Source organism: Mustela putorius, unplaced genomic scaffold (genome assembly GCF_011764305.1).
Source record: "Mustela putorius furo isolate JIRA1106 unplaced genomic scaffold, ASM1176430v1.1 tig00003909_pilon_pilon_pilon, whole genome shotgun sequence".
NCBI lineage: Eukaryota > Metazoa > Chordata > Mammalia > Carnivora > Mustelidae > Mustela > Mustela putorius.
The window spans coordinates 7386664-7456913 of NW_025422057.1; the positions used below are offsets into that span (position 1 = coordinate 7386664).

The 70250-nt window shown below is 49.0% G+C and overlaps 1 protein-coding gene and 1 long non-coding RNA gene across 3 annotated transcripts; one reads left to right on the forward strand and one right to left on the reverse strand.

Annotated features, from left to right (window-relative positions):
• Positions 1 to 2486: 2486 nt before the first annotated feature.
• Positions 2487 to 9849, reverse strand: LOC101694592. Of its 2 annotated transcripts, none has more exons than XR_006603146.1 (3): positions 9218 to 9849; positions 7528 to 7608; positions 2487 to 3790 (listed from the first exon to the last, which is right to left on the reverse strand). It is a non-coding gene; the product is annotated as an uncharacterized LOC101694592 (long non-coding RNA). The 2 variants fall into 2 exon arrangements; XR_001179239.2 differs by having other exon boundaries at positions 8860 to 9849.
• Positions 9850 to 9918: 69 nt separating this feature from the next.
• OAT (ornithine aminotransferase) lies at positions 9919 to 31300 on the forward strand. The gene is made up of 11 exons (XM_045068611.1): positions 9919 to 10030; positions 15577 to 15663; positions 17023 to 17247; positions 20025 to 20249; positions 20355 to 20450; positions 24016 to 24143; positions 25380 to 25502; positions 26129 to 26257; positions 27210 to 27323; positions 28641 to 28785; positions 30298 to 31300. Exons 3-11 carry the CDS (start codon positions 17049 to 17051, stop codon positions 30456 to 30458), a joined length of 1320 nt encoding a protein of 439 aa, XP_044924546.1. The 5' UTR covers positions 9919 to 10030; positions 15577 to 15663; positions 17023 to 17048; the 3' UTR covers positions 30459 to 31300.
• Positions 31301 to 70250: the final 38950 nt, after the last annotated feature.

Consider the following 70250-nt stretch of genomic DNA (forward strand, 5'->3'; position numbering starts at 1 on the left):
ATTCCTATATCTTTGGAGAAATATGCATTCAAACCTTCTGCTCACTTCTTAATTGGGTTGCCTTTTTTGTTGAATTTTAATAATTCTTTATTCAAAAGACACATCCCTCTACCCACTTTGTTTTTGTACATTAAAATAAGCATATAGGGGGGCCTTGGTGGCTCAGTGGGTTAAAGACTCTGCCTTCGACTCAGGTCATGATCCCAAGGTCCTGGGATCAGCATCGGGCTCTCTGCTCAGCAGGGAGCCTGCTTCCCCCTCTATCTCTGCCTGCCTCTCTGCCTACTTGTGACCTCTGTCTGTCAAATAAATAAATAAAATCTTTAAAAAATAAAATAAAATAAGCATATAGTCCAAAGACTCCCTCCCGTCCTTTGCACAAATACTTACTGGGCACCAGCTGTGTGCCAGGTGCTACTCTAGCATCTGGAAGGCAACAGAAAGATCCTGGCTGGGCACCGGAGGGGAGGCCTGGGGGGAGTGAAAGTCACAGACAGCTGTGCACTCAGTGCAGCAGAGTGTAGAAAATGCCACGGCCTTCTTGTCAGCTGTTTTTGTATGAAGGAACACTGATGTCATTTGGAATGTGGGCTGGAAGTAAATAAGCCACTCATGCCTTCTTTGCCAGGCTTGTTTTCTACGGATCTGGTTTATGGTTTACGAAGGTCTCACCAGGCATTTATCCCTCCCAGGGTGTGGCAGAACATAATCAACACAGAAGGTGATGGTATTAACAGGATATCAAAGAATCGGAGTTACTCGTTTTTTCTGAGATGAGTCATAATTGCTTTTTTCCCCTTACCGACTTGCTAGCTCCATCATGGTTTTCCAAAATCATTTTTTAAAAGATTTTATTTATGTATTGGAGAGAGAGAAAGCAAGAGAGAGAGAGCAGGATGGGGGGAAGGGCAGAGGGAGAGGGACAAGCAGACTCCCTGCTGGGCAGGGAGCCTGATGACAAGGGGCTGGATGGCAGGACACCAGAGACCGCTGATTAACCCACTGAGCCACGGCACCCCCCAAAATAATTTTAAGTAGAACTACTTCCAATGGCCTAGAGAAATGGATTTCTTCCCAGCAGCAAGGTTTATGGAGTATAAACCCATGTAATTGGATCTGCCAGCTGATTTCTAATTTTTCTGGCAACTCCAGAAGGTAAAAATACTCTATTTGAATGACAACTTCGGGGCAGGACAGGTATAGGGTGTTTTGTCTGATCTTTCTCTTTGGATGCTTAACTACTTAGCAACCATAGCTCTCCAGCCATGGAAGCAACTGGGCCCTTGAAGCAAGGACTTACTTTCAAAGCTGCATCAGATCCCACATAATCCTTCTTTGCTCGCTGTGGGTCAGGCCCTGTGTCCCTGGGAATATGATGGTGAGCAAGACACACTGGATCCCTCCCCTCCAGTCCTGCCACAGAGCCGTGAGTGGTCTTCCAGCTTTTCTGATCTCTGATCTTTCGAATAAAACATAATGAATCTGCATCCCCACTACATGTATTTGCTCAAATTGTGCATGTATACCACAGCGTTAGATTATTTACGTGCAAAATACAAATATACATTGGAAAGGACAAGATTATAAAATATAAATGTGAATTTCTAACATTTTCTTCCTGCACATCTCTACTTCATCTTAGGCTCCCTTCTTACTTTTTTGAAAGATTGGTGTCCTGGGGGTGCCTGGGTGGTTCTGTCAGTTGAGCATCCGACTCCCAATTCCAGCTCAGGTCGTGACTTTGGGGTCACGAGATCAATGCCTGCATCAGGCTCTGGGCTCAGCATGGAGTCTGCTTTCCCTCTCCCTCCTCCCGGCTTGTGCTTGCTCTCTCTGAAATGAATGAATGGATGAATGAATGAATAAATAAAATATTTTAAAAAATAAAATAAAGATTGGTGTCCTGGCAGAGAAGAATGATACCTAAGACCTTCCTCTTCTCTGACTGGGTGGCCAGCTCCTTCTGCAGGGGACCGATCACCATATGACTTAGCCCCTACTACATTTTATGTTCTGTCATTGTCTGCCTCTCACCCTGGAATATGCCGGCACTCACTCAATTGCTATTAAAGGATTGAAATATCTTTGCACTTTTTGGTTTGTCTAATTTTGTTGTGTTCTTTGGTGTGTGGGGATGGTTTCTCCATACACTTTTCAGAAGTTGGGTAACAAATCTGAGTCAACATCACGTTAAAAAAGAGGTTGTTCATGACTTTGCCTCGCAATGGAAGTAATTTTTTTCTTTCCAGTCATCATAGGTGGATAAGGTCAATAAAACTAACTCTTTAGAAAAATGCAGGTGGATGTTGCAGTGGGAGATTGCTCTAAGTTTTCCAACTGCTTTCAGTTTCTGTACTCCCCCCTGCAGATCAGCACCAGGCCAGGGACACAGGGAGAAGCCTGCTTTATTCTCTCTCCTCTGAGACCAGGATTTAGAGCCTTAGCCTTCCCACTGGAGATGTGAGCCAGTCCTTTGACCCGGCAATCCCACTTCTAGGACTTTATCCTACAGAAACATCTTTATGAAATTTCAGAGAGGAGGTTATCCCTTGTGACACTGTTTGCAATAACAAAAGATTGGAAATAATCCAAGTGTCTAGCAATGGGGCTATGAATGCTGCTCTATGAATGCGGGCCATCTCTCCATGTAGACCTGCAGGGAACTCCAGGTCATATTAAGTGGCAAGGTACAAAGAGTACATGTAACCTCCTTTCTCAGGTGTTAGAGAGTGGACGAAATAATGGCATGCATTTCTATTTCCTTCTATTTGTACGAAGTATCCCTAGGACGATTAACAAGAAGCTAATATTAAAGAGTTGCCCAAGGTGGGGGATACCGTCTGCATTGCTTTGGGGCAGAGGAGGAAGCCTGCATGGGATGTACTTTTCATTCGTAAATGAGTCAAAGGCATTAACTATTTACAAAACAAAAAAGTTGTTTGGGGGAGAAAGTGTCAGAGAGAAAAGTAGTTCTACAGACTTATTTAAAACAAACAAACAAACAAACAGCTAGATATTTCAGACAATTGGAAGGTTTCCAAAGTTCCTTCAAATATCACATTTGGAAATTAACAAGAAAACTGGGACTGTCTTTCAATAACCTGCCCAGTGGGGCACTGGGCTCCCTCCCTGGGTTTATCATAAGCTTCCTTTAGAAAATTAAACACATGGGAAAGTGTGAGCAGAGCTTGTTTATGGTCCAGAAGAAGGCCAATCCCGCCCGACTGTGCTTCCCAAACTCCAAGGAGCCCATGAGAAAACTCTAGGGTGGTCATGGGTAGGGCCGGAGTGGGAACAGTGTCTGTGCCACCCAGGCAGCCCTTTCACTGACTGTTAAAGAAGTTGCCTTTTCTAAACAAGATTTACTCTAGCAGGTCCCACTTGCGCTGCTCCCTGTTTAACTTCTCTAGTTTTCAAAGTACAATACCGAGTTACTTAGGTTTCAGCAGGAACCTGTAGAGGATGGGAGAGTCAAGGCCAGAGGGTGATCATGAGGACTTACAATAGAGCCTTTGCTCTAGATAAAAATAATGTTTGTAAATAAAAATAATAATGTAAATAAAAATAATAATGCTGTCACGGGTTGAACTGCTGGGTAGCTTCGAGGCAGCTGGGTGTTTTAGAGCGTCACATTTGTCTGTGATCCTCAGGACAACCCCCTTTTACGAGGTGGGTAAGTGAGCTGTGGGGTCTCAGGCTCCCCAGCAAAGAAGAGGAGTCAGGGTGGACTTCTGGAGTTTCCGGCTTCCAGTAAAAGTTATCCAAGTTTTGGCACTCAGAGTCGGCCTTCCTGGAATCAATAAAAAAAAAAAAAAAATCATTGCAAAATACACTGAGTTTCTTAGTGCCTTCATAGATAAGGATGTAAATATTTAACTATTACTTGAGGTTTCTCTTATTTTTTAAATTAATGAGCAATGCAAATGGCTGCAAACTCCCTACTTAAATTTTTGTAGGGCACCTGGGTGGCTCAGTCGATGAAGCATCGGCCTTTGGCTTAGGTCATGATCAAAGAGTTCCAGGACGGGGCTCCCTGCTCAGGGTGGGGAAGTCTGCTTCTCCCTCTCCCGCTGACCCTCCCCCTTCTTGTGCACTCTCTTTATCTCTAGATAAATAAAATCTTTTTTTTTTTTTGTTTTAAAGATTTTGTTTATTCATTTGACAGGCAGAGATCACAAGTAGGCAGAAAGGCAGGAAGAGAAAGAGAGGAGGAAGCAGGCTTCCCGCGGAGCAGAGAGCCCGATGCCGGGGCTCCATCCCAGAATCCTGGGATCATGACCTGAGCCGAAGGCAGAGGCTTTAACCCACTGACCCACCCAGGAGGCACTGTTTTGTTTTGTTTTGTTTCATAAATAAAATCTTTTGAAAAATGTTTATAAAAATTTTTGCTTTCACTTTTTTGTACTCAGTTGAAATTCCTTCTTTTTTTTTTTTAAAGATGTATGTATGTATATATATATATGTATGTAGTATGTATGTATTTCCGAGAGCAGGGAGGGGCAGAGGGAGAGGGGGAGAGATCTCAAGCAGACTCCTTGCTGAGCAGAGAGTCTGACATGGGGTTGGATCTCAGGACCCTGCGATCACCACCCTGAGATCATGACCAGAACTGAAATCAAGTGTCACTCGATCAACTAAGCTACCCAGGTGCTCCTGAAATTCCTTCTTCTGATGGTCTCAAGCAAGGAATTTGTTGGGCAGAATACCTAATTCCTTTGGTCTTCCATTACTTATTTCTTATAACACTGGGTGGTACCACCCTTTACTTTGGAGTCTTGGATTTCTCTTTAAAAGTATTAGATTAGGGTGCCTGGGTGGCTCAGAGGGTTAAAGCCTCTGCCTTCGGCTCGGGTCATGATCCCAGGGTCCTGGGATCGAGCCTCACATTGGGCTCTCTGCTCAGCGGGGAGCCTGCTTCCTCCTCTCTCTGCCTGCTTCTCTGCCTACTCGTGATCTCTGTCAAATGAATAAATAAAAAATTAAAAAGAAATAAAAGTATTAGATTAGGTTTCTAAAGCTCCTCAGCTCTAAAATCTACCATGTACTTACATCTCTAATGCACATGTCCAAAATACCATATTTATTATGTTTCCATATCGAGAATTAGCTGACTTTTCAGCTTCAGGAGCTGAGTCTCTCTTAAAACACTTGCTGTCGAGCTGATGGAAATAGGCTTCACCTCTGGATAGATGAGCTGAACTGGCCTGGTTGACCTCCATCATCTTTCTGGTATTTCCCATTCTCTCTCTACTTAGCCTTCCAGGCACACAGGTGTCCTCCAGCTGTTGTGACCAGTGCCCAAGCACCTCTCAGAGTCTCCCCTTCTGGACCCAGTTGTGTCTCCATGAGATATGGAGATCTCATGACCCATGCTAAGGACTGGTCCACCTCTTTCGCTCCAGCACTCAAGTTTATAAACTTACCACACCCAGTGACATTCCTTCGGCACTTAGATAAGTGACAAGGTGTTAATGGACAATAATGCTTCCAAGTGACCTCTTTTCTTCAACCCCAGCTTCTAGGGCTTAAATCTAGTAACAGCTTACCAGCATAAGAGTGGGGAGGGCTTTGGGCAGCCTGGGCTTTTAGAATCCCAGGATTATACTCCCATAACAGCCACTGGCTCTGCCCCCAGGAATGCAGTGTCGAACAATCATTCCTACTAAGCACCATGAAGATGCGTTCTGCGAGGTTGTAAAGATCCTGCAAAACAGGCTCAAACTTCAGGAACTTCAGAGTGTCGGTGGGATGATATGATATCGATAGAGCTAGAGGTATATGGCGGTGAAACAAGGATGGCAGGTGGGTGGCCCTGTGGCCTTCGTCACCAGGGAATGTGTCATGAGAAGGACAGGAGCTGCAGCTAGGATTCTTTTCTTTTTTAAAAATGTATTTAATTAATTTTAGAGAGCGAGTGTGTGCATGTAAGCAGGGGTAGGGGCAGAGGGAGAGAGAGAGAATCTCAAGCAGACTCCCCACTGAGTGTGCAGCCATATGCAGGTCTTGATCCCACAACCCCAAGGTCATGACCTGAGCGGAAACCACTAGTTAGATGTCCAACTGGCTGGGCCATCCTGGTGCCCCATAAAGCTAGATTGATTTCTTTCTTTCTTTCTTTCTCTCTCTCTCTCTCTCTCTTTCTTTCTTTCTGATCTTATTTATTTGAGAGAGAGAGAGTGAGAGAGAGCATGAGATGGGAGAAGGTCAGAGGGAGAAGCCGACTCCCCACGGAGCTGGAAGCCGGATGCGGGACTAGATTCTGGGACTCTGGGATCATGACCTGAGCTGAAGGCAGTCACATAATCAACTGAGCCATCCAGGCGCCCCGCAGCTAGGTTTCTTAAGTGGAGTTCGGCTGCTGGGGAGGGAAAGTAAGTATTTCTGGCAGGTGGACTCTCCTATCAGAATCAGTACTTCAACTGCAAAATTTCTGCATCTCTGCCTATTGTTCCCAGTTCAGAACTAAGCTCAGAACTTCTCCTCGCTATTCCTCTGCGGTTCCCCTTACTACTTTGCTTACCTCGCTCCTGCCAGATCCCTTCTGGTCTTAAAGAAGTTTACTCTCCTCCAGATGCAAAGGTCTGCCCTGGCTCAGGGCAGTAGCAGCAGGAGAGAGAAGTCATGTACGTTGTCGAGGTTTTTTTGTGTGAAGATATCTTTTTAGGGTGAATGGAACCTGGGGGAAGGAAAATTTCTCCTGCTGGGTAAAAATCACCAAATACTTAGTTCCTGAGTCTCTTCATGAGGTTTCTCTTTGGCTGTCAGCTTGGATTTTTCCTTTTTAATCAACCCAAGGTCAAGGTCAAGTATATGTAAGCTGTACTAATAACAAATCATAACAAGTTGGACAATGAAGGGAGCAGTGAAGAGTCAGGGGCCTGTAGAATCCATAAATCGTTTTTCTGGTCACTGAATAATTGAGAGTTGCCTATAGGAGAAAATAAAGACGTTTTCCTCTTTTTGTATAATTTTAGCTTTTTTAGATGGTTAAGGTAATTAGTTTCAGTTCACTCCTGTTGAAAGAGCACTTCCTGAACTTCTCTTTTCTCACTAAAGTGATGCATGTGCTCTTGCCTGATTCGAAACTCAATGCAGAACCAAAAATGTAGGCACACAAAGGACTTTGTTGAGTGAACTAATGAAATTAATTTAGGTGTTGGGTATCTGTTGTAAGATCAGTCTTTTTTTTTTTAATAAAGATTTTATTTATTTATTTGAGAGAGAGAGAAAGAGAGCATGAGTAGGGGAGAGAGGCAAAAGGAGAGGGAGAAGCAGGCTCTCAGCTGAGCAGGGAGACCCACATGAGGCTCGATCCCAGGACCCCAGGATCATGGCATGAGCCAAAGGCATGCACCTAACACTACTGAGTCACTGACGTGTCCCTACTGAGTCAGTCTTCATATTTCCCAGATTTATGGCTCCTGAATAGTTAATTACTTGAATCTGTGAATAGCTGTAGAAGCTCAAAAATCTTTGGAAAGTATGTTCTATTTAAACATTTCTAGATTGTACAAGTAAAAAACTTACAAATAGAACAGCTCTTTCTTGGTTGAAAACAAGCCGCTTTCCAGTCCAGTGCTCCAAGGTCATATTATGCTGCAAAATTACCTGGTAGTAGAGAAACCATAAAATATTATGTTCTTTGTACCTACTGCATTTTTCTGATAAGAGAGAAGAGATAAAACCCAGACATTCTTAGAAGTTTCTTACATATGGAAACTTTTTTGTTAAGGAGCATCTTGTCTGTGAGACCAAAGGCAATGCAACATACTTTGATGTTACACTCAGATCTTGGGTGTCATGTGCCCCTTCCTGAACTCAGAAACACCTGCCCCTACTTGCCACGGCTTAGGAGAGGATTCCTGGGCTCTGTAAGAGATCCAAAAGTGGGTTTGGCATGGTATACCTGCCCAGGTTTGTAGAACAGGAGCGTAGAGAAACAATCCCTCTCTGACCTGCTGGGTAGAATGACCTAACTTCCAAAAAATCACACTGTGTTCAGGGTTGTGGAGAGACATCAAAGAAGTAAAAGGCAAAGTCCTGCTCTCACCTGCTCTCAGGTAGCTCCAGAGAGCGAGTGGCCGTAACAGCTGGAGTAAGTGACCTTGGTTTGGGGTGGGAGAACCAAGGGGGACTGAATCCCTTTTGGTGTCTTTCTCTGGACATCTGCAGAGAGGGGCTCTGCTGTTTCAGCTCTGCCTCTGGGCCCACTCAATTTTCGACCCTTGACCTTGCTGCTTTGACTTTACTGTCTACTCAGCTAAGACGAATCTTAGTTGCTTATGTGTGTTCAATGTCTTGCATTTGTCTCTCTATCCCACCTACTCTCCAGCCTTTCCCACCGGGTCTGTGTTCCTGGAGAGTAAGCTGCCAAGACTTCCTTAAAGGGACTCCCTAGGTCTCTGGCTTCCTGATGTGTTCAGCCCATGGACCACTCTGGCAGGAGGTGGGAGGTCTGGATGCTTACCACCTCAGCACCCGCCCAGTGGGGTCACTGATGACCACAGCTCAGGAAGGTAGCCTCTTCTTCCTCTCTTTGGGTTTTGGGAACCAGTCTAGGGTTGACAGTGGTGCACTGACTCCAGGTTACTTCTCCATCCTTGTGGTTCACCAGTCAATGTTTAAATAATTCCTTTAATAAATGTACCTCAGGGACGCCTGGGTGGCTCAGTTGGTTGGGCAGCTGCCTTTGGCTCAGGTCATAATCCCAGCGACCTGGGATCGAGTCCCACATCCGGCTCCTTGCTCAGTGGGGAGCCTGCTTCTCCCTCTGCCTCTGCCAGCCATTCTGTCTGCCTGTGCTCGCTCTCTCCCACTCTCTCTCCGATAAATAAATAAAATCTTAAAAAAAAAATGTACCTCAGATTTTCAAATTTGGAGCGTGCCATTTGTTTCCAGCTGGGATCTTGACTGGGCACAATGCTTTCTTTTCCTCTCTTTCTCTCTTAGATTTATTTATTTATTTTAGAGGAGAGCTAGCTCCTGGCAGAGGGAGATATTTCAAGCGGACTCGCTGCTGAGCGCCCAGGCTCTATCTCACCACCCAGAGATCATGACCTCAGCCAAAATCAAGAGTCGGTGCCTTACCGGGCTGCACCACCCAGGCGCCCCTGACCACTATGGTCTAAGGAAACGTGGTGCAGTCCTTTGTCCCAGCATCTGTCTTGGACTGTGCACTGAGAAGGGAAGTGGCACACGGGGCTGGGCTGCCTCTCACCAGTGGAGTAACCCTGGGCAAGTGGCCTTCCCTCTCTGTCTGGTTTCCATTATGTAACAAAAACGGTGGAGGCAAAATGACGTCCAGGTCCCTTCCTCTTCTCATACGAGATTGTCCTGGACCGTCCATTTTGAGTTCCGAGTTTTAATTATGGCTTGTGGAGGGCGCCACAGACAAATTACACGGGGTGTGTCGCGGTCATTTAAGGGTCTGCCCACAGCCACGAGGAGGTCGGCAGTGCTTTCCAGCTGCCGTGATGACTTCTAGGGGTGGGTACAGAAGCGTAGCAGAGTTCGAGGGGTCCCGCAGCTGTGTTTGGGATGTATCTGGGTGGGCGTCCCCCAGAAGGCCCTGCGTGGCAAGGGACTGGGAGCACGGCCGGGAGCGCAGGGCTGGAGGTCGAGCCGGTCACCCAGACCCCCCTGGAAACATCACGAGCCCGAGGCCCAACAGACATTCCATCCTTCCGGTCCTCGTCTTGCCCGCAGCGAGCGGCCGGCCGAATGGCCCCGACCAGGCCGGCGCCGGAGCGCAGGCCCCCGGCGGCGGCCCCCAGCAACCCCCCCGCGGAGCTGCGAGAGAGGCTGGAAGCCGCGGTGGGAGGTTGGGTCCGCGCGGAGCGGCAGCGGGGCGGGCGGGGCGGAGGGCGGGCCCACGGCGATTGGTGCCCAGCCCTCCGCCGCCAGCCAATGGATGGCGAGGGCGCCCCGGGGGCGGGGCGGAAGCCGAGTCTTAGGCTCTGTGACGCGCCGCCGTCGCGCTGCTGTGCTGGGGACGACGCGTGTCCCGGGCGGCTTTCGGAGGCCCAGCCAGGTATCCGCGCTAGCGGAGGGGCCGCGGCTGGAGCCGGGACCGGGGTGTCCTGGCCGGCGGCCGGCGGGGCGGCCGACGCGGGCGGCTGCAGTCCCGGGTCGGGGGTCCGGGGGTGGGGGAACGGGCTGAGGGGGCGCGCTGGGCCTCGACCGGGGGGCAGGCTCCGCCTCTGCGGCCGTTTTACGTGGCGGGCGGCGGGCACCGCGGGGCAGAGGCAGCGGGCGGGCGCGCAGCCTCGGCGGGCGGGGACGCGGCGCATCCCGGCCGGGAGCGGCGGGCGGGCGAAGGAGGCAGGAGGCTGAGAGACGCTGAGGATGTGGCACCTCCGCCTGCCAGGGCAGGCGGAGCCGGGCCGGCCCTTGGCCCTCGGCCCTGGGCCCTCGGCCCTCCCGGCCCGCAGCCCCGCAGCACCTTGGCTGCGCGCCTTCGGGTTTGGGAGAAGGTGTTGGGCGCCGGCGCGTGGGGAGGAGGCTCCGGGCACTGCGGGCACCGCGGGGACCCTGGGTTCCCGAGGTCTACCGGAAGGCTGCATTCTGGATGTGGGGGAGCTGCTCAGTTAACGGGTGACTTTCGTAATGGGGTGGAGGGCCCCGATGGAGAGAGACCCTTGAAAAGGGTTCGAATCCTTCCGGGTAGCGCCTGGGCCCTGCCCCCAATCTGCTTATCTCTCCCCCGCCCCCAACATCTTTTTTCCCTCCAATCTGTCCAAATAAAAAAATTACAGAAGTAGAGCCTTATCTGTAGTAACGTGCAGACTAACTGGATGGTGTCAAGGGATTGGGGCCAACAGGGTTTTGAGCATGAAGACTTCATCCTTAGGGGTCTTTGCGAGCATCAGTAAGTTCTGGTTGAAATCAGTGGGGCACTCTTTCTCAGGAACCTGTGGTCTCCACCTTTTGTAACTCTTCCTACTTGGTTTCTGTTTTACCTCTTAGGTAAATAAAGGGAGGTGATAAATTCAGGGAGGAAAGCAGGCGTGTTTGAAATGAATTGGGTTTAATAAATTACTAATCTGTAATTTTCGCAATTCTAAGTCTCTTTTTGGGTTTGTAAGTTTCTGTAGGTAAACTGGTTCTCTCAGTTGGAACCTGGAAGTGTTATTTATGTAAACCAATTTCTTTATCTTACCTATTTGAAATAAACAATAGACTTCTTTCATTAGAATATCTTGGTTTCATCTTCAGAGAATCTAGTTCCGGATTATGAAAAAGATGCAAGTATGAAAGTAGAGTTCCTCTTTTTTAAAGATTTTATTTATTAGAGAGAGAGGAGAGATAGTAAGAGATTACCTGGGGCGGGGGTGGGGGGTTGTGGTGGTGGAAGGGAGAAGCAGGCTTCCTGCTGAGCAAGGAGTCAGGGGCCAGGCCTCCCGGGATCATGGACCTGAGCCCAATGCAGATGCTTAACGACTGAGCCATCCAGGCGCCCCTTGTTATTGTTTTTTTTAAATGAACCATTTAAAAAATGTAAATTCCAGTGTAGTTAAAATAGTGTTATATTAATTCCAGGTGTACAATGTGGTGATCCAACAGTTGCATATATTAGCACTCAAGAGAAAAATCTTTTTTTTAAAAGAAGATTTTATTTATTTGAGGAAGTTGTGGGGGGAGAGGGTCCGAGCTAGAAGCAGACTCCCTGCTGAGCAGAGAGCCTGATGCTGGGCTCCATCCAGGGACCTTGGGATCATGACCAGAGCTGAAGGCAGATGGCCAAACGAGTGAGCCTACCACATGCCCAATAAATGTACTTAAAAAAATTTTTTTTTTATTTATGCCAGAGGAAGAGAGAGGGAACACGCGCATGAGCAGTTGGGGGTGGGGTGAGGGAGAGGGGGAGGGGGAAGGGGAGGTGGGACACTGCTGAGCAGGGAGCCCAAGCTGGGATGAGGTGAGGTTCGATCCCAGGACGCTGAGATCATGACCCCACTGAAGGCAGCTACTTAACCAGCTGGGCCACCAGGTACCCCTGAATCTCATATATTTTTATTTTATTTTTTTAAAGACTTTATTTATTTGACAGACAGATCACAGGAGGCAGAGGGGCAATGAGAGGAAGGAAGCAGGCTCCCTGCTGAGCAGAGAGCCTGACGTGGGGCTTGATCCCAGGACCCTGGAATCATGACCCGAGCCGAAGGCGGAGGCTTTGACCCACTGAGCCACCCAGGCGCCCCTCATATATTTTAAAATCGAGAAATTGGGGCATCTGTATGGCTCAGTCAGTTAGGCAGCTCTTGACCTGTAGGTGGTTGAGTTCAAGCCCCCATGAGCTCTGCGCTGGGCGTGGAGCCCACTTAAAAAAAAAAGTAAAATAGGAATGGACTAGATTTTGGAGGTGTGTGGAGGGTGTTGTCTGGCAGAGCCAGTCCTTTTTCAATAGTAATGGTTAAGATGTTTGTGCCAATGACGCACTTGAGTTGAATTTTAGCCAGATTACGTACAAAAAAAACCCAAACCAACAAATTTTTCTTGGCAGAACTTAAAAAAAAAAAACTGTATTTGTGAATGGTTACCTCAAGAAAAGTAAATATTTGACCAATATAGGAAAGCCAAATTACAAGTGGAATATTTTAAGTGGCTTTTATAAAAAGTTTTTTAAAAGGGCACCTGGGTGGCTCAGTGGGTTAAGCAACTGTCTTCGGCTCAGGTCATGATCCTGGAGTCCCAGGATCAAGTCTCACATGAGGTCCTCTGCTCGGGGAGCCGGCTTCTCCCTCTGCCCCCTCACCCCTTTCATGCTCGCTCTCTCTCTCAAATAAATAAAATCTTAAAAAAAAAAAAAAGATTTTTATTTATTTGACAGAGAGAGAGAGAGAGAGATCACAAGGAGGCAGAGAGGGAGGAAGAGGGAGAGGGAAGCAGGCTCCCTGAGGACCAGAGAGCCCTATGTGGGGCTTGATCCCCAGGCTCATGACCTGAGCCAAAGCCAGAGGCTTAACCCACTGAGCCACCCAGTTGCCCCTTTAAGTGACTTGATGAGCTTTGCTGAACAACTTCTGGTTTTTCTTTTAGAGATATTTAAAAAAAATAGTATTTCGTAGTACATGCTAAATTAGATGAATTTTCAAAATGCAGCTGTTTATCAACATTCTGTTTTAGGTATGTTTTCATGGAGACAAGATAGACTAGTTAGATGGGAGTAAAATAGCTTGAAGAAGGGCTTTGTGAGTTATGTAGGTTACTGAAAACAATGTCAAAATTTTCTGTCAGTAGCAGTTTGCCGCCCTCCCCTGCGCGAACAGCCCCCCCCCCCCGCCCCCAGTTTGGGCCTTGGTTAACCACATGACAACAGCCTGGACTGGTCAGGCTACACATACTATTTTGACTCTTGAAGGCCATTAAATTTAATGAAATGAGCTTTTTAAAAATAAGTTTTTATTTAAATTCCAGTTAGTTAATGTACAGTGTACTTAAAAAAATTTTTTAAAAGATTTAATTTATTTGAGAGAGAGCGTGCAAGCAGGAGGAGCCACAGAGGGACAGGGAGAAGCAGGCTCCCTGTTGAGCAGGGAGCCCAAAGTGGGGCTTGATCCCAGGACCCTGAGATCATGACCTGAGCCAGAGGCAGATGCCCAACCAACTGAACTACCCAGGTGCCCCAGAAGGTTCTTTAGAAGTATTTGTACAGATTCTGGTTACATCATCACATACCTACTGCAGGACTTTTCCCAGTTGAATATCCAGAGTTCATTTTAAAAGCCTTAAGAATGAGTATGGTAATGTTTGAATGTTACTGTTTTATCAGTAAGTTGTTATTTTTTCAGTAAGACTGAACTTCACAGATAAATGGATATTTTATCTCAATTCTGTTGCAAATTAGCTGAGCAAATAACTTCTTGTATAAGATGAAGACCATTGGGGCGCCTGGGTGGCTCTGATTTCAGCTCAGGTCATGATCCCAGTGTCCTGGGATTGAGCCCCACATCCAGCTCTCTACTCAGCGGGAAGCCTGCTTCCTCCTCTCTCTGCCTGCTTGTGATCTGTCAAATAAATAAAATCTTAGAAAAAAAAAAAGAAAGATGAAGACTGTTGAATTTAGATAATTTCAAAAATTTCTCTCACTTGCGATACTGCTCTCTGCTCAGCAGGGAGCCCCCCCCCCCCCCCCCCCCCCCGCCTACTTGTGATTTCTCTGTCAAATAAATACATAAGATCTGAAACAAAAAACAAACAAAAAAAAAGCCATGCCAGTTAGGGGGCACCTGGCTGGCTCAGTTGGTAGAGCATGTGATGCTTGATTTGGGGTTTGAGTTTAAGCCCCACATTTGGAGTTGAGCTTAAAAAAATGCTAAATAAGAGGGTATTTAGGTTTTTTTTTTAATACGTAAGTTCATTTCATAGTGCATCTCTGCAAGCTTCTAGTCACAAAGCTGCAGACCTTAATAGCAAAATCATTACGGAGAGTAGTTTTTATTTTAGAATTGGACCCCGTCTCATACAAATAAACTTCTAGACCTACTTGCTGTAATCCAGGTTGTACTTCCTAGGGGAAATGACCTCTGCCTTTCTTTTAACCACAGACTGTTTTCTCATAGCTTCTCAAACACTTCCTTTCCCCTTAGTTTTGTTTTGTATGTTGCCTAAGCTTTTTCTCTATCGAATGTGACAACCTAGGCAGACATTCAGCTTCACTTGTAACAACTCTTTCTGATTATAAATGTGGGAAATACAGAATAGTAGAAAGATAATAACTGAACATTTTTGTGCCTTCTCAGGTAGTTTTTTCATTATGTGACTTTTTTATAATCTTGAACATATCGTATATATTTTTTCACTTAACCACATTCTAAAACACTTCTCCGTGTTGTTATACTACAGTGATTTTAAATGACAACATGCTGTTATGTATGCGATTATGTCTATCCATTCTCCTGTTGATGAACATCTTTTATGCATGAATGTTTCTCTGCATTCCTGAGTATTTATGATAGGATTTTAGGAGTGAAGTTACTGGTCTAAGAGTACACACCCTTCAGAGGCTGTGATAATGGCTATAGTTATTTTCTTTTTAAAAATATTTTGTTTATTTGAGAGAGAAAGAGCACAAGCAGGGGGCGTGGCAGAGGAGGAAGAATCAGGCTCCCTGCTAAGCAGGGAGCCCCATTTGGGACTCAATGTGGGGCTCCATCTCAGGACCCTTGGATCGTGACCTGTGCTGAAGGCAGACACTTAACTGACTGAGCCACCCAGGCACCCCTGTAGTTCTTTTCAAAAGGGGTTTTAGTTCAGAGTACCATGAAGGAATGCTATGTTTTATTGCTAATTTGATCAAGGCAGAAATTGTGTTAATTTTTTAGTTGGTCAAATAGAACATTAATTCTTACTGCGTTCAGAGCATAAAAGGCCAAGAAATAGGTTTTAGACTTCACAGTAGTATTTTAGGGAAGTTCTGTATCATTTTGTATAGCTAGACCTTGCATTTTACTAGCCACTGTCCCATGTCTACTAGTTCCTATATAAGGTTCCTCTCCCAGATAAAACCTGGTGAGAGCTAGGGACTTTCTCCTTAGGAGAAAAAACTTATGCGAATGATTCTGCATTTTATTTCAGGAGTTATTGGACCCTCTGAACACCATCCCTGGAACTCAGATTAAAAATCTGTCTTCTCATCTGAACCGTGGGAAGAAAGGATAGTCGGTGAGTCTGGGCAAACGGAGTGCTGGATTTTGTTTAGTAACTGTGAATTCCTGAACATACTGGATTTACCACATTGTGCCAAGCTGAAAGGGAAGTAAGCCAAGCTCCAAGTATTAAGTTTTTGCTAATTTGGCAGCTCACATTGAGTGCTAGGAGGTTGTGTGATTTGGCTTGTCATTCAGAGAACTCTGTCTAAACATGACTTAAGTAGTCTTTTTAAAAAATAGGTATAGACAAAAAATAAGAAAAAATATAGACATAGTTAAGTGTGCTTAGTGTGTGGCAACTTTAAAAAAATTATTTATTTATTAATTTCAGAGAGAGAGAGAGAGCCCCTACCTCCCTTTGCGTGAGGGGGTAGGAGCAGAGGGGGAGGGAGAGGAACAAGCCGACTTGTGCTGAGCGAGGAGCCCCGCCCCTAAGATCATGACCTGTTTGGAAACCAAGAGTCCAAAGCTTAACCAACTGAGCCACCCAGGGGCCCCCTGGCAACTTGTAAGATTTTATTTTTTTATTAGGCAGAGGGAAAGAGTGCACCAGCAGCGGGAAGGGGGGGCAATGGGAGGAGGAGAAGCAGGCTCCCCACTGAGCAGGGAGCCCAGTGTGGGGCTGATTCTGCCTCCTTCCCTGATTTGATCTGTATGCCGGGGGTGGGGGGGGTCTGCCCATCTGAACGGATCCTGCCCCACAGTAGTCCCTTTATAACAGCTGCTCAGTCCACAAGATCAGGTACCACCTCTCCAGCTCCTCTGCTGTGCAACCTTGCCTGAGTCCCCAGGGTGAGTTCCTTGGCCTTGATGTACTCTCAGCACCGATGGCTTAAAAAAAAGTATGTGTGCTTAATAAAGAACTCTCGAAGGGCGCCTGGGTGGCTCAGTGGGTTAAAGCCTCTGCCTTCGGCTCAGGTCATCATCTCAGGGTTCTGGGATCGAGTCCCACATCGGGCTCTCTGCTAGCGGGCATCCTGCTTCCTCCTCTTTCTCTGCCTGCCTCTCTGCCTGCTTGTGATCTCTGTCACAAAAAAGAAAAAGAAAAACCTCTCGAGTGTTACAGAAGAATGCGACAGTCAAAGCCTCTGACCTCCCATCCATAGTTTTTCTTGGTTCTCTTACCTATTATCCTGGCCCCCTTACTTCTAGTACTTCGTGCACGTCCTGCTGTAGTCCTTATCAGGTTTGAGTCTGAACATGTCCACGTTTATTTCCCTTAAGCTTCCCATCACAAGGACTGGGTCTTTGTTCTCCCTTGTTTTCTTGGTTCTTTGGAGGACTTCAGTAAATGCTCAACACGTGATGGGCTGACAGACACGGACTTTGGGAAGACTCTTACTTTCACTGCCTTCTCTCCTTTTTTGAACAGGTGGGTGCTTCTACTTGAAGGGCACGATGTTTTCCAGACTAGCTCATCTGCAGACCATCGCTGTGCTTCGTCGTGGAGTTCATTCCTCAGTGGCTTCTGCTACGTCTGTTGCGACTAAAAGGACAATCCAAGGTCCTCCATCTTCTGATTACATCTTTGAGCGAGAGTCCAAGTATGGGGCACACAACTACCACCCTTTACCTGTAGCCCTGGAGAGAGGAAAAGGTACATTTTGAATTAATCCAATGCCCCTTCTCCCTTTTGCTTGAAACTTTTTATAAAAATTGCTTTTAAATTTTTTCAGTGTACATTTGCTAGATGCATTTCTATGTGGCAGATATGGTTAATTCAACATTTAATGAGTGTCTAGTGCTTGCTGTCTTAGGTACTTGTGGGGAATACAGAGGTGAACTCCTTCAGTCTTCGTCATGATGGACATTGCCAGGAAGGAATGTAAGATCCTTAAGGAAAGTTGGCTGGTGAGGTAGTGACTGCCAGCCTTCTTCACTGCAGAGATACTGTTTTGCCCTTTCGAATATCTTGTAGGGACATGATTTGAGATTCTGCAAACTTTTACTCACACTTTTAGCATCCATTAATTATTCTCTACCTGAAAATGATTACTGATATTTGCCAAGTGGTGATTTAATGCACATTTTGAAATAACAGCCTTAACCTAATAAAACCAAAGTTTATTACTTAGCTTTGGGCCAGAAGATGATATATAAGAGTATTACACATCTTTATCATTTGCTGTATTTATTTAGGACCACCACTGTAATCTAGATTTTGAACAGCTGAAAATCTAGACTTCTATAATACAAATTTGGGAACTGTTAGTAAAAATATTGTACTAGGGCACCTGGGTGGCTCATTGGGTTAAGCCTCTGCCTTCGGCTTAGATCATGATCCTAGGACCCTGGGATCGAGCCCCGCATCGGCTCTCTACCCAGCGGGGAGCCTGCTTCCCCCTCTCTCTCTGCCTGCCTCTCTGCCTACTCTCGATCTCTCTGTGTCAAATAAATAAATAAAATTAAAAAAAAATGTTAATTGTACTAGCAGAGTGCCTGGGGTCAAGACCTGGTTCTGTATGTGCCAGCTTGGGCTGATTCTAAATCCAAGCATCTCTTTCCATATCTTTGTACTGTAGGATGGTCACACTTTTAGGTTTTTGTTTTGTTTTGTTTTGTTTTTTTCAATAGGTTTTCTTTGATGAGATAAGGCTCAGCAGCACCTAAGACAGTATGTTAAATACATGGTAAAAGTTAGCTGGTAAGCTGCCCAATATATTTTTAAAGGCATTTTTTTTTTTTTAAAGATTTTATTTATTTATTTGACAGACAGAGATCACAAGTAGGCAGAGAGGCAGGCAGAGAGAGAGAGAGGGAAGCAGGCTCCCTGCTGAGCAGAGAGCCCGATGTGGGGCTCGATCCCAGGACCCTGAGATCATGACCTGAGCTGAAGGCAGCAGCTTAACCCACTGAGCCATCCAGGCGCCCCCAGCTGCCCAATATATTTTAATATCTATAGTCAACTTAAACATTTTTTTTAAAGCATACATAACTTAAAATTTACCATTTTAATCATTCAATTCAGCACCATTAAGTACATATACAGTACCATAGAGCTATCTCCTCTAGCTAGTCCTGAGACTTCATTACCCCCAAAGGACTCCTTACACCATTAAACAGTCACTCTGCAGTCTCCCGTCTCCCTAGAACCTGGCAGCTGCTGACCTTGACTCCGTCTGTGGATTTGCCTGTCCTGGATGGCGGAACGGCCGCAGCATGTGGGCTTCTGTGTCTGCCTTCTCTGACTTAGTGTGACATTTTCAAGGCGGCCGTGTTGGGGCGTGTGGTGGTAGTCCGTTGCTGCTTACGGTTGAATAATCCTTCCTCACGTGGGTAGACTGTGTGTCGTTCATCCATTCGTCAGCTCATGGACATTTGGGTTGTTTCCAACTCCTGACTGTTGTGAGTAGTGCTGCTCTTGAGCGTTTGTGTATGGCTTTTTGTGTGAACACCTGTCCTCCACTCTTTTGGGGTATGTACCTGGCTGTGGATGGTAACTTCCTGTGTGACTTGCTGAGGAGGTGCTGGCCATTCGCTACAGCTGCTGCGCCTTTTACAGTATACACGAGTGGCGGTTTCTCCTTGTCCTGCCAACACTTGTTCTCTTTTTTTCTTTCTTTCAACCATCCTTACGAATGTGGAAGCTATCCCTGAGGTTTTGATGTGCATTTCTATAGTGATCGAGATACTGAAGCAACTTGATTTTCATGTGCTTTTGGGTCATTTGTATGTCTTTAGAGAAATGTCCAGTCATGTTCTTTGCCCATTTTTGAATTGTGTTTGTGTGTCTTTTTTTTAAAGATTTTATTTGTTAGAGCAAGAGAGAGAGAGAGAGGGGACAGGAATGGGGGAACAAGGGGGGGGGCAGAACGAGAGGGAGAAGCAGACTCCCCACTGAGTAGGGAGTCCCATGCTAGGCTCGATCCTGCGACTCCAGGATCATGACCTGAGCCGAAGGCAGCCACTTAACCGAACCCATGAATTGGGTTGTTAGTTGTTGAGTTGTAAGTGTTCTGGATACTAGACCCTTAGCAGATGGGTGTGCGATTTGGAAATATATTTTCTCTTTCTCCTTCTGTTGATAGTTAAAACTAATCACGATTTTTCGGTTATGTATAACTTCTGATTTTAAATTCCAAACCCCAATTTTCTAGGAGTGAGGGTGTCACTCCAGAGTTTATAAAACTTTTCATGTTATGGTGTTCTTGTTAAATATGTAATTTCAAGCTGGGCATATAAAATAGAATTCCTTATAAATCAGATTATTTTTAACCAACCTGACTATGCTTGAGCTAAAACATGATTAGCCACAATTGTGTATTATAAAGTAAAGGTTCATGTGTGGGTATTCAGAAGGCTTGCCAACAGTCTTAATCTTTGAACTTTACGTAGCTCACTGATTTTCTAAAATGACTCTCTTTATATATTTAGGTATTTATGTATGGGATGTAGAAGGCAGAAAATACTTTGACTTCCTGAGTGCTTACAGTGCTGTCAACCAAGGGCACTGCCACCCAAAGATTGTGAACGCTTTGAAAAGTCAAGCAGACAAACTGACCTTAACATCCAGGGCTTTCTATAATAACGTGCTTGGTGAATACGAAGAGTATGTTACTAAACTTTTCAACTACCACAAAGTTCTTCCTATGAATACAGGTAAAATATTTCATTTTTACATTAAATAGCCAAGAAAACAATCGTACTACTTTCTGATAATTTAAAATGTTTTTTTTAAACTGAAAAATTTTCTCTCTTGAATAGGAGTAGAGGCTGGAGAGACGGCTTGCAAACTTGCTCGTAGGTGGGGATATACCGTTAAGGGTATTCCAAAGTACAAGGCGAAGATTATTTTTGCAGGTATGTGAAATTCAGCATTAACCTTTGTGATGTCAGCATATATCATTACTGTTTCATTATCACTGGAGTATTTCCAGTGTTTGCTTCATCTGTGATACATTATTTGCTAAATGTTTCATAAAAATTGAGAGATTTTCCGGGGCTCTTTCTGCAGATTTCTACATAAATGGGTTTTTTTCCTGTTAAGTGACTTCCTATTCCTCACTCCCTAAAGTGAGTGACTATATGATTTATTTATCATCCGTTTATCAGAATTTTTTCATAGCAGGTTTCTCATTAATTAGATGGTAATTAATTAGATGGTAGAGCATTTTTGGCAGGTTGTTGATTTTGTGTTGTGTTAGAGTAGGGCCATGTCCTAGGTGTGATATGGAATTTGCATCTTAGTATTTGATGTAGTATTGTATCATGTCCTCAAAAGCTGTTGGAAGAGGAGGGCTGCAGCTGCCCTGGAGAGATTGCTGGGAATGGTTGAGAGGAAGGACGTGGATACTGATTCAGGAGACGAAGAGTTACTTCAGATGATGGAATCCTTTGCTTAAGATTTTCTCTCTCCTTCTGCCCTTCCCCTGCCTTGCTAGTATTTCCTCTTCCCCACCCTACCCCTTATTGGCATTTTATTTGTTTATTTAAATTTTCCTTTTAGTTTTTGATGTACCAAAATGTGTGTGTAATTAATGTGGACAACTTGCTGAGCTCAGAGATGGGTGTTCACCCACGAAACCACCGTCTCAGTCTATGCCGCTACCCTTTATACCACCTCCAGAAGCTTCCTTTTGCCCTCTTACTTGTTATAACTAGTACTTTTTACTCATTTTTTTTTAATTGAAGTATAATCATCATACAGTGTCCTGTTAGTTGGGGGTGTATAATGTGGTGATGGAGCAGTTCTGTGCGTTCCTCAGTGCACCTTGTGCTGAGTGTGCCCTTGAGGCCCTCGATTTCATCCGTGCCCCCCGCCCTTTCTCTCTGGAACCACTGGTCTCTCCTCTGTGTGATGTAATCTGACCCTTGGAATCTTTATAATGGTGTTCAGTTGAAAGGTTCTGACTTTTTTTGTAAAGTTCTGATTTTCATTTTTAAAAAAATAAAGTGCGGGGGGCACCTGGCTGGCTCAGTTGGTTCAGCCTCTGCCTTCGGCTCTGGTCATTGTCCCAGGGTCCTGGGATCGAAGCCCTCAGCGAGGAGTCTGCTTCTCCCTCTGCCTCTGCCCCTTCTTCTCATACACACTCTCCCTCTCAAATAAATAAAACTTTTATTTTTATTGTTTTATTTACATATATTTTTTTAAAGATTTTATTTATTTATTTGACAGAGAGAGATCACAGTAGGAGAGAGGAAGGGAAGAGATCACAGAGAGAGAGGAAGGGAAGCAGGCCCCCTGCTGAGCAGAGAGCCTGATGTGGGACTCGATCCCAGGACCCTGAGATCATGACCTGAGCCGAAGGCAGCGGCTTAACCCACTGAGCCACCCAGGTGTCCCTATTTACATATTTTTAAAATTTATTTGACAGAGATCACAAGTAGGCAGAGAGGCAGGCAGAGGGGGGGCGGGAAGCAGGCTCCCCACTGAGCAGAGAGCCTGATGCAGGGCTTGATTCCAGGACCCCGAGATCATGACCTGAGTCGAAGGCAGACGCTTAAGGATTGAGCCACCCAGGCGCCCCAGCATAACTGTTTCTTGCAAACAGTGGCATTTCTGGTCAATGTCATTCTTATAGACTGTATTAGTCTCTTAAATATTAGCAAAAGGTACAAAGGTGTTTTCTCCTGAGTACTGAAGCAGTTGGTGAGTCAGTGGGGTAGAGACAGAAAGGCCGTTCCCAATGAAATTGCCTTACACCTGCAGAGTAAGCCACAGAGGAGGCTGCTGGGCCTACGCGGAGGAGAGCACCTGGTCTGATGGGGGCAGTTGCTTTTCTTTTTTCTCTTCTCTTCTCTTCTCTTCTCTTCTCTTTCTTTCTTTGGAGGGAGTACTCCAGAGGCAGTGGGAAGGGCAGAGGGAGTGAGAAAATCTTAAGCAGGCTTCATGCCCAGTTAAGAGCCCATCGTGGGGCTCATTTCTACAGCCCCAAGATCATAACCTGAGCCAAAATCATAAAATCACTGAACTGAGCCACCCAGGCGCCCCTGGTGCCTTTTCTTGCAAACAAGCGTGGTCCTATCAGTGTGCTGTGACTGGTGGACAAGGAGAGTGGGGGTCCGTCATAGGAGAGAGATCCTTTGCAAGAGTGATGGTTAGGGATGCTTTATGCCAAAATACAGTAATTCAGTACTGGGTTAACTGAGTTGGTGCTGGTAGAGGTGGTAGAAAGCTATTAAAAAAAAAAAAAAAGTAGGGGAGCCCCCAAGCCTCTCTGTTGTTATTCTACATTGTTTCTTCCCTTGCTTGAATGTAACCCATTTGAAATTACCTTATGCATTTGCTTTACTCTGATTCAGGTTATGGTGTTTCTTTTCTCTGGCATTTAAGCAAGCTCCATGATGACCCCTTTTATCCCCAACACTGAGAACAATGCCTAACCTACATAGTAGGGCCTTAAACTTATTAATGAAATAAATTAATGGATAAAAAGATGTTCCTGAACAAAGAACAGTATCAGTCATTTGGTGCATTATAATACCAAGGAAGGCAAAATTGAATGTTTAGATTGCCTGAGGGTGTTTCAGAAGATGAAATTTTAAGTTCATTCTTTAGTGTTGGGTGTTTGAAAGGAAAATACTAATTCTCCCACAAAGGATATTCTTTTTCTTTTATTACTATTATAAATGCACCGTGTCTAGAAAACATGTGCTGAATGCCTCAGTTGTTAGGGTTTGAGATTACTGAAAGAAAAGACAAGTGTTGGGGCGCCTGAGTAGCTCAGTCGTTAGGCATTCACCTTCGGCTCAGCTCATGATCCCAGCCTTCTAGGATCGAGCCCTGCATCGGGCTCCCTGCTCATTGGGAAGCCTGCTTCTCCCTCTCCCACTCCGCTTGCTTGTGTTCCATCTCTGCTATCTCTCTCTGTCAAATAAATAAATGAAATCTTAAAAAAAAAAAACAAAAAAACAAGTGTTTATCCTCTGGGGCTGTGTATTACAGTCGTAGGTTCAGTAGAGGAGTGCCTAAAGTAGCCATGGCAAGGGCAGGCCTTGGTGGTTGTGTGAGCCATGATGTTTGATATCAGGGTTTTTTTCCTTTTTTCTTCTTTCCCTAATATCTGGTTTTATTTTAACAAGTGAAAGCTCACTGGAAGCTCTATAAGGCAGACCCACATTTTTATTTTATTTTTTATTTTTAAAAAAGATTTTATTCATTTATATGACAGAGAGAGATCACAAGTAGGCAGAGGTGGAAGCAGGCTCCCCGCTGAGCAGAGAGCCTGATGCGGGGCTTGATCCCAGGACCCTGAGATTATGACCTGAGCTGAAGGCAGAGGCTTATTAACCCACTGAGCCACCCAGGCGCCCCGCAAACTTGCATTTTTAAAAAAATCAAACTTACTAAGGTAGTTTTTGGGGACAGTGCTTATTAAATCTGGGGGTTTGTTTAAAGTAATGCCTGTTTATTTTTCCTTTTCAGCTGGAAACTTCTGGGGGAGAACTTTGTCTGCTATCTCCAGTTCCACAGACCCAAGCAGTTATGATGGTTTTGGACCATTTATGCCTGGTTTTGAAATCATTCCATATAATGATCTGCCTGCTCTTGAGGTATCACACTTAGCGCCACAGTGCTTTAGCTTAGAGTAAATGTAAATGAAATTTATTGAATGTATGGATTGAAAATAGATGTGGGACTGTAATGAATGTCTGTCTAACGTAAGTTGGGCCAAGATTTCAGACTGGTCTCTGGAATGGCCAGTTAGTTTCCAGCACGGGGAGGTCAGGTACTATGGTCTAATCCTGAGAACCAGCTACTTTCCCTCCGTGTCCTGCATAAGTGATTTGGATAGTGTATGTTTAATTACTTTATTAGATAAAATTACTCAGTTTTCAGCTAGCCTTTTAAAATTATGAGTGGAGGACTTCTAAAATAAAAAGAGTCAGAAAATGTCTTTTAAAAGCTATGTTTTTGGGGTGCTTGGATGGCTCAGTTGGTTAGGCATCTGTCTTCGGCTCAGGTCATGATCCTGGGGTCCTGGGATAGAACATCCGGTTCTCTGCTCAGTGGGGAGCCTGCTTCTCCCTCTCCATCTGCCTGCCGCTCTGCCTACTTGTGCGTGCACGCTCTCTCTCTCTCTGTCAAGTAAATAAAATCTTAAAAAAAGAAAAAGAAAGAGGTGCCTGGGTAGCTCAGTTGGTTAAGCGGCTGCCTTTGGTTCAGGTCATGATCCCAGGACCCTGGGATCAAACCCCGCATCGGGCTCCTTGCTTGGCAGAGAGCCTGCTTCTTCTCCTTCTGCCTGCCTTTCTGCCTACTTGTGCTCTATGTCTGTGTGAAATAAATAAGTAAAATCTTAAAAAAAAAAAAACAAAAAAGTAAAAAAATTGGATAGAGTAGATTAAAGCTCAAGTATTTGGAGTTTTTGGTAACTGAGTATAAGAAATGTTATATTTTGTGTGTGTGTGTGCGTGTGTGTGTGTGTTTAAGATTTATTCATCTATTCTAAGAGAGAGAGAAGAGGGAGTGTGCATGTTGGTAGGGAAGGGGAAGAGGGAAAGAGAGTCCCAAGCAGACTCTGCCTGGAGTGCAGAGCCTGATTGTGGTCTCAGTCCCAAGACCCCAGCTATGACCTGGGTCAAAATTAAGAGTCGGATGCCCAACCGCCCGTGCCACCCAGATATGTTATACTTTGACATCAGATATAAGTTAGTATGGAAACTTAATTTGCATACTTAACGTAAAAATATATGCAGTGTGTGATTTCAGATTTAAGCCATTTTTAGCCTATTTAACCAAATAGGTTTAAAAGAAAGTTACTAAAACGTATTCATATTTTTTGGTAGCGTGCTCTTCAGGATCCAAACGTTGCGGCGTTCATGGTGGAACCAATTCAGGGTGAGGCGGGCGTCGTCGTTCCGGACCCTGGCTACCTGATGGGCGTGCGAGAGCTCTGCACCCAGCACCAGGTCACCCACCTTCCGCCTGCCTACCTTGCTTAGGGCTGGGCTGCTAGGGTGGAAGCGGCGATGACATCATTTTTCCACTAGGGGGAGACTTCATTCTGAGAGCTTCAGAACTTTCTAGTATGCTCTATCAGTGGCCTGCACAGAAGCGCTCTTTTTGCTAGCTCTGGAAACCGGCCAAGCCCGGGCCCAGGCAGAGTTGCAGACTTCCCGGGCCCAAAGGTTGTTCCTTCCTCCCCTCTCCCGCATCCTGTGGTGGGAGCTTCCCCAGGCCCCTGGTTGTATCCCTCTGCTGCCTTCCTCTTCTCACCAAGCTAGTACATACTTAAGAAGTAACTGTTTAATACATGTTTGGAATAAGCAAGTGAGTTAATGTCTTCCCAGAGAGTAGTTCTATCCAAACCTTGCCGAATAGGGCAGAATGGGCCTTGGGGAGGGAGTGGACTGATACAGGAGGTAATTGTGGGTCTGCAGATTTTTATAGGATGCTGCTGAGATTATGTTGGTAATTAAAAGATTCTCATAAATCTGAGGGAATGTCAGGATGCCAGATTTGTGTGGGGAAGAGTTCACTGTTGGCCCTGGGGAAACAGAATCAGTAATGAACGTATTCTCTTGTTTCCCAACAGGTTCTGTTTATTGCCGATGAGATACAGACAGGATTGGCCAGAACTGGCAGGTGGCTGGCTGTGGATTATGAAGGCGTCAGACCTGATGTGGTTCTTCTGGGAAAGGCCCTTTCCGGTGGCCTATACCCTGTGAGTTGAAGGTTCAGCCTCTCTCTCTAGTCACTGCTCCTGTGAAGTCTGTCCTTCACAGGGCCCTGGAAAAAGTGCACTGCAAGACACCTGGAATGTGTAATAGAAATATTTCAGGGTTCCAGGGGCTTGATAGGCTTAGTTAACCTGAACGGGAGACGTGCGTGTACCTTGGAATTTGCCGTGGGGTCTGTTTTGGATGGAAAGATTTTACCCCAGAAGAACTTCTGTAGAAGTCTGTGTTTTTTCCCATTGTTTGGAGACCTAGCGTGACCAGTTGTCTACAGCCATGACTGATTCATGCAGAGGTTGGGGAAAAGTAGTGTTTTGTCGTAGCTTCTTCATTGGGTTTACTGTTCAGACCAGTCACTGGTACTGGATGGCCTGTAAAGTCTCTGAATGTAGCGTATGACATGGTTTTTTAGGCAATTCAACCAGGCGTTTCACTTTGCAAGTGAAAAGAATTCTTAAATTTTGTCATTGCAGAAAGTGCTTTCCTCTTGGTTCTGAAATGCTCTGGTTCGGAGCCATCGAAGTGTGCCTGACGAGCTCACACCGGGCCTGGGGTGTCACCAGTTAGTCCCCGGTTAACTTCAGTGAAAGATGTGTAGCCCTTGTTTGTGGAAGCTTCATGTCACATTTTTTTTTTTTTTAAGGATTTTATTCATTTATTTGACAGAGGGACACAGCAAGAGAGGGAACATAAACAGGGCGGGTGGGAGAGGGGGAAGCAGGCTTCCTGCTGAGTGGGGAGCCCGATGCGAGGCTCGATCCCAGGGTTCTGGGATCATGACCTGCCCTGAAGGTAGATGCTGAATGACTGAGTCACCCAGGCGCCCTTCATGGCACATTTAAAACCAGCTTCATAAGTACTTGTGTTCCCGGCGTGCTGAGAGTGGGAACGGTTAGTCTGGGAAGTGACTCAGTTGGTCCTGAATTCTCTGTCTTGCAGGTGTCGGCGGTGTTGTGCGACGATGAAGTGATGCTGACCATTAAGCCGGGGGAGCACGGCTCCACGTACGGAGGGAACCCGCTGGGCTGCCGAGTGGCCATCGCAGCCCTGGAGGTAATGGCCGCTTCAGACCATTTGTCTGGTGTGATTTGTCTGGGTTGTGTCGATGTGACTTTTAAGTTTGAGCTCGTGGACGTACTGAGAAATGTAACAGGATTGCCAGGAATCAGAGAACACCAGTCCAGAGGAGGGACTCCAGGGGCGCGGCATTCTCAAAAAGTGATTCAACCTTGGTCTAGCGGATGGGAATCTTTGGGGTCTTCCGAGTTGCAGTCACTTGGGGCTTTCGTCCTGGAGGCCTTGGGTAGTTCTCGGAGCTTTCATTCTGTGACCAGACCTGGCCTGGGGGCTATTTTTTTTTTTTTTTAAGATTTTTAAATTTTATTTTGAGAGAAAGTGAGAAAGAACACACAGAGGCAGAGAGAGAAGGAGACTCCTGCTCAGCAGGGAGGCCAGCATGGGGCTGGATCCCAGGGCCCTGGGGTCATGACCTGAGCGGCTTAACTGACTGAGCAGCGGCTTAACTGACTGAGCCACCCAGGCGCCCCCCCCCCCCCGCCTTCCCCGACTTTTTTTTAAAGTGTAGATTTGAACACTTTTAGACTTATTTCTTAGGAACCTACCACAAGGCACAACATTATGTGATGTCCAAGGAAGGGCTTTTTAGAGGGAAAAAAGTAAAGGAAACTATTGTAGTTTAAAAATTAAAGTATATTCAATCCATTGATTTATTCAACTAATAAGATATCACTTGCATTAAACAAATTTTAACTCTTATTTTGCTGTGAAATCAGATTGATGATGGATTTGTCACTAAAGCAAGGTTCTGTTTGAGCTTTGTATGTTTAATTAGAAACTAAACTGGTTGGGCCACCTGGTGGCCCAAGCATCTGATTCTTGGTCTCAGCCCAGGTCTTCATCTCCAGGTCGTGAGTTCAAGCCCCATGCTGGGCTCCACACTGGATGCGGAGTGTACTTAAAAAAAGAAAAATGAAACTGATATACTGGCTTTGGAAAGCAGGAATAAAAGTTCAGGGGGCATCAGGGTGGCTCAGTCATTAAGCATCTGCTTTTGGCTCTGGTCATGATCCTGGGGTTCTGGGATCGAGTCCCACATCGGGCTCTTCTGTTCTGTGGGAACCTTGCTTCTCCCTCTCCCACAACGCCTGCCTGTGTTCCCTCTTTCTCTCTCGCGTGCTCTCTCTCTCTTTGTCAAAAAAGTGAATAAAATCTTAAGAAAAAAAAAAGTGCAGTGACTCTGGTCTTTATCTGGTGGTGTTCTTTTGCTTATTGTTCACGCTCCCTTCCCTTCCAAAGAACAGCCTGAAACAGGACAATCTTAGCATTTATGTAATTTTTCTTTCATCACAGGTTTTAGAAGAAGAAAACCTTGCCGAAAATGCACAAAAAATGGGTAATATCCTGAGGAATGAGCTCATGAAGCTGCCGTCTGACATTGTCACTGCCGTCAGGGGGAAAGGATTGCTAAATGCTATCGTTATTCGAGAAACCAAAGGTACGGACACAAACTTTTTACTCCAGATGTTATTTTTATGTTTTCTCTGGTTATTGGGTTCCCCTGTCGAAATTGTTGACTAGGTCTGTTGGGCAGAGTCTCATCTGACTTCTGTTAATGGTCTTTGGAAATGGAGCCCTTTCCTCCAGGTAGGACGTACGTACTTTGTGACGTCACTTGTTACTCTGCCTTGAGTTAGTGACACAGCCCTCGGAGGCGGCCTGTTACCTGCTGGTACAGCCCGCACACAGCAGTTTCTTGGGAAGCTTCCTCTTCGATGTCTTCCCCGCCTCCCTCCTGGACTTTGCACGTGGGTAAAGGTGGCAGGAGCAGCGGTCACAGTGACAAGTGCGGGCGATGGTGGTGATCAGAGACCCCCTGCACCGCGCTTCCGGAGTGTGGGCTGTCTCAGTGCTTTTTCGGGACTAGCCCTCAAGGGCTCCCTGCCGGATTTTCCTGTGGTAACCCTTTCTTTTAAAGCAGCGATTCCGACCTTGGCAACACTTCAGAATCACCTCAGGACTTTTCATTTTTATTTTATTTTATCAAAGATTTATTTTAGAGGGTGCCTGGGTGGCTCAGTGGGTTAAAGCCTCTGCCTTCGGCTCAGGTCATGAACCCCAGGTCCTGGGATCGAGCCCCGCATTGGGCTCTCTGCTCAGCGGGGAGCCTGCTTCCCCCCCACTTCTCTCTGCCTGCCTCTCTGCCTACTTGTGATCTCTGTCTGTCAAATAATAAATAAAATCTTAAAAAAAATAAGATGTATTTTAGAGAGAGCACATGCAGCAAGTCAGAGGAGGGGCAAGGGAGAGGGCGAGGCTCTCAAGCAGACTCTGCAGGGCTCAACCCACGACCCTGACACCATGACCTGAGCCGAAAATATAACCCATTGAGCCACCCCGGTGCCCCCTGAGGAACTTTTATTTTTTGTTTATTTTTAAATTTTATTTACCCCCCCCCCCCCGAGGAACTTTTAAAAACTTGATCCAAACCTAGCCTCTCCCCTAGAGAGTCTGATTTAATGGGTCTGGGGGCGGCCCAGGCATTGGCCGTATCCTTTCGGTGACTCGGACGCACAGCCAGGGTTGGGAATCATCGTCTGAAGTGAGCAGAGTCTCTGTTCACAAGAGCAGGACGCAAATCCGTTTGAGGAGTGTATAGTGTTCGCGGGGTTTGAGTAGTGTTCATTCCCTGCCAGCTAACTTCTCTGTGTCCTGCCCAAAGTCTTTTTCGCTGGTTCCTCATGGTTAATATGACAGCCTGGTCTTTTTCATTTTTGGAAAAATGAACAGATTTGTGTCTGATCGTACCATCCAAACCTAGTTATGCACTTGCTGAAAAAGGACCTCATTTTTCAGAATAAGGACAGAGTGAGCTTGCACCTCCGGGCGTCTTTCTTGAGCAGGCCCTGGCAGTTTTCCTCCGCTGGGCGGCTCTTGCCCGTCTGTACCACGAGCGCTGCCCAAAACCCCTGTCTCTGATCAGCGCACGTGTTTGGCCATTTTTCTTTAGATTATGATGCTTGGAAGGTGTGTCTGCGGCTTCGTGATAACGGACTTCTGGCCAAGCCGACCCATGGCGACATCATCCGGTTTGCCCCTCCGCTTGTGATCAAGGAGGATGAGATCCAGGAGTCGGTGGAAATCATTAACAAGACCATCTTGTCCTTCTGAGGGGAGCCACTGTTCTCAGTGGTGCCCGTGCAGCTGGGGACGGCGGTCCCCGTGCCTCACGTGGGCATGCGCCACTCCCCAGCGTCTTCGAGGACTTTTTAAAATATGTCTTTTTTTTTCAGTTCATGCATAATAGAATGGCGTTTATAAACACAGCTGTGTAATGTGTAAGAGAATGGAAAGGCCTCTCTGATGAAGTTTCTGTGTGCGTGTATTCTTTCTGGAAGTGAAATGTACCTACTGTATATAGAGAGCCTTTTAATCAAGCCCTTCAGTATAATTTATATGTTTTTATAATTTCCATACTGATACAGATGTTTCATATTTGAAAAAGTGATATGGGGTTGTACGTGGAAGACTTGCTTAACCTTATAAAGTTAAATTATAATCATTGAATTTTAGGAAGGATTAATGGTTAAGCTTAAATAAAACACTAAGATTTAAGGAAACTTCATATTGGCCAACACCAGGGTGTAGCCCATGAATGTAATTTTTAATTAGAAATTAGTGTTTAACATTCTCAAATTATGTTTTAAGTGATAGAATTTGTAAGAAGAGTTTATTTTTTGTTTTTCTTTAAATTAAAAGTAAAGCCTCTATTTAAAGTGTCTGTTATGATGGCAGTGTCACTGATTACCTAACATTTTTAAGCTCTTTGAGAATGTTCTTTATTGTGTGTGTTTTTCTAAGAGCCTTTCAGTGTCTTTGATGATATTTAGAAAAATAGAAATTATAAAAAGAAAGTCTCTTATTATACTCCCTTTTCCCCTTTGACAATAATTGCTTTTTTCCTGTGCTTATAGTGGTATTTACCATTTTTATTAAAGTATCCTTATTATGCATGGTATTGTGCAACTTTTTTTTCCTTTTTTTATCTGAACATAGTATTTTGGAGGCTTTTCTGTGTCAGTAATTTCAAGTTTATCTCAGTCTGTAGGGACTGTCATGTGGATGTGTTATTTCATATTGGGGGACACTTGGGTTGTTTCTAGTTTTTCCTTCTTTAAACAAAGCTTGTGTCTGCTTAATGTTTATACAGTCTGTGTTTGTGGAGGTCTCTAGAGGTGGATTGCTGTGTCAAGGGAATGAACTTTTATTTATTTTTATCTATTTGTAATTTTATTTTTACTTTTAAAGATTTTTACTTTACTTATTTATTTGACAGAGAAAGAAAGCACAAGCAGGGGGAGTGGCAGGGAGAGGGGGAAGCAGACTCCCCACCGAGCAGGGAGCTTAACACGGGACTCGATCCTAGGACCCCGGGATCATCCTGAGCTGAAGGCAGACTCTTCACTGACTAAGCCACCCAGGTGCCCCTATTTTTGTGTATTTTTAATATTTTATTTCTAAGTAATCTCTACAGCCAACAAGGGGCTCAAACCTATAACCCTGAGATTGAGAGTCATGGGCTCTGCCGACAGAACAGCAGGTGTCCTGGGAATGATTTTTTCCCCCCAAAGACTTTATTTATTTATTTGACCGAGAGACAGGAAGAGAGGGAACACAAGCCGGGGGAGAGGCAGGCAGAGGGAGAGGCAGATTCCCTGCTGAGCAGGGAGCCCGATGAGGGGCTTGATCCCAGGACCCTGAGATCATGACCTGAGCCGAAGGCAGAGGCTTAACCCACTGAGCCACCCAGGCACCCCTGGCTGGGGGTTTCTGACTGAAGTGTTGGCAGGGGCTTGACAGGTCTGTGTGACACATGCGTACTGGAGCGTGACCTTCCTCCCGAGACCTTCAGGGGCTGCCAGTTCTGCATCCCCGGTTTGCACTCCAGGATGGGGTACCCCTCTCTCAGCCTTCCCTACAAACCCCCGGAGGCCCCTGATTGGACCTCCAGGTGGCCTTGAGGCTTCACGTTAGCATCGCTGGGGCTGTGGGAGGCTGTGGGGTGAGACCCAAGCGCCAGTAAGTTTCAAGCTCCCCAAGAGGATCCTGTTTGCAGTCGGGGTTCAGAAACCCGGCTCAGGGCTCTTATTAGAACACAGATCCAGATTTGGTGTGAACCGCACTGAGATGCTGCATTTCCAGCGAGTACCTGGGGGTCCCAGCATCGGATGCTGATGCTGACTTCAGGCCTATGACCATCAGGCCCCAGTCAGGTCGATGGGCATTCGCCAATTCTCACCCATCTGAGAAGCCCTGAAGCCTGGGTGAATTTAACAGATCCACAAGATTCTTGCTAAATCCTTTGTGGGCCTAGATTGAGAAAGGACCCTGTAGGAAAGCACAGGGTGCTGTGGGGAACAGTTAGAACCCTGCATGCGAGAAGGCGGGAGCCCCTAATTCCTTTGGCATCCCTGGAAGAAGGGTAGGAAGCAGAGATGAGGGATGAGGCCAGATAGATTAGAAAAGCATGCCGGGGGCATGTTGCAGACGTGTTCACCCAGTGCATGCTTACTGGTTTGCTAGCCGTGCCTTCGGGGACCGTAGTGCGTGGGGTGGGGGTGTGGAGAAGGAGACCGAAAGACCCAGGTGCTCGCTTCACTTTACAGTTTGTGGAGTGAGTGCGGAGCTTGGTGATGGGGAGCCCAGGTAGTGGGGAGGCAGGAAGGAGGTAGAGGTTTTGGAATGTGGGAGCTATAGACTTGTCTTTAGAGCCTCAATTTCCCCCTCAGAGGAAGTGGGATAATTAATACCTTTCCGGAGAGGTCTGAGCGTTAAATGCAATGAAATGGGTCAAGTCTCGGCATAGAGCCTGTCAGGGGCCTATTGGAATCTGAGTTGCTAACCTAAAAGGAGCAGATTCGGCCTAGGGACTGTGATCCCACTCAGGGGTCCCCACTATCAACGGGAGGAAGAGGGAACCTCCAAATGAGGGTGCTAGCCAGAGGGGGAGACCAGAGGCAGAGTTGATGGAGCTGGTGCGACCCGAAGGGGAGGAGTGGCCTAAAGCAGAAGCCACGGACAGTGTGGGATGCCCGGATACAGGCCCTGGGTTGAATCGCCCAAAGAAGGATAATGCAGGTGTTCCTTCGCACTTAACAGTGGTCACGCGCCGTGTGTTGACTGGCTGAACTGCCCTAACGAACTACCGCGGATGTCTTAAATGGCAGAAATTTATTCCACAATTCTGGAGTCTCGAAGCCTGACGACAAGGTGTCTGCAGGGCTGGTTTCTTCTGGGGCGTCTCTCACATGGTCTTTCCTCTGTGTGTGTGTGCTTATAAGGACACCGGTTGCACTGGGCCAGGGCCCACTCTAATGACCTCATTCCAACTTCATTACCACTTGAAAGACCTGATCTCCAAATAGAATCACATTCTGAAGTCCTGGGGATTAGAACTTCAACCTGTTAATCTGGGGGAGGGGCAGGATTCAGCCCATAAGACACCCTAAGGGTGATTTGTTCTTTGCATTTTGACTTCCTAGGACACCTGATCTAAATTTGTCATTGCACACACAAGAAAACGGGTTGGGCGAAGACATCTGATTTAGCTCAGCTAGCATGTGAGGCAAGATGATGGTGCATTTGAAGGGCGCCTGGGAGGCTCAGTCGTTTGGGCTTCTGCTTCCAGATCAGGTCATGATCCTGGGGTCCTGGCATTGATCCCTGTGTCGGGCTTCCTGCTCAGTGGGGAATCGGCTTCTCTCTCTCTCTCCCCTTTTGCTCCTCCTCACTGCTTGTTCTCTCTCTCTCAAATAAGATAAAATCTTAAAAAAAATGTTCAAAAAAATTACAGTGGATCTGAGGCACTAGGAATTTAAAGCCCCCAGCTTCTTCTCTACAGGAGGGAGCACACCATCTGGGGGCCACTTGTAGGTTTAGATCTGTGCTTAATGCTTGACCAAGGGTCGCTTGACTTGCTGGAAGAAATTAATACCAACATCAGGCTTCACCTCACATCAATTGCATCAGAATCTCTGGGCAGAGGGCCTGGGCAACTGTACTGAACACTCCCCTGGGGGATACTAATGTGCAACCTTTGCAAAATGGGTGTTGAAGTGAACGTGTGCGTGGGTGAGTGTGAATGTCGGTGTCATTCACCCAACTCATGGCGCCAGGCACTGACTGGGCTTGCCCTGGGGGTCCAGTGGTGAAAGAGAAGGACTTCATGTGGTTTTTTGGTGGGTACATTTATTTTTCTTATTTTGAAGATTTTACTTGAGAGAGAGAGAGAGAGGGAGAGAGAGAAAGAACTAGAGGGGTGTGGGAGGGGCAGAGAGAGAGAGAAGCAGACTCCCCGCTGAGCAGGGAGCCCAACACAGGACTTAATCCCAGGACCCTGAGATCTTGACCTGAGCTGAAGGGAGACACTTAACTGACTGAGCCACCCAGGCGCCCCCAGGCAGTACATTTATTTGAAAAGTACTTAGTACCACTTGGCTAGGCCCAGAGGAGAGGCAGTGGTTCAAAGCAATCACTTTATTAACTGGTATGTGTCAAGCACTATTCCAAATGTGTTGTTTTACCACAGATACAATCATTCCCATTTCACAGATGAGAAGATGAAGTCTTAGGGCAAAGAAACTTGCCTTAAGTTATTAAAATAATAACTTAATATTAAGTTATTATTATAAAATAATAATATTATTATATTATATTATATTATAATATTTTATATATTATATTATATTATTTTATATTATAATAATATTATTAATATTATTATAAAATAATAATAAGGTGGTGGAGGCCTGGAGCCCTGAGTGGCCTGGGTGAGGCTTCTGTGGGGAGGCCGGGGGTAGTCCCAGGTGCTTCAGGGACTAGTGGTTTGGGGACAGACAATGCCTACATTCGTCTAAAGAGTGGCCCCAAATGTGTGTAAAAGCATTTTTCAATTTGTTCCTAACTTGGGCAATGGATTCTTAAAAATACCAGCAGGAGCCATTCAAATGAGTAATACATTAAAAAAGCAAATTAGTCCACTTAGGAAAAACTTGAAAATATATTTCAGAACTTACTCTACTGTTTCCTGCATAGAGAATGTTTCAGAGGAGGCTTTATTTTGATTAACGTGCAAATGAGATTTTTCTCCCCCTATGCACTAGTCTAGTCCAGCGAATTGCTAATGAAATATCCGAGCTAATATGGCTTTTATAATTTGCATCACAAAACCCAAGTGCAGAGCAGATGGTGGTGGCTAAAGATAAGTGGGGGGTAGAGCGGAACCTGGCTCAAAGCAGCTTGATCAGGACAGCGGCTCCGGCCTCTGTGTGAATGGGCCATTGGGGGCCCGGTGGGGGGGGGGCGGCGCTTCTGATCTTGGTGGCCCCGACGGGTGGATCTTCGTCTTGGGGAATGGAAGGTCAAAGATGCTGGTAGGATTCACCAGCCCCCAATCTCTTCTACCTTCCCTTTTATCACAAAACATTTTAACTTAGTGACGCCTGAGTGCCAAGCCATGTTATTAAGACAGACCTGGGAGTCCTGACTCCTGGGGTGATTTCAAATCAAGTATGCAAACAGCACACAGGGCTGCAGGCCTTCCCCGGGAGGACCTGGTTGCGCGAACCTGGCTGAGGAATTCTAGAGCCGCCGGAGGTCTACTGCCAATCGTTTCACAAGTGTGGGACGAGGGACGGGATGGCAGGTGGACCGTCAGGACTTCAGCCTGGCTCTTCCCTCCGTGGCCTGCGGCGAGTCCCCGCCTGTCTGTCCTTTAGGAAACGGCGGTTTGAATTAAGCCAGTATTTCTCCAAGTGTGCTTCTGGCTGAGTCGGTCTCTGGAGGTGACGCCCGGGCGGGGGTGGGGGTGGTTGTGCTTGGATCAGTCCGAGCCCCCCCTGGGCTCTCAGCACGCCTTCCTCGCCCGCTGGGGAGCCGGGGAGCCCGCCGGAGGTTCCAGATAGGGACCTGCCAGAAAGCGGCTCCCGCGGGCTGCGAGGTTCCCATTCCCCGCCTTGGGTCATTAGAGCCAATTGTTGTCCCTCCAAGTCAGCTCCTTGGACAGGGGAGGTGCCGTTAGCGCGGAGGAGGGGCTTCGAGCTGCGGGCGCAGGACAGGGCTCGTCCCCAGGATGCAGCACCGCTCGGCAAAACCGGGTTTGGCCGGAGCCGCGCGCGGGCTCGGGGCCCGGGGCCCCTCGGGACGGCAGGGGGCGCTGTCTGCAAAGTTTTGCTCCCCGGCCGGACCTCTGGGCTCCGCGCCCCGCGCGAGCGCTGGGGGCCCGGGGGTTCCACCGGCCCGGGGTGGGGGTGGGGAGTGACCGGGGTGGCCCGGGGGGGGGGGGAGTCTGGGGCGGCCCGGGGGTCGCCGGCGCTCCCAGGGTCCCTGCGCGGCAGAGCCGGGGCGGTGCGGGAGGTCCGGGGGCGGCGGCGGCCGCGCGCGGAATGCGGTGTGTTTTTGGGATCCTTGTTTTATTCCGGTGAAATATGCTCCTTGTAGGGAGTTGGAAAACGTAGAAAGCTCCCGCGGCTGCTCCCCGCAGAGCCGAGCGCGTTGCCGTGGGGACCCCGGGCGCCTATTCGTGGCTCTAGGGCTCGACCTCCTGGCTTGTCGGGGCTCTGCGAATCGCATCCACCCTCCCAGAACCCAGACGCCGCCCGCTGCACCCCTCTGCAACCCTCTTCTTCACTGCGCAGGGGTGCGGGCTCCCGAGCAGCCTGGGCTCCCTCGGGCTCCCGCGCGGGGTCGGTGACCGACTTGGCAAGGGAGGGCCGCTGTGCGTCCACCGGGCAGGGGCAGGGGGCGCTCTGACCCCACGGGAAGGGCCTCTTTCCAGGGCCTGCTGTGACCAGAGGAATTTGCAGCTTGAGGTCCCGCAGGACCGGTGCAGGGGTGGAGGGGTGCGATGGAGAGTACAGTGGCGGGTGGAGGGGTGGTTCTCTGGCTTCTCTGCACCTCAGTTTTTGTCCCAGTGGTTGGGGGGCTGCGTTGTACAGTGAGTGGCGGGATGTGGGACCTGATGCTGGCCTGGCTGTGGCCGTGGGTCATGGAGATCGTGACGGTCCTGTGCCAGTGAGGTCTGGCAGGCTCTGGGTGTGTGGGTGCCAAGGGCAAGGCCAGTGCCTGGGGCCCAGACCTGGGCTTGCCGCTGTGCTCCTGGACGGGAAGGAGAGGCGTGGGGAGCTGAGAGGGGTGATATCCCTCCTCCTCCAGGGAGGAGCCAGGTGCTGGGAGCCTGGTGGGGGTGAGTGTGGGCAAGCTTGCTCGAGGCTAGTTACCAGCTCCATGGACTTGGACCAGTTTCCTCCTTTAGAAAACCCAAGCAAGGTGCTGGGTTGGGGACAGCGTGTTGCATTCTTGGTCCTGCCTCTCTCCCTCTCTGCCCAACCTCTCTGGGAATTCTCAAGCTCTAGAGGGCACTGGGGTGGCCTGAGATTTGATAAACATGCAGGTGTCCTGGGCCCAGCTCCACAGGTGGGTTCTGTGGGTTTGGATGGCCCCAGGAATCGTGCTTCAAACAACCCTCTTGGGGTTGAGGGCCCCAGGGGCCCCAGCTCTGGGCAGGGGGGTGCTAAGGTCATGAGGTATAGGGGAGGTACACACTCCAAACCCATTAACCTACAAGGCCTTGTCAAGAGTAAGGGATTTTAGTGCTTTGGGTTTGAAACTTTGGGTAGGACCTGACTTAGGAGGGCTCCCTGGGCTTGGGTGGCCTGGGGGTCCTAATTCTAAGTTCACCTGCCCAGTGGCTGTCCCTGTCCCCATGGGTCTCAACCTGATGAGTGAGTAATAATCCTATCCTTCCTTCCTCATGGGGGCCAGTCATGCTCCAGACTCACTGACCGCTCTAGCAGCCCTGCAAACTTGGTCGTTCCCAGACCCTGTCTCAGGGAGGCCGGGCAGCTCTTGGGGTCTTCAGACATGAGGCACTGAGACTTGAGCCCTATGGAGTCTGGTAACCACACAGCCCGGATACGCATCGGAGTTAATGAAAACCCCAGACCCCATGCTCATGACATCCGTGACCCCGTGTTCTCCAACCCAAGAGCGGCTTGGGCCGTTTTGGTAAGCAGGGCCCAGGGTGGGGCGGGGTCCAGCCCGGCCTAGAGGCCAGGGGTGGGCGACATGGCTTCATCCCGTGACTTCTGTGCCCCTCACCTGTTTCCACTGTGTGGGGCTGAGCCCCAGTCCCCAGGCAGAGTTGTGATCCCATGCCACCCCACCTGGAGTGTGGCCCTTTCTGGACAGCTCCTGCCAGGTTGCCTGTGGGTATAGCCAGGGCTCCGTCCTGCGGTGAGGAGGAGTCTGCCCACCTCCTCCCCCATTTGGAGGAATGTCTGTCTCAGTGGAGCCTTCTTTAAGCTGCCCTACCTCGAGGTGGGGGAGCTCTGTATCCTTGGGTGTGGAGCACGTTGGGCTGCGGGAGCGGTGCCTTCCTCCCTTTGCCAGAACTTGGTCCCCCCTCCTGCCTGGCCTTGACTGTTTGTGCTTCTCGCCCCCCAGAGTATGTTTGTTTGGGTTGACACACCCCCTGCACACAGCCAGCCACAGGCACCTCTGTGGCAGCCAGACCCAGCCCTGCCTGGGGCTGGCCACTTCTCCAGAGGAAGACGCAGCCCCACAGGAGCGCCAGCACGGCTCTGATCGTGGCTTTGAAGGTGGGAGCCAGGAGGCCAAGGCAAAAACTGCACGGCGGGTAAACAGCTGAGGACGCAGCTCGGCCTGCTTGGGATGCAGGCTGGCTACAAAGGGACTGTGAGGGACGCCCTCGAGCAGAAGGGACCCATTCAGTTCTCCCCGAACGGGATTTGCCTACTAATTAGGTGCGGGGGACCTTAGCAGTGGGTGGGCTGCAGGAAAGGCTGGGAGGGGTAGGGGAGCGGGGGGCGGGTGGCTATTGCCGAAGAGCCGGCTGCCTCTGACTGGCTAGGACCCAAAGTCCAAACCCGGCTCGGCAGACCAGCTGCTCCAGAGCCATGCAGGGAGCTTGTTAAAAATGGCAATGCTCAGCTCCTTTCTGGGGGGCTCGGCCAGTTAAGCATTGGACTCTTGTTTTCAGCTCAGGTCATAGTCTTGGGGTCGTGGGATCGAGTCCTGTGTCGGGCTCCGTGCTTGCAGGAAGTCTGCTTGAGATTCTCTCCCCCTCTCCCTCTGCTCTCCCCCGACCACTCACGCGCACGCTCTTTCTCTCTCAATAAAGAAAGATAGAAAGAAACACATACCTTTAAAAAAAAAATGGCACTGCTGTCTCAGTCCTCCCCAGTGGGATGGCAAAACCCAGCCCTAGGTGGCAGGCTTAATGTTCACCAGATCCCTGCCTGGTGCTCTGGGAGGTCCAGGCCGTGCACATGGCTGCCCTCAGCATCCTGCGCGACAGGGGCGGAGACAGAGACCCCGCTAGCCCTGGGGCGGCTGGACGGGGCTCTGGGCGGGAGGCAGCTCCCAAGCAGTGCATTCCTCTGCTCAGTGCACTGTGCACGTAGCTCTCATTCTCCTTGTGCCTGGTTATGAGAACCCCGTGAAACAGCAGGTACTTTCGGTCCATCTCATAGCAGGATGTCCCGATTGCACAGGTGAGAACGTGGAGGCTCCTCGAGGTTCACCAGTTTGTCCAAGGTCACACCACGCGGGGGCTGGGACTTTCTCCATGAGTCTGCCTCCTGGAGGGTGGATGGGGCCTGGACATGTGATGGAAAACTCCACAGCGACTGGACTGTGCTGCCCTGGGGGAATCACGGTCCCCACAACCTCTTGCTCCCATGGCAGGTGGCCTCACCGAACACAGGGCAAACGTCAGGGCCACGCAGGGCTCTAGGTGGGGGAAGTGAGGGAGATTCGTATAGATGTGCTGATCGATAGCATGAAGACAGGCCCCAGGGGGACCCTGGCACTTCCTGGAAAAGGGACCCGATTTTGTGCAGGGATGCAGGCCAATGACCAGGAGTGGCAGCTGAGAGTCATTTCTAGACCCTTCTGGAGATGCTATTGCTTTTACAACAGCACTATCTTGTTTGTTTAGAAATGGTCTAATGAATCTCGGTGACCATCTGGTGGGCTCATTCAGGGTCACCGACTTTGTGTCTACCCTCTATGCCTGGCATGGAGGCCGGCACCCAGCAGACACGGCGGAGGCTAGTTTGGAGTGCAGTAAGCGGGTCCCAGGGCCAGTACCAGGGGGAGCAGCTGGCTGCCGGCTGCTGGAGTGACTGCTGGGGCTGAGCGGGGCAGGACAGGCCCACCAGAACCAGAGAGAGAGTGAGTGGGCTCTCAGACCTCACAGAGCTGAGGGGCCCTGTGCCAGGAGGGGTCCTGGCCAACTCCCTGCAGTACACTCAGGTCTGATACAGCGTCCTGGTGACAGGGGCCTGGCAGTGGTGGGTAGACCCCTGCACAGAGGCCACTCACAAGGCGAGTTCCCGTGTGAATTATTCCATGACCCACGTGAGGGGAGAGCTCATTCCCATTGTTCTCTCTCAAGGACGCAGAAGAATGTGCTTGGGCAGGTAAAAAATGGCAAGGGTTTGCTTAGCCAGCAGATGGTTCCCAAAGCAATTCGCGGTTTGGATTGGAAAGTGGTTTGCTGCTTCTCAAGCTGTCCCTTAAAGCCTGGTGGGTTTTTCATTCCGGCTCGAGTTGGGAGAGGGAGCGCGGCTGGGGCTCTGCGAGGCTGGGGCTCTGCGAGGCTGGGTGGAGCCGAGGAAGGTCCCCTGGGTGCCTGAGTCTCTGGAGAATCTGACAGATGCCTCAGTTCTGCCTCTGCTCTGGGTTTGAAGGAAGCGTCAGGGGGTGGATGGAGTTGAAGATGAGAGAGTCTGGAAATAAACCTATGACTTCCTCGACTCTAAGGTCTTACCCTTGAAACTATAGACTTTGAACTTCAGAGCTAGAAGACCCCACAGAGCCCTAGGCAGGAGAGACTTAATCAAGGACATGCAGGAAGTTGGTAACAGGAGCTGACCTTGAACCCAGGTCATGGGACTTCCAACCCAGTGGTCTCTCTGGAGTCGGAAATCCAAGTGAAGGAGCCTGGTTTGTGTCTGCTTTCTTTCAGACCCAAACCCTCATGTACTAATGACATATCCACTCAACATGAGGAAGTAGGTAATTTGGAAAAATTATCAAGTGACATGTTTCTTGCATCTGGGTGTCATGGAGCAAAGTCAGCCTTGTTATGTAAATTAAATAGTATTTGTGGCTGACAGCTGCTTTATGAGGTCAGCAGGGTGGGCTCTTGTGTCTCAGGCAGACCTATGTGGTCCGAGGAGGACAGGATTTTACTACGTCTGTTTTACCGATGAGAAAGCTGAGATTTGGACCAGCAAAGTGACTGACCCCAAACACACAGAATGTCAGAGGTGAAGCTGGGACAGCATCCGCCCCCCAACTTTGTCTCTCTGCGATCCAGTGGTCCTCAGTCTCCGGAGCCCTCTGGCTGGGGGGAATCCCCGCCCCCCTGCAGCTTTATAGCAGACTTTCCAGGTGTTTCGGTTGAGAGCCCCCTGATCAAAAATGCGATGATCAAACCCAGAACGTTTGGTCAGTGATGTGATGAAGAGAAGTGTCCACTCGCTGAGCACTGAATGACTTCATCTTGGACAACCGTTGACAGATTTGTCTTCCTGGGACTAAGTCTCACCATGTGTTCTTTACGGTCGCGTGCCAGCTGCTGGGGGTTTGGAATCCCTCCATAATCCAGCCAACCTTCCCGAGGACCTGCCACCGACATGGGGGTGCCCAGCTGGGTGTCTACAGAGAGCCGAGCCCCCCCAGAGGCCAGGAAGCTGCCTTTAGCTGTTCATTGTCTGTCTGTCCTGCTCAGAGGCCCCGGTCAGGGGCACAAAGCAGAATAGGCTTCTGGTTCTCTGAGGGATCCGGAGCAAGTGATGGGTTTGGGGTTTGCGTGGGTGGGATGCGTGCTGCTCCTGCAGGTTTTTTTTTTTTTTATAAAGACTTTATCTATCTATTGATCGATCGATCAATCACATGAGCAGGGGGATAGGCCGAGGAGAGGGAAAAGCTGACTTGGAGCTGAGTTCCACGCCAGATGTGGGGCTCAGTCCCACGACCCTGAGATCACGACCTAAGCTGAAACTAAGAATTGGATGCTCAACCAACTGAGCCCCCAGTTGCCTCATGTGACTGCAGTTTTGTCCTCAGGGGGTGCCCCTTGGGTGCCCGTCCTGGCTCGGACATCACTGGCCCTGTGATCACCTGACTTTCCCACTCCAAGTGTCCCCAGGTCTCTCCAGGATGCATCCCACGAATGTAGCACATCAATTACAGAGGACCCTCGACAGGACAGGCTTTGATTTCTTCCCTCAGCTCCGACGGTGGCTTATTGATGTTGCTGCCTTTCCAATAGTGCTTGGGAAGCAATGCCTGTCCTTCATGGCAGAGGGGCCTCTTGTTTCTGGTGATTTGTTGTGCTGGCAGCATTGGGGTTCTATGAGGAACTGCGTATTTATTCCAGGGCTGATATTTGCTCCCCTAAATGCACACACGTGAAGGAAGACGGACGAGTCAGAGTCTGGAAGGCTTGCCGAGGAGGTGGGAGAGGCTGGTTTCTGATTTCCTCAATGTGCCTGCCCCCTCCCCAGCTGGGCATCTTGAATCAATTTATGGAAAACTGCCAAGGAATCTTGAGATGGATTAATTTCAGAGATTGGCCAGCAGTGTCAACTTCAGCGAGGGTTTGTGGGGTGATTAAAGAACGGTGCCAGAGGCCAGAGGGGGAGAGCCAAGAGAAACCGAACAGTGCAAAGACCAAAACAGTGAACCTCAGGCAAGTTAGGAGAGGTGCATGGACATGTGGGGTGTGAGCGCGGGGAAGCTGGGCTTTGTGACAGGTGCATGGAAGAGGTGGCATTTATTTTATTTTTAAAAAGATTTTATTTATTTGAGAGAGAGAGAGCACGTGCATGAGCAGAGGCAGAGGGAGAAGCAGACCCCCCGCGGAGCAGGGAGCCCGATGCTGGACTCCATCCCAGGACCCTGGGATCATGACCTGAGCTGAAGGAGGCTGCTTAGCTGACTGAGCCACCCAGGCACATTTAAATGGTGCCTCGCAGACTAGCAAGAGTGTAGTTGCCAAAGGAAAGGGGGAGTCAGGCCCAGAGGCCTGGCAGTGGTATGTGGTGCTGTTTCCTGGCCACGGAGTAGGCAGAGCTGATGCACGGAGGGCCAGCCACGCCACTGCCCAGGCCACCTGTCTGAAGGGCCATCAGCATCACAGAAATGCGGCCTAATTGGCAGCATGTGCACTTGGGTTTGGGCGGGGGAGAGAGAAGGAGCAGCTTCTCAGGCTGGGGTACGAGTCCCCTGCAGTGAGATCTACATCTCACGCAGTGTGGACGGGGGCACTGGTCCCTTTCCTGCCTCAGCAAGTACACGGGTATCAAGCATGTCAACTGGAACGTACCAGCGTATCAGCCTTCTTGGGTACCTGCTGCTTCTCCAGCTTTTACAGTCGGCCACTTGTGCTGAGCTAAGGGACACCTGAGTTTGGGCCCCAAAACTACGGGCCTGGAGATCCTGACGCATGTCCTCCTGTTGGCTCCATATCCACGCCGCGAGCGGCTTGAGGAGCCCATCTGGAGTTGAGCGGCCTTCAAGAAGCAGGACCAGACCCCAGCAACCTTGGCTGGTTATCCTGTTCCTGGGACAAGCTGTCTCTCTGCAAACTTTCTCCCCAGCCTTCATACCTTCCAAACAGTGTGCCCTGGGCTAGATCCCCCCCACTCTGGGAAAGGCCCTGGCTGCACCCCCAGGACCTGCGGTGTTTGCTGCTCTCCCTGACCCCCGCTCAGCCCACCTGCATCAGGGTGCTGGGCCCAGCTCCCCACCCTGAGATCTCTGCTGACCATCGGCAAACTGTCAGGTCAGAGATTGACAACTACTGGCAGGTTCATGCTCCAGATATGCCCTCAGGGTCTGAAAGGCCAAGAAGTGGCCTCGGTGCTTGGCCACTGTGTGTTTCCACGTGCCTGGCAGGGAGCATCTTGAGGGCCTCCGGCCTGGCCCTAGCTCTCCCTGGTTGGGCCTTTGAGCGTTAAGTACGTTGATCTCCTGAGTGGCTTGAGGGTGAGGGGAAGCCTGACTGTATTATAAATCTACTTTTCTTATTTTAAAAGTAATATATGTTCACTGAAAAATATAGTATAGAAAAAACATACAGGAAAGCAGAAAAATCATCCATTATCCCATCCCTGAGAGAACACCTGCTGATAGGCTAGCATCTCGCCTTCTGGGCTTTCTGTCTCTGCGCTCGCAGAACGAGTCCTTCCAGAAACCGAACACCACAGGTAACACGCGTCTGACAAGGCGGGAGTTAGTTTGCTGTCTGTGTTTACCTGAAGAGTCCCACCCGTGGTCCTGCAGGCACCTCGTCTGGGGGGCACAGGGGTGCATCTTGACGTCTGAGTTTCTTGGAGGGGAGACAGAAAAGGAACCAGGGCCTTCTGGAAGGAGGCTGTGTACCAAGTCCCTATTCCCAGCTTCCCCAGGTTGCGAGAAAGGGAGATCTACTGGTTGCGGGGACCCAGTGTGGCCCCGGTCTCGATGCAGGGTTGGGGTCGGCTGGTGATGTCTCTGGTTGATCTTGTTGACCAGGGCAAAGCTGCAGTGTCTGGTGGCCCAAGTTACTACCGAGGGTGTGGGCGTGTGTGTGTGTGTCGGGGGGTGGGGGGGGAGGCGCATTCCCCAGAGCTCCGTTCCCTGTGTAGTTCCAGGTTGGCTGGAGCCATGAGCCATTTGGCCTGAGTTTTGCTTTGTTTTGTTTGTTTGATTTATTTATTTTAGAGAGTGCATAAGCAGGGGGAGGGGCAGAGGGGATAGAGGCATGGGGGAGGGGCAAAGGGGAAGAGACCAAGCGGGGAGGGGCAGAAACAGTCCCAGGCAGACTCTGGGCTGACTGTGGAGCCGGATGTGGGGCTCCATCTTGTTGAAACCGGCAGTCGGATGCTTAACCGGCGGAGCCACGGGCGCCCCTGCCTGAGATTTGGAAGAAGTCTGGTGGCGGCCACATTTCCTCGCCTTAGACGGGTGGGGAGCCACTCGTACCCGCAGCTCACACACATGGTCCCGCAGGCGAGGGCTTACCTGCCCCCATGGCCTCAACCACTCCTTCAGCCTCTGCTGCTCCTGGCCGAGGGCCGCTGGGCTCTGGGACGAAGGGCGCCAGAACCAGGCCATTGCCGCCATGCACGTGGGCTCTGCTCCTCCAGGCTTCCCTCCTCCCGGCGCAGCCACCTTCCCCTTCTCCGTGAGCGCCTTCCAGCGTGTCACCGCTGGAGCAGGGCCAGCCTCCCAGGGGTGGTTTGACCAGCCCCACAGCCGGGTGACACCAAGCCCCTGGAACCACACACATGTATTTGTGATATAATCAGTGCGTTGTATGTATTATGAGAAATAATGATTGCACCTACTTTACACGTGTGGAAATCTGGAAACTACCAGGCCACAGTCTGTGGCCCCAGATGCTGGCTGGGCACCGGACTGACCACGAGGGACCCACGGTCCACTGAAGACCTTCTTCTCCACGGGCTGGGGGTCTCAGCCCCTTTAGGAAAGAAGCAGGGTAAGGGAGGGTGCACCCCACAGGCCATCTTTGTACCCCACCCCATCTCTCCATTTCCTCCAAGCTTTCAGTGCCCAGAGCAAGAGCTGAGCCTTCTGTCAATCGCCTCGGACACTCGGCTGATTCAGGAGAAGGCGGGGGGAGGGTGCTGGGGTGGGAAAAGAGGAAACAAGATCTCAGAAAGGAAAAGGCCCCAGGAGGAAAGTCCTGAAGACCCCCATGTGGTCTTCACCCCCAAAGAGGGCACAGCCTCGGGGTGCTGCTTTGTACAACAGCCGGCCCTCTAAAATGAGCCCAGCAGTCTGGTAGGGAACCCCTTCCCCTGGCCCCTGGGGACCCTGGGCACCAGCCCAGACAGAGAGGCAGAGCCATAGACTCCCAAGGCTGTTCTGTAGGCTATTTCCTGCCAAAGAGAAAGCTCAGGCAGAACTTCTGCGAATAACCCTTGCAGGAACCTGGGGGGCTGGGAAAGATACTGCTCCCATCCCCCAGGAAAGGGTGTCCAGAAGTTAGAGGCAGAGTACACATCAGCTCTTGGAAGTGGAATCATAAAAAAGAATTCCTTCAAACCTACATTCACAAGTCTGTAATGTCACAGGGGACATTGGTGTGGAGGGAGGAGGGGAATCCCAGTCCCGGAACCCCAGTGGGGCTTTGCCATCCGGTGACGGGCATTCTGGAGAGGGTTTGATGGGCTCAGGGGTTGGGGACTTAGAATGTATCTTAGCTCTGCCCACCTTCTTGCGGAAGTCACCTGACAGCTGTTGAAAGATAAACTGAGGCATATTCAACATTTTCAGGGTTTGAGCAAAAATCAATTAGAATCGGGCAGCATCCACTCTAGCAAAATAAGAGACTTGCAGGCAGAAGGGAGTGGGAATAAGGAGGTTCAATGGCAAAGCAGAGGGCTGGTTATTGCAAAGTTACTTTCTTTTAGAGGATGGCAGGGGTCTATGAGGCAGATGACCTAACTCGTGCTGATCAGGGGATTCCTGATTTTTTTTTCTTTTTTTAGAAGATTTTACTTGTTTATTTATTTGACCGAGAGAGAGAGAGAGAGAGAGAGCGCTCAAGCAGGGGGAACAGCTGAGGGAGGGAGATGCAGGCTCTCCGCTGAACAGGGAGCCTGATGTGGGGCTCAATTCCAGGACCCTGCGATCAGGATGGGAGCTAAAGGTAGACGCTTAATTGACTGAACCACCCAGACGCCCCCTGATTGACTGGTTTAAGATTCCATTTCTGGGAGAGCTGAACCTAATGAAGTCTGGGTTTGGTGACCTGGGGCTTAGCCTAAGTGACTCCATTTGGGGTCTATTGTTTTAGTTCTTAAACACAGCCCTTCCAGAACAAGTCCTTCTGTCCAAAACCCACAGCAATGATTGTGGGGAAATGATGCATTTCCCCCCAATCCCTTACATTTCTTTTAGGCTTGCATACTGTAATTTGGGAAAAATTATATAATGTGATGTCTTTATTAATAGCGCTTTGGGGAGGAAGCAGGAGGACATGAGGTGAGGGGACTGGAACAAGCTGACATCGCCTCTGGAAACCCTAGCGGAGGGGCTTTGAGGGGTCTAGAAGGAAAAGGGACCTTTTGTCATCCTGGCCTAGCCCCAGGAAGGGACCCAACAGTGCCATTGAAAGGAAGAGTAAACTAGTGCCCAGGTTGCTATTCTGTTGACCAAAGGGGCTATTTGCATCTCAAAGACCCTGGACTAGTAGATGCTCCATTCATGGGGCTCTTGTTCCATGGAAGAACTTTCTTCATGGTACGTGCAACTGTGCTTTAGAGTGGGTCCTCAGTGCAGAGAAAGGGGAGCCCTCCTACACTCCTGGTGGGGGTGCCAACTTGCGCGGCCACTCTGGAAGACAGTATGGAGCCTCCTTAAAATGTTAAAAATAGAAATACCCTACGACCCAGCAATCACACTACTAGGTATTTACCCCAAAGATATAAACGTAGTGATCTGAAGGGGCACCTGTAACCCATGTTCATAGCAGCCATGGCCCCAATAGCCAAACTATGGAAAGACCCCAGATGTCCATCAACAGATAAATGGACAAAGAATATGTGGCATACACACACACACACACACACACATCAGAATATTACTCAGGCATCAAAAATGAAATCTTGCCATTTGCAATGACACGGATGGAACTAAAGAGTATTAGGCTAGATGAAATAAGTCACTCAGAGAAAGACGATTATCATATGATCTCAGTCATATGTGGAATTTAAGAAATAAAACAGAGGATCATAGGGGAAGAGAGGAAAAAATTAAACAAGACAAAATTAGAGAGGGAGATAAGCCATAAGAGACTCATAACTATAGAAAACAAACAGGGTTGCTGGAGGGGAGGGGGGAGTGGGGATGAGATAACTGGGGATGGGCATTAAGGGCATTACATGGGCATTACATGATGTAATGAGCATGGGTGTTCCATACAACTGATGAATCACTGACCTCTACCTCTGAAACTAATAATACACTCTATGTTAATTAATCAAATTTAAACAAAATAAAAAAAATAGAATGGGTCCTCAATGCAACAGCCTTGATCATCTTAAGGTGTGATCTGGATGACAGCAGACCTAAAGTAATTTAGGATGTGGTTCTAGTGGGATATTTCATGTTATTATACAGGTAGTATCTGGGCACCAGCAGGGGGAATTATTTTCAGGTTGGACTCTCGGCAGGAAATGATCCCTCCCTCCCGGAGAGTTTCATGGTGGGAGAGCAGCACTGGATTTAGAGTCAGACAACTTTAGAACCCATCCTGCCTCTATCTTTTCTAGCTGTGTTGCCTTTGGCAAGTTGAGAACCTCCTTTGAACCTCAGTTTCCTCTTCTCTAAAACTGGGCAATAAGCTCTTACAATTTTATTTTATTATTTTTTATTATTTATTTTTTAAAAAGATTTTATTTATTTATTTGAGAGAGAGAGAGATTGAGAGAGAGAGAGAGAGAGAGAGAGATCATGAGCAGGGGGAAGGGTAGAGGGAGAAGCAGACCCCCACTGAGCAGGGAGCCCGAAGCAGAACTTGATCCCAGGACCCTGGGTTCATGACCTTGAACCGAAGGCAGATGCTTAACTGACTGGGTCATCCAGGCATCTTATTTTATTATATATAAGGATTTATCTATTTATTTGAGAAAGAATGAGAGCATGAGCAGGAGGGGCAGAAGGAGAGGGGAGAGAATCTTTTTTTTTTTTTTTTAGATTTTATTTATTTATTTGACAGGCAGAGATCACAGGTAGGCAGAAAGGCAAGCAGAGAGAGAGAGGAGGAAGCAGGTTCCCCGCCGAGCAGAGAGTCCGATGCGGGGCTTGATTCCAGGACCATGACCTAAGCTGAAGGCAGAGGCTTTAACCCACTGAGCCATGCAGGCGCCCCGGGGAGAGAGATTCTTAAACAGACTCCATGGCGAGTATGGAGCCTGACTCAGAGTTTGATCTCAGGTCTCTGAGATCACAACCTGAACTGAAATCAAGACTCGGACACTTAACTGACAGCGTCCTCCAGGTACCCCTAATACTGGGCAATAATCTTATCCATGCAGTAGACTTGTTATGGATAAGAAAAGGCATGCAGAATGCTTACTCTAGCAACCAGCCCACAGCATGAAATTAATGGAAGAATTTTGAACAATGAGGATTGGTTAAGAGTGCAATGGGGTGTTGAAAAAAGGTGCAGATGCTGCTTCAAAGCTGCTCATCTCAGTGGCCCTCAAGACTTCCAATAATGTCCACCACCCACTCATTCTTCTAGAAATCCATACAGGAAAGTAGCCCAAGATGCAGTCAAAATTCTGTATACAAATATGCTTTTTTTTTTTTTAAGATTTTACTTATTTATTTGACAGAGAGAGAGACACAGCAAGAGAGGGAACACAAGTAGGGGGAGTGGGAGAGGGAGAAGGAGGCTTCCCGCTGAGCAAGGAGCCCAAGGCAGGGCTTGGTCCTACCCTAGGACCGTGACCTGAACCAAAGGCAGATGCTTAACAACTGAGCCACCCAGGCACCCCAAAAATATGGTTTTATACCATAGCATAAAGTAGAAAATGGGCAATAACCTTAGTGTCAGACAATAGATGGCTAACAAAAATGATGGAAAACCTTCATTTTGAAAGGTTAGATATTAAAAGTGTCTTTCTTTCTTTCAATATTTTATTTATTTATTTGACAGAGAGTGAGAGTGCACAAGCAGGGGGAAAAGCAGGGGGAGAATCAGGCTCCCTGTAGAGCAGGGATCCTGATGTGGGCCTTGATTTCAGGACCCTGGGATCACTACCTGAACCAAGGGTGGACACCCAACCAACTGAGCCACCCAGGCCCTGAAAAGTCAGGCTTTCCAAGGATATTAATGATGTGGGAAAATGTGAAAATGAATAAAAGTGAGCCTGGTTTAGAATAGAGTTGGGAGGCTGGCAGAGGAAGCTCTCAGGTTCTACCCCCTTGTCATTTGCAAATCTAACAGGTAGAGAGGGACCTTTTCTCTCCCAGCAGGAGGAAGACAGACTTTCCTTCTTCCCTGGCAACAGCCCAGCCAATGAGACATGGTCACAAATCAGCCAATGAAAAGTCACCATACTTCAAACTCCCAGTTTACTCCAATGGACATTTTGTTTATAACAGCTCTCCCAGCATCCTTTCCTCTATAAAAGAGCGTTCCTCTCCTTTGTTCTCCGGACTTGCCTATGGTTTTGCAGTAGCTTGCTTGTCCTGGATTGTAATTCTCTGCTGTTCCTGAATAAAACCATTTTTGCTGGTACAATAACTGGTAGTTCTACTTCTTAAGGTTTATAAAGCCCACAGCAAAATGTTAGGAGGGTTGCAAAATTATGTGTAGCCAGGGCCCCAGAATAAACCTACGCTTCAATCTAACACGGAGCTTGGGGGGTAGGGCAGGCTGAAGTACATCCTGGTGGCAGGTGGTCACGGGCCATGATCAGAGATTGCCCTTGGGGTAATGGAGAGAGCGACGGGGGACCTGGGACCTGGGCCAGCCAGGAATCCAACCACATTGCCGAGTGTCCCGGGAGAGAAAACCTGGCAGACTCTGTCCTGGGCTCCATGGTCAACACTTTCTCTGTGTTTTCTCATTTACTCCTCAGAGACTCTCTGTTAAGTGAAAAGGCCCAGTTCAGACCAGCTTAAGCTAAAAAGGAATGATTGGCTCCTGGAACTAAGAGGTTCAGTAGCGTAATTAGCGTCAAGCCCAGCTGGAAGCTGGGGCCGGCAGGTGTCGGGATGCCCCATTTCCTTGGCTGTCATTTAGGGGCTGAATCCCAGTTCTGCTGTCCCCCTCTTCACCACCCCAAAGGCCCCTCTGCGCATTATGGCCGAGATGGCTGCCTGTGGCCCTTACAGCAATCCCAGCAAAAACAGTTGGTCCTTTCTTTTTTTGAGAGAGAAAGAGAGCGTGTGCACCTGCGATTGGTGGTGGTGAGAAGGCAGAGGCAGAGGGAGAGAGTTTTTTTAGTTGTTTTCTTTTCTTTTTCTTTCTTTCTTTTTTTTTTTTTTTGAGAGAAAGAATCTTGAGCAGGCTCCATGCCCAGCACAGAGATCCACATGGGGCTTGATCTCAAGACCCCCTGAAATCATGACCTGAGCCAATAGCTAGACTTTTTTTTTTTTAAAGATTTATTTTATTTATGTATTTGACAGACAGAGATCACAAGTTGGCGAGAGGCAGGCACAGAGAGAGAGAGGGAAGCAGGCTCCCCACAGAGCAGAGAGCCCGATGCAGGGCTCGATCCCAGGACCCTGGGATCATGACCTGAGCTGAAGGCAGTGGCTTAATCCACTGAGCCACCCAGGCACCCCCAATATCTAGACTCTTGATCCTTTTTTTTTTTTTAAGATCTTATTTTCTTTATTTGACTCAGAGAGAGAGAGAGACAGCGAGAGAGGGAACACAAGCAGCAGGCAGAGAGAGGGAGCAGATTCCTTGCTGAGCAGGGAGCCCAATGCGGAGCTCGATCCCAGGACTCTGGGATCATGACCTGAGCCTAAGGCAGCCGCTTAACAACTGAGCCACCCAGGCGCCCAAGAGTCTGATGCTTAACTGGCTGAGCTAACCAGGTGCCCTCAGCTGGTTCTTTAAAATTATTTATTTATTTGAGAGAGTGAGAGAGAGAGAGAGAGCACACAAGTAGGGGGAGCAGAGGGAGAAGCAAACTGAGCAGGGAGCCTGACGTGGGGCTCGATCCTAGGACCCTGGGACCATGACCTAGAGCTGAAGGCAGCTGCTTAACTGACTGAGCTATCAAGGTGTCCCCCCTTCTTAAAGATCTTCTGTATTTATTTGAGAGGGAGAGAAAGTGTGAGCACAAATAGAGGAGGGGCGGAGGGAGACACCGACCCCCGGCTGAGCCCACTGACCTGCTCGCTCCTAGGACCTGGAGATCATGACTCCAGCTGAAGGCAGAAGCTTAACTGATTGAACCACCCAGGTGTCCCTGAGATAGTCAGAAAAATCCTGGGAAATCTTAATGAGCCTGGAGACCCACGGCCATTCTCAATAAGTCACAACTGAATTTACCCCAGGAAAGACGGATTCCATCTCCCGGAGATGGAGTAGCGCTGCCAGGCAGACAGTAAATCCTGAATGTCTCCTGCCGAGCTTCCGTATTATCTTCATTGTACAGATAAAGCCAAGGTTCAGAGAGCCCAAGTAGCTTACTCTAGAACACCTTCCCTAAGTCACCGAGGAAGCAGGATCTTAACCCAGGCCGGCTGTTACCAGAGCTCATACTCAGATCACTTTTTCATATGCTTCTGTTAGTCTGGTTGGCGTTCAGTAACAAAATATCATAGGCTGGAGGGGCTCAGTCAAAAGAAATTAATTTTCTCACAGTTCTGGAGGCTGGAAAGTCCCAGAACAAGCACTGTCACAGGTGGCTTCCAGGGAGCACCCCCTTCCTGACTTGCAGATAATGCTTTCTGCCTGTGTCCCCACATGGGAGAGGGATGCCTGTCCCCCTCTTCTTCCAAAGCCACCGGTCCTACCAGATTAGGCGGCATCTTCATGACCTCACCTAACCTTAAGTTCCTCATAAAGGCCCCATCTCCAAACATAGTCACAGTGGGGGTTAGGGCCTCAACATCTGAAATTTTTGGCAGGAGGTGGGACCCAGTTCAGTCCGTAGCCCTGCTCCATTGAAAAGAGGCGTTGAGCCAGCAGCCCAGGCTTGAATGCAGGAGTCACACAGAGCTCGGTTCTTGGCCCACTCCCTGGCCCTCCCACAGAATCTGAGAGCCAGAGCGGCCGCAGGCACACGCCGGGAGAGCTGTGTGCGCTGAACTGTGTGTCCATCAGGGAGCGGAGTGGCAAGCAGCTGAAGCTAATTTTGCTCATTAAAGCAAACCGGAAATGCATTATGCTAGGGAGGAGCACACAGGATGGCCAGAGGACTAGTCAGGAGGCTGTCTGGCCGGGCTCAGGGTTCAGAATCACTCCACAGAGCTGCCCTGGGAAGACACCTAGGAGTGTGGGAACGGACACCTCCACGTGTGCTAGTGACCCTGATGGTGAATGAGCTGGCCGTTGCTGCTTGAACCCAATCCTGGAAGCTTCTAGAGCTGGTGTGTGGGTATCTCTGTTGCTCTCAACCTCCCCAACGTGGTGTCCAGACTCTGTGTCCTTGGCTTCCATGCACACCTAATTGACAGAACTCTTTTTTTTTTTCTTTTTAAGATTTATTTATTCATTTGAGAGAGAGAGAGAGGCAGAGAAGCAGACTCCCTGCTGAGTGTGGGGCCTGATGCAGGGCTTGATAGCAGGACCCTGAGATATGACCGGAGCTGAAATCAAGAGTCGGATGCTTAACCGACTGAGCCACCCTGGTGCCCTTGGCAGAACCCATCAAATGTCTGTTCCCCTGGCTGCAAGGGAGGCTGGGAAGGCAGGGGCTTTTGGCATTTTCAGCCTCTGTAATGGGATGGGGCCTCTGCCTGACTCCAAGCTTCATGAAATAGGGAAAGGGCACACAAGGATGCTGGGTGGCCCCAAAGTGAAACTGATCAGAGAAGCAGAACCACCAGGAGGTTGTGTGTGTGTGTGTGTGTGTGTGTGTGTATGTACATATATACATATATATATATGTATCTATCTCCAACTCTGGGTCTCTTGCTCCCCTGTTGCCTTAATCCCCCCAAGGTGAGAGCTCCTGGCAGGGGTGTGACGGAGCTCTCGGGGCTCTGTTCACCAAGCCTGTCTGTGCGCAGAGCAGGGTGGAGAGGGCAGACCCCGTGGCTGAGCACCAGGGCCCTCGCTGGTCCAGGAACATCCACTGGACCCTGTTCTCTGTGCGGTCAGTGTGGGCAGCGTCTCCTTACCTCTGCCTCCTCCTCCCTACTATAAGTTTTCATTAGGTTTATTAATAAAATATGGCCACATCCCCCTGCCCATAAAGTTGACTTGTTACATTTATAGGTCTTGGAAAACTGCCCAAACCTCAAATCCTCAAACCCTCGACCCCACCAAAGCCCCTGCTTGGCCAGCACGGCTCCTTTTCCAGAGCTGCTCTTTCTGCCTGGCTCGGATGGGACGTAGCATCCGCGGGCAGATGCATGTACCTGGTGATGGGCGGCAGCCTCTATCCAAATGGGTTCAAGTTTGCCAGAAAGCAACTTAAAACCACTCTCAGAGAAGGAAATGTGTTTTATTTAGGGGAAACCGGAAAAGTCTGTTGCTATTTAAAGTTATTCTATAGTTTGCATCTTCCCCACCCCCGCCTTTTTTAAACCTGTCAAAAGACGCAGAATGGGATGATCTAAAGCCTGTTTTTCCACCCGGGAGCAGAACTCAGAACGATTGTGCTCTGACCGAAAGAGACACTTTCTTTTTCTTTTTTTTTTTTTTTTTTTTTTTTTTTAAGATTTTATTTGTTCATTTGACAGAGAGAGAGAGAGACCACAAATAGGCAGAGAGGCAGGCTGAGGGAGAGGGGGAAGCAGGCTCTCCGCTGAGCAGGGAGCCCGATGTGGGGCTCGATCCCAGGATCCTGAGATCATGACCTGAGCTGGAGGCAGAGGCTTAACCCACTGAGCCACCCAGGTGCCCCAAAAGAGACACTTCTGTAAGGGTCTCAGGGCGTGGCATCCTAGCTGGAAGGGGTCCCACGCGAGTGGGGTAGGAGAGCTAGTGTAAGAGTTTCCTTTTGCTGCCATAACAAAACATCACAAATGTGATGTCTTCACACAACACGGTTCATTGTTTTACAGTTCTGCAAGTCAGAAGTCCAGAATCAGTGTCACAGGGCTAAGGTCACGGTGCGGGCAGTGCTGTTTCCTGCAGCGTGCTGAAGGGAAGACGCCTGTTCTCTGCCTGTTCCAGGTCCTCCAGGTCACAGGCTTTCCTCAGACCGAGGCCCCTTCTTCTCTTGGGAAAACCCAGCACAGACCTCTGCTTCCGTCATCACTTCTCTGACTCTGGCCTGCTGTCTCCCTCTTCCCAGGGCCTTGGCGATTTCACCAGGCCCACTAGATACTCCAGGAGAGATGCCTGTCTCTACATCCTTATGAAGCATGTCCGTGAAGTCCCTTTTACCGCGTAAAGCGGCACAGTCACACTTCTGGGGACTAGGATTGGACGACTCTGGGGTCCTTATTTGGCCTCCCACCCCTAGCAAAGCCCTTGTGTGGCCTGGTTTTTCAATCCTGCCCACGGCTCTGGGGCCCCCTGGCATGGGGATGCCCAGCGGTGAGCTCACTGGCCTGGGCTTGGGATGGAAGTCTTAGAGCTGAGAGCAGAACAGGAGTTTCGCTGCTCCGTTTCTGCTCACTCACGCGAACATGCCCTGTCAGCAGCCGTTCTGCGTGGTGGCTCAGCCTGTGGACGCTGGCTGCCATGGCGCCTGCCCTCTAGACCCACTCCACCACCGGCCGGACCTCACACAGCCAGCAAGATGCTCAGCCTTCCTGCACCTCGATCTTCTGGGGAAAAGCATAGTTCTTCTCTCCGGGGGTATTTGTGAGGATAAATTAGAATTCTGTAAGAACAATGGTAAATGTTGGCTATGTGATAACTATTACTGTTACTGATAACAGTAGGGTAGAACTCCCAAGTTCAGAGGCCCCAAGGCCATGTACTGTGGCTCCAGGATGCCTTGGTTCCTGTCTGCTACGTTCAGGCTCCTACCCATGCTCTCTTTTTCTATTTGTTCCTCTCTCTTAGACAAACCTACTTGTCATTCTATGCTTCACTCGAATATCACCACCTCCAGGAAGCCCTCTTTGACTGTGCCAGCTGGAGCTCACGTCTCCTTCCCCATGTTGGCACCTTCCTTGTTTCTCGGGCCTGGTGGACACGGACGTGGCAGTGGAAGGAGCCTGGCGTTACCCGTTCAGGTCCGTGGTGGCGTCCTGGAACATTGCCTACCAGTATGTGTCCTTGGGCTGTCGGGGACCTGATTGCTTTCCTGTGACATGGGGTTGAGGATGATGCCAAGCTTGCTTCCCAAGGGGACATAAGGCTTGAAAGAGATGATTCCTGTGAAGCCTCCCCTCCAGGGGCTTGCACATGGGAAGTTCTCAGGGGCCGGTCGCTACACTATGTGAATCGCAGAGTTCTCTCCGGTTCGTGAGACAGAGGAGCCCAGCACCCACTGTCTCTGCTTTGGGCTGGGTTCATGTCAGCCTAAGGGCTTAGCTCGCCTGCACCGGACCGTAGCCGAGGCCGTCTTTGATGAGCGAGGGTAGGACAATAAATTAGTGACAATGAAACACGTGAACTGACTGGAACAACAGGGTGGTCTGTGGGAGCGGACGCTATTTCCAGGGTCCTTGGCACTGTTGAGGCGGGGAGCAGCTCAGAGGCCCTGCCCTGATGGCTTTTGTGTCCCCTGGGGCTCCGTTTAAACGCTGCTGGTGGTGGCGGGCTTCCCAGGCCCCAGGAATCGGGTTCTGATGCTGTGGGCCTCAGCCCCTGGTCTGCGGAGGTGAAGGCTCCTCGCGGGCCTCAGCCCGGTGGCTGCACCTAACAAGGTTGGGGAGGCCCTGAGGCCCGCACGGGGGTGAATACCCCTCAGTTCTCCGTGCTCTGTGCCTTCATCACGGGGTCCTGGTGCTGACCCGCCTCTTTGCCCCCATTGTCTGGGCGCCCGGCCGCAGAAGCGGAGCGCTGTTCCGAAGTTGTCCCGGGTCCATAAATGCCTTGTAAAAATTGCTGGGGAACAAGACGACTTTATGTTGGTGGTGACTCCAGCCGGGTCATTAAGTCTGTCCCGACGCAGGGTGGGGGCCCGCTGTGGCCCTGCTCACCGACTTTGGGTAATCCCGTAATTAGGGCCCCTGTGCTCCTGGCCCTGTGCTGTGTCCCCTCAGACCCGGCCCTGCTGGGCTCTGCTCTGCGTCCTGGCAGAGCTCTTGGGCTCCTGGCGCTCAGAGCCAGAGGACTCTGATTTATGCTGTTTGAGACCTTCTACTCCCTTTCCTGTGTGTTTTCTCCTCCTGTTTCTTAATTTCAGGCCTTGGAAGTACTGTTCTCTTACTGGGCTCCGCACTCCTCTCTGCCTCCTTTTCTTAGACCTTATTCCCAGGGGCAAGCTCCAGCTTGTAATTCCAGGAGGAGGCGCTTTGACGGTGACCCGGGGAGGGCGTGGGAGGGGAGTGTCCATGGGGGCTGCGCACGGGGCCTGCGGGTGGGGCCCCCAGAGTGCCTCTCCTCTTAGGGTTGGACCCAGACGTGGAGGGAGGGGGCTTGGTGTGGAGGAAGAGGTCTAGACTCTGCTCCCAGGGTGTGGGGTCCAGAGCTAGCCCTCTACTTTTCGGCCCTCTGACCCTGGACCTGTGCTACCCTCTCTGAGCTGACGTCCTTATCCAGAATGATGAGAGGATGACTGACATCTCTGTGCTGCTTGGCTCATGGGGTTCTAAGGACCAGAAGTGATAAGGGCTGCGTCAGGGCTGGACTCACAGCATTGGACCTGGGCAGGTGCACGGGGCCCCACACTCAGAGGACTTTGTACTTGGTTCTGTGCTCTCCTGTTGCCACTTTGAAATTCTTCATCGTTTGGAACAAGGGCTGGCCTTTTCATTTCGCATCGGGCCCTGCAAATGACGCAACTGCTCCTGGCTAAGAGAATGCTCTATGGACTGCAGGGTGCACTCCAGATAGAAGACCAGGGTAGCCTAAGTGAGAGCAAGTGCTCAGACACCAGGTCTGCGCATTGTGTCCTAGTGTGTATGGGGGATGCGGACAGCACAGCGCCCTGGGGCTCATTGTCAGAGCTTTGGCTCTACTCAGAGAAACAGGAAGGCGCTGGAAGGTTTGAACAGAGGGGTGACGTTATCTGACCTAAAGTATATAAAGATCAACTTAGCAGCTGTGTTGAGAAGAGACTCCAAGGGCCGAGGCAGGGAGAACAGCCAGCGGGCTGATGAGGAACCGTCACTCACTCACCCAGCTGCAGGAGTGCGGCGGGAAGGGGCAGGTTTCGGGAATGTTCTCCCGGCAGGGCCGATGGGACTTTTGATGCACCAGATGTCATCCCAGGCTCCGGCGTGAAGGCTGGGAGAATGGAGGTGTCGTCTGCTGGGCTGGGAAAGGCCGTGGGTGCCAGGTCTGGGGAAAGGTGAGAGCTGGCTCTCAGCAGGCTGGGTGCGAGATGTCCCGATAGAAAAATTTCCAAGGAGATGTGCTGACAGTTCCTCCCCTCCATTCCCCCACCCCATGCCCCTTGACCATTATCTCCCCCTGCCTCCCCATGCTTGAACCAGGGCTGGTCTTACAGCCTGCTGAGATCAGGGGAGCATGCAGAAATTATGCCAGGTTGGTTCCTGGCCTTGCCTTGACAAGACCTGGTAGCTTCTGCTTTTGCTTTCTGGGAACTTGGCTACCAAGCAGGAAGGAAGCTGAGGGAGCCAACTAGAGAAGCCCGGGGATGGCAGCGAGTGCCTCCCAGACACGGGAGAAAAGCCTTCCTCCACGCTCCTGTGCCAGCCAAGCTCTGTGAGGAATGCAGCCCTGGGGTGGCCCCAGCGCACAACCCGTGAAGCCCAAGAACCATCCAGATGAGTCCGGTCCAAAGTCCTGACCAGCAGAATCGTGAGAAATAATCAGTCGTTCTCTTGGGTCACTAAGCTCTGGGGTGTTTGTTACGCAGCAAAGATGATGGACGCAGCTCTCCGTCCTACAGAGATCTGTCGTGTGGGGAGGCACGGACCTGACGTCTGGGAGAGAGAGCTCATCTGGGAAGGTTGACTTGGGAACGTCGGACATAGGTGACATTAAAGTCCCGAGACTGGACGAGATGAACGAGGTCGAGTGTGGGGAGAAAAGAGAACGAGGGACTGAGCCCCAGGGAGGGGAGGTGGGGCTGGCAAGGCGGTGAGCAGGGGGTGGGCGGGGGGCTAGGCCTTTGTCCCACTCTGCTGGTGACGTGCCTTCTGACACCTCTCCCCTAGCTGCTGTCTCACGGGAGCACAAACCCCTTCAGCAGAGAATGCCGAGCGTCCTGCGGGGGCCACCCACATTCCCCTCTTCTCTGAGTCGGGGTCCTCACAAGCCCCACTCAGCCTCACCCCGTCTCAGCCCGGGGCTTGCTGAGAGTCCGCGTCTGGAGACGGGGCAGAATGCTTCATCCTCTGGGACCACTGGGCCTCCCTGTACCCCAAAGACAGAAGGAGCTGCCAGACTCCCAAAACACGTAGGCATCACTTACCATCATCTCAACACATCCACCTGCAGCAGGCTGAGTGGCACAGAGCCGGCAGGGGGAGGGAGTCAGAGCCCAGAGCTTTGAGCTAGTGTGCGTGGAAGCGGATGCTGAGCCAATGGTCTGCAGTCAGGGGAGAGTGGTCTGGGCCAAGGGAACAGTCTATGCGAGGCCCTGAGGCCAACGGGGAACAAGGCGGCTCAGAGAGCAGCCGGGTTTGCAGGGGTTCGGTGGGACAGGGGCCTCAGCCGCCCTGGGGGTCCTTGTGCTGGTCCCCAAACGCTCCAGATGACAACCCTTTTGAGAAAATCTCACACCACGCTTGGTGTCCTGTGGGTAATTAAAGGCAGGGACCAGGTTAAAGCAGACAAGTGCTTAAAGGGGTGTTTTATTTGCCTAAAGATTTCAAGAGGAGCTCAGCTCTCCAGATTTGGATGAAGCAGGTTTATACCACCCCGGACATGAGCATGGAAACCCCTATGGTCAAAGGGCTTTGCCTCCTTTTGCTTAGTTGGTGTGTCTGGGAGACTGATTTGTTTATACTTAACTGTGGTCACTGGTCCCTCCCTCCGTCCCTCCGTCCCTCCGTCTCTCCGTCTCTCCGTCTCTCTTTCCTTCCCTCCTCTTCCAACCGTCCTGTCCTTCTTCTGCAGATTCCATGGTGGGTCCTCAGCCCCGGGGCTGTGGGTGAGACATACCAGCTTTGGTATGTCTCATACCAGACCACCCCCTGCCCAGAGAGTCACCCTCAAAAAGCAACAGCAGAGAGGGCAAACAAATGCTACCCCAGAGGGCCCCCCCACACCCCTGTGGTGCTTCTGCTCCTCTGAGCTGCGTCTCCAGCCCAGCAGCGGAGGGCTGGGTCGGTAGAGGCATCGGTGGGGGTACGTAGACGCTCTTGGGTGAAACGGGCCTGGGGTCTGGCCATGATTGGTGACGAAAGCTGGACTTGGCAGAGGCTGGCCTGAGGCTGGCGGCGGGAGGCAGGATGCGAGCCCTGGCCTGGGAAGGCCCTGCAGATGAAGCCCAGCTTCCCCGTGGCCTGGGTTCTGTGCCAGAATGGGCTCTGACACTGTCTTCTGCCCTGGGAAATCCTGGAACTGACACCTCCCGCCCCCCAGGTCCTGGCTCAGCTCGCCCCGCTATCATCCCCCTCCCCAACCTCATCCCTCTCCTCACTCCGGTTTCCCTCCTCCCAGCAGCACCCACTTAAGGGCAGTTAATTCGCTAGAGTTTAATCCTTCTGATTCGTCATCAATACATGGTCCATTCATGTAAATATAAGTGACCCTTTGAAAAGGAACACGTGCCGTGCTGTGTGTGTTTTAGAATCTACGCAGAGAGTACTTGTCCTTAAGCTTCATTTTCTGTCTTAACTTCTTTTTAGCAGATGTTAAGTTTTTGAGATGGGTCCTTGTTCTAGGTCAATGTGGTTCAGGGTATCTGATGGCTGCATGGAATTTTTGTTGTGTGAGTTTATGGATAATTTTGACTGAAGGTGTGGGTCCCCACAAAACTCACAAGTTGCACTTAACCTCCCTCCCCCACCCCAGGGAGGTGTTAGGAGGCGGGGCCCTTCTGGAGGTCACTAGGTCAGGCGGGTGGAGGTCACAGATGGGATTGGTACTCCTATAGAAGAAGCCCCAGAGAGGCCCCTGGCTTGTTTTGCCTGGTGAGGACCCAGTGAGAAGGTGGCCATCTACCAACCCAGAAGCAGCCTTCTTAGGATGCTGAATCTGCAGGGACCTTGATCTTGGACTTCTAGCTTGCAGAACCATGAGAAATAAGTATCTGTTGTTTAAGAGCCTTCCAGTCTATGGTGATTGGTGACAATGGCCCTGATGGACAGAGACAACTTAACACCCCCATCCCCCGCCCATTCCTGAATGATGGGCCCTGACACTCTTTGTGCCTCAAATCACTCTGTGCCTTTGATGAAGTTTTAGAATATAAGTGAGGTTCGGTGGGGTGAGGTCTGGAGCCGATGACCAAGAAAGAGCTCTTGAGACATCTTTGGTGCAAAATGATGGTTTATTAAAGCACGGGGACAGGACCCGTGGGCAGAAAGAGCTGCTGGCCCAGGGCTGGGAGGAGTGGTCTGTTATATACTTGCAATATGGGAGGGGTCAGGGAGAGCATGGGTCTCTCAGGGATTTTGGAAGCAAGGTTTCCAGGACCTTGAGGGGCTCCCTGTTGTTGGGAAAATGTCATTTATTACCATCAAATAAAACCTTAGTCATGAGACCCTTCATATGGTGGGCCCTATGCTTGGGGATGATTGCCAGCATGTATCTTGGAGGGTTTAGAGATAAAGAAGATTCCAAAGGAATTTTTATACCTTAAAGTCGACTTACAGGATCCTGGTTGGGGGTAGGGGTTGTTCAGGCTATGATTGCTTTTTGACCTTAGCAAAGTATTAAGGAGGAGGCAGTCGAGTCCCCAAAGGAATGTCATCCTGCCTGTTTCAAGGACTTGTTGGTAGGCTCTAGATAGTAAGAAAATTTAATAGCTTTTCTTCTGCCTCTGCTTCCCACATCACCTTGCCGCCTTCCCTTGGCTTCTGATGACTGGGCAAGCACATCTGGGGGACAGATCTGCAGGGGACACACCCCGGTGTCTGGAGGTAGAGCACACTCACAGGTGTCCTTCTGCCAGGCTGTGGGCCTGCGACACTGCAGCCCTGCAGCCGTCAGCCCTCCCAGCCAGCGGGGAGCCTGTTTGCAGAGCTCACAGCTGTCTGACCTTCTATGTCCTTTGAAATGGATGCCTGGGGGGCTGCCACTAGGTCAGGTTCCTTGTCTGGAGATGGGAGAGGGTAAAGCTCTCCTTTTATGGTTACACATCAGGCCTCCAGCGGCTGATCTCTTGCTGATCTCTGTTCACACCTCTGCTCCTTTGGGAGGGGCTGACTCTCTTTTAAGGTGGTACTTGTGTAATTTGCATGATAATTCCTCATCTGTTTTAGACATTGATGGAAAAACTTGGCTCTATCTGTCACTCATCTGTTCACTGGTGGGGGTGGGGGGGTGCCGGTGGTGGGTGTGGGGGGATGGGTGGTTAGTTTGGGGTGTTCTTGATCCAGTAGAAATCTTCAACTTTGATGAAGTTCAATCTGTCATTTATCTTCTCATACTTTGTCTTTTAGCATCTTGTTCAAGAAGCTCTTCCTTTGAGACCATAAATCTTTCTCTCTTTTCTTCTATAGCTTTATACTTTAACTCACATATTCTAATCCTTGAACTACGTATGTGTGTGATTATAGTATTTTACACTATCACGTGATGTTATATAGACATATATAATGGTTTTCATTTTTATATTCTTGTCTCTGTGGATAGATCTTTTTTTTTTTTTTTTTAAGTGAGTTCTATGCCCAACGTGGGGCTTGAAGTCACGACCCTGGGATCAGGAATCACTCGCTCTACCGACTGAGCCAGCTGGGTGCTCCTTGTAGTCTGAAGACTTTCCAGATACCATTGATTGTTGCTTTTTTTTTTTTTTTAAGATTTTATTTATTTATTTGACAGAGTGAGAGAGCATAGGCAGGGGGAACACTAGAAGGAGAGGGAGAAGCAGGCACTCCGCCGAGCAGGGAGCCCGATGCGGGGCTCCATCCCAGGACCCTGGGATCATGACCTGAGCCGAAGGCAGACGCTCAGCCATCTGAGCCTCCCCGGCCTCCTGATAGTTGCATCTAAAGAGCTTTAGTGTTTTTTGTTTTCTTCCTTTATAATCTGTACTCTATTTTCAAAGGAAGAAAATTGTCAAGGCAAATACCTTTCTTTATACCTCCTTTTGTCTCCTTGCTTTCCTGATGCTAATTTGTTGGAATCGGAGGACAGTTCTTCATCCTTCTCGGGTAGTTTGGCTCCCCGCTGTGAGAAGCCGAATGTTCCCCCTGTTTATCGTCCCATGGAAGCTGTTGGATTATTTGCTTGCTTAATTTGGTGTAAGGATTCAAGGGACCTGCCTTTCATTTTGAACTTGATTCTTCCAACTGCTCTTCCATGCGGGAAAAGTCTGAATTCCATAAGCACTTAATATGCATTCAACATTGAAAAACATTGTGAATATATGTTGAAATGATGAGACACGCTGCAATACCCAGACTAATGATTGTCAAACGGGCAAATCATTTTTAGGTGGTAAATGAGGTCATTGGGTCAGGATGTGGATGAAATGTTGGGCCCCATTTGGAGTATATTCTGTACATAGTAGGAGGCTGCATCTGCTTCACATAGCAAGCTAATATCCCTGGCCTAATTTCTTAAATAATTCATTTTTCCTCCCTAATTTCTGATGCCACTGCCATCATTGTGGTGTGATTTTGGAATTTTTATTCTGTTTCTTTGATCATCTGATTTATTCCCTTGCCAAAACCACTTCTTTGATCTTTTAGTCATTCACACATCTTTATTTTTCACACAAATTTTCACGTCGATTTGTAAAGTTCCTGAAAATGTATTGCTGTGACTTTGATTGGATTGTTTTAAATTTACAGACGACCTTGGGGGAAGATTGACCTTGGCAATGTTAAGCTCTGTCAGTCGCGAACAGGGCACACCTCCCTATTTTCTCACACATTCTTTTGTGCCTTTACTAAATACCAAGTTTTCTCCATAGAGATCTTGTGCATTCTCTGATAGGTTAATTCCTAGATGCATTATATTTTGGGCCACATTTTTTCAATGAATTTTTGTTGGAACAGAGCAACACTGTTGCTATTGGTGTGTTGACTGTGTATCTGGCAAACATGGTGAGTGCTCCTGGTAGTTCTAACAGCCTATTGGTTCTCTTGGGTTTTTACTTTCTTTTATTGCTATGGAGATATTCAACTTTTCTATTTCCTCTTGAGCCAATTTTGGTACTTCATTTTTTTTTTTTTTTCCTAGAGATGTATCTACTCAATGTCTCTTTAAGTATTAGCTTATATATGTGATAATATCCCTCAAATGTTTAATTTATAGTTGTTTGTTATATCTGAGTTGTTTCCTGCTTCCATCCATGTTTTATATATTTGTGTTTTAATTGTGTTCATTATTTCTGTTTTGGTCTCCATTTTGTTGAATTCTGTTCTATCTATTTACTTAGGTCTTTCTTGTGCTTGAGTGCTGCTGATTAGTTTTTCTCTTTCTAGCTCTTTGAGCTAAACTCATTTGTTTTCTAATTAATATGTTAATGGCATTGAATTGTCCTCTAGGAACAGCTTTAGCCATGGTCTGTGAATATTTACATGTAGTATATTCGTTATTATATAGCTTTCTTGGGGTACTTTTGACTATTCAGCATTCTAAATGATTTCCCTATTCCTGTTACCTCTAATTTTTAAAATGATGTTTTTTTAAACTCTCAGACTTTAAAAAAAGTTATCTTTGACTTGAAAACAAACTGTGGGAGGTATGCCCTGATGTGGGAAACAAAAGGAAAAAAGTATTAAACTTCCTTAGTAATTATGGCCCATTGACAAGTCTTTGAAACAGGCAGAGAGACATTCCTCTAGGAACCCAGCTACCTTGATGTTAATACTTTACTAAGAGTAAAAGGTAATCTTAACCTGACCCCCAGGATCCTGTGAGTCTACTTTAACATATAAAAATTCCTTTGGAAACTTCCTTTATTGCTATCTCCCAAGATATATGTTGGCAATCATCCTCTAAGTATATAGACCCACTGATGTACATCTGAAGGGTTTCATGACTAAGGTTTTATTAGATGGCAATAAATGACCTTTTCCCAACAACAGATAGCCCTCTCAAGGTCCTGAGAACTTTGCTTCCAAAATTCTTCAGAGAGTTATGCTGTCCCTAACCCTCTCCCAACTTGAAAGTATATAATGGGCCACTCCTCAGGACCACAGTGCAGCTCTTTCTGCCTACAGGTCTGTCCTTCTGCTTTAATAAAACCACTTGTTGGGACCAAAGACATCTCAAGAATTCTTTCTTGGCTGTCAGCTTGGGGCTCCAACAATTTCTACATCATAACCAACCCAGAGGTAAGCATGGCCAGGGATATGGCTGAATGCAGAGTAGTGACAGCATCTCAGGAGTCCCTGAATCCTGACAGTAAAGTCACCTCCCCCATTAATCCAGGACATGGAGGGTTTCCGTACTCACAGAAGAAAAATATCAGAGTCTGGGGTTGGGGAGAGGCTGCAGATCACTGAGTCTGTATATGCCTAGACCATCCGTGGGGGCCCAGGGCAGTCCCCTGGGTCCAGGTCAGGATCAGGCTGGTGGAGCCTGCAGGGAGAGAAGGCTGAGGAAGGACGCTTTGCAAGTGTGTGTCCCGGGGCCCATGCAGGTTGGGTGGCTGGAGCGCCACACATCTCCAGAGTGAAGCTCATTCGAGGGGCCAGATGTGTGGTTTTCTTTTTTTAATTAAAGAGTTAATTAATTAATTAATTTAGAGAACGAATCGGGGAGGGCCGGGGGAGAGAGAGTCTCAAGCAGACTCTGTGCCGAGCGGGGAGTCTGACACAGGGCTCCATCTCACCACCCTGAGAGCATGACCTGAGCTGAAATCAAGACTCAGATGCTCAACCGACTGAGCCACCATAGGCACCCAGGGCATGTGTATTAATAACCACAACAATAGCCGCGACGAATCCCTTAATGAGGCCAGTTTTGTGCCCCAGTTCTAAGCACTTTCTAGGTATCACCACGTGTCGTCTTCACGACTGTCCACATCATAGGTGCTATTATCCTCAGGGGTAGAGGCTGTGGACCAGAGAGGTTACGAAAGTTGCCCAAGATGATCAGCTAGTAAGGAGTAGGGCTGGGATCAAACCCAGAGGCTGGTTGGCCCTGGGTCCCTGCTCACAGCCACTGTGCTGTCCTGCTTCTTGCAAAGGGCCTGAGTGAAGCCTCAACACTTTTGGCAGAGTAGGGACTCCCTCTGCTGCTTCTATGATGAGTCCAGGTCCCGGCTGTCCCTTTCTGGTCCCTGAAGCAGAGGCTGATACTTCAGTTCCTAGCTGGATGGAGTGGTTTCCTCCTGAAGAAGCTGGTTGTTGTCTACGTGTTTGGCCTTGAAAGAAGTAGGAATGATGCTTCTGATCCTTGACACATCACACGCTGTTCATGAATCCAGCTTGTATCAGAAGGCCTAACTCAGACTGGCTTCAGCAAAACATGGGATTTTATTGGTGCTCAACGGTGTCAGGAATGGTTTGATCCAGGGCTCAAATGATAAAACCAGGACCTAGCTTCTTCTCTCTATCCTTTTCTTGGCTCTGCTTCCTTGGTATTGACATATTTGCAGGCAGATTTTCTCTTCATGGACACAGAACGACTATCTGGGGTTACATTCATCCTTATTTGTGTTCAGTGGGAAAAGTCTAGTCTCTTCTAAGTTGCTTTTTTTTTTTTTAAGATTTTATTTATCTGAGAGGGAGAGAGAGAAAGAGCGAGAGAAAGATTGAGAGAGAGAGAGAGAGAGAGAGCACAAGCACAGGCATGATCAGTGGGGAGGGGCAGAGGAAGAGGGAGAAGCACTCCCCAGTGACCAGGGAGCCTGATGTGGGACTCCATCTCAGGACCCTGGGATCAGGACCTAAGCTGAAGGCACATGTTTATGGCTTAACAAGTTGCTTTCTTATGAAGAAGCTGTCTCACTGATTGTGAATGGCCTAGGTCCTCAGTCCTGAACCAATGACTGAATCTAGGGAAAATGGAGCTTGCTGACTGGTTTGTGAAAATAAACCCCACCCCCGGACCCGGAGATGACCAGGAAGGCATCCCCGGTAGCGCGGGTCTAACTCATGACTAATTAACATTAATGTTGGTGCTAAGAATGGGCACTGGCAGTGCTTTCCTTTACGTGCGCATTTCCCAGCGTAGGAGTTTTAATTTGGAGCTGGTACGCTTGTCTGTTTGGTGTGCTTATAGCCCGTGTTTTTGTTTCTTTGTTCTTTAAGCTGCAAAACCGTTTTGAGCCAGGATTTGGGTGGGAGTCCAACACAAAGCAGATGTGATCAAGATAGACGAGGTAGAAATTAGTGTTTGTTCTCTTGCATTTCCTTCCGTCCCCTGCTCTAAGACAGCTCAGGCAGCTGTGTTCTCTTGCCTTGGGCCACTTGTTGCCCGAAGACCATGCCTGTCCCTGGCCTTTTGTTGGGGTCACTGAGGGATTGTGGGGGGCTCTCCCAGAGGGACCCCAGGCATAAGGGGCAGAGCAGCAGTGGGAGGAGGAGCTGGGAAGGAGAGTCCTCTAGGCCCTGTGCTGCTGCCTGTCCTCGGTTTGCTCACTCTGCCCCTCCCACCTGCTCTGAGCCCCTGGAAGGGAACCCTTGGGGATGGCCTCAGGGCTCTCCTGGCCCCTCCCTTCCAGTTGGTTTGGCCCATGCGAGGGAGGCACTGGCCTGAGATGTGGAGGGAGGGAGATGGAGGCGAGTGGTTATTCCCTGGATCTCTCCCTCTGCGGCCTCTGAGGGTCTTAGCTTCTGTTCCGCAGCCCCCCTCACAGTCTCTGTGGCAGGTTCTGGAAAGCTTGCTCTTCCCTCAACCCTCGGGTAGGCTTGAGTCTTCTACCAGTTTTTCTACATTCAGTCACGTCTTTGTAAACGGCGTCTTTATGAGCCCTACCCAAATCACCCAATTTGATGGGCCACAGTCTCCTATCAGGCCGCTAACTGATTCAGGGATGGCACAGCGGTCTCAACAGCAGTGGACACCTAGGCCCCATGCCTGCAGTGTTCTGAGAGGTGGCCAGGCCTTGGGCAGTGACCAACTTGTACCTCTGGTCACCAGCTGCCCGGCTTTGGCAAAGACGCCCCCCATTACCCCACTCAGCATGGGGACAGGTAAGCTTCTTGCCCCTGAGGGAACCATGGTAGACTCAGAACTCGTAGTGGGTGCAGCGGGTCCTGGCAGTGGGTTCCCACCTGTTCTGCTCTGAGTAACCTCAGGCGGCATTTGCAGGACCCTTAGGAGATCAAGATAGGGTTGTCAGAGAAAATGAAGAACCCCCAATTAAATATGAATTTCAGATAAACCATGAATATTTTAGTATAAGTATATCTCAAGTATTTCATGGGATATACTTATACTAAAAAATATTTGTTATGTATCCGGGCATCTGATATTTTTATTTGCTAAATCTAGCAACCCTGGTCAGAGAGAGAGCCCTGATAATGACAGTGAATTTGCCATAGTCCAGAGGAATGGGAGCACGGGGCCAGATTTAATTTGCTTTTGAAAAATATGAAGTGTCATTTTTTGGCGCCTCTATCAGTCGAGTAAAGCCCATGCTGAACCAGCATGCGCCGCCTGGAGGACGCAAGATGTGAGAATGAGGCGTTGCCTGTCCAGAACAAGTCCCCTTCCCTCCCAGGGGTCCTCGGGGAATCCTAGGACTGACCCTCAGGAGCGCTGAAAAGAGCACCAGCAAGTCACACCTTTCACACCAGGAAATCAAGCTGTCAATTACTTCGGATATTTTCTCCCTGATTTCTGAAGTAACACAGGCTCATTGCTGAAAACTAGCAAATAGGGAGAAAGATAAAGAAGAAATGACTGACCATTCCTTACCCACCATTCAGAGAGAGCTGATGGCTTTCGCGCCCAGCCTTCCATTATATTTCTGTATATTTTTATACATATAGGTTATATTTTGAAGATAAAACTTTCATCCTACTCTACACACTATTTTATCGTTTGCTTTTTCACTTAGTAATAGAAAGGGAATACTTTCCCATTATCCCAATCATTAAGTTTATGGCTAAATCATATTCCATCTTATTAATGGGCCACAATAGGTCAATTATTTTAATCACCTCTGTCAAACAGAAGGTTTTAGCAGAATCAGTCAATTCACTCATTCATCCCATGTGCACTCATTAGACACCTACAGCATGTCAGTGGGAGGACCTGAGGTTCCCGGTGCTGACCGCTGGCCTCTGTCCACCCGGGCCCTGGGGAGGTGCACCGGGTGCCCCAAGATGCACATGGAGCTTGGTTATCAGTGGAGACTGATAAACCCTGGAGACTGTTTCGGCAAAGCCTTGGCCTTTCGAACTCTGCTGTAAACAGTCGGGGGCAGTAATGAGAGAGATGGGCTTTATTCTTCCTCCATGTGATCTTAGAAAATCATAAAAACTTCACCGTAAAAAAATTAATAAAAGGCAACACGATGATTCATCTACCACCAGAGTTTACACTTCCGATTTTTATCCCACAGCTGCCTCCCCTGAGAAAATAAAATATGCTTCTAATTAGCTGAGCTTTTAAAAAGAAAGCTGAGCGCTGGGCTTTTTGAAGGCTGCAGGGTGTGGGGAATGGGCTGGGCTGTCCGTGTTCCCAGGCCACTGTGGCGCCCTGGGGCCTGTCTCAGGGAGGGGCCAGAGGGACACAACAGGGTCCTGCCCGCTGAGCACCTGCTCATCACCCTCACGGGCCTCATAGGGCCATACTGCCTTCCTAAAATGGATGAAGTGCCCCACTCCCAAGGAACACGCTGTTTCTTCTAGCTCTGATCCCTTTGCCTGGAAGCATCGTGGTCCAGGGCCTGGGATCTGGGGCATGTCTGAGCCTCAGTACCTGCATCTGAGAAATGGGTATAATTAAAGCTGCCTGGAAGGACCCCAGTGAGAATGAGATGACATGTTGGTGCCCTGAGATCCTAATTCCTTCCCACCCCCCCATCTGTCTCACCTACGAGAGTTTCCTCTGAGCCTGTGTCTCCTGTCTTGGTTGGACCTCCCGGGGCCCCAAACATCCTGCCTCAC

Coding starts and splice junctions, on each gene's coding strand:
- OAT (XM_045068611.1), top strand. CDS start 17,049: ATGTTTTCCAGACTAGCTCATCTGCAGACCATCGCTGTGCTTCGTCGT. Junction 17,248..20,024: donor AGCCCTGGAGAGAGGAAAAG/GTACATTTTGAA, acceptor TTATATATTTAG/GTATTTATGTATGGGATGTA. Junction 28,786..30,297: donor CGTTATTCGAGAAACCAAAG/GTACGGACACAA, acceptor ATTTTTCTTTAG/ATTATGATGCTTGGAAGGTG.